Below are 69980 nucleotides of genomic sequence, written 5' to 3'. Positions count from 1 at the left end.
CCATCAGGAACTCATTATCATTGAAATCCCAAATACATTTACATAACGTGTCGCTAAGCTAGGGCGATCTCATTCTAAGATGGATTGCATAATCCTACCCATTATACTGTCCACCCTAATCTAATGATCTTGTACCTGGGCCATCTGGATTAGCTCAAATCAAATCAAAATGCAACATGATGTCCAGAGAGGTATCCTTAAATGTCCCCAGAGGGTCAGACTGTTTACCAGCTCAGGCCACATACTGGAATACCCTGTACAAGAAAAAGGTGACTGTCTTTGCAATCATGGCCATTTAATCATTCTTATCTCGAAATTGACTAAATCACTTCTCACCTGACCTCTGTCTTCACTGTTCAAACCAATGTGTAGTGAGCAATTTGTTCAAAATTGAAGTCTAACTTTCTTATGGAGTTCAATCCATTCATTTCAAAATGAGCCCACCAAGTCAAACAAATACCACTATTTATTCAAGATAGTTGAATGTTTTATTTAATGTTGACAGCCTTGGTAATGACATCAGGCTTGGTAATAGGCAGATGGTTCAGTGGCATCATATTACAAATCGTTCTCATTTATGGTGATTTACCTAAAAATAAGGAAATATGGGCAGCCATATGTCCACGGTATATTTGGCTGCTGGTGCCATTGGCTGGCAGCATGGGTCCGATATCAACTTGCTAATGTAAGGATCACAATGGAAATAAGTTGCAAACTTGTTTGTGGTGATCTTAAACATTGTGTATCCACTTACACAGCTCAGTTGTGTTTTCAAATTGTCAAATAAATAAAACCAAATCAAAATGTGCTGCCTTATAGCCACCAGATAAGTTTTAGTTAGCTGAGAACTAGAACTAAAGTAATGACACTGCCCTGTACTGAGAAAATCCAAAGTTGCTTATCCGTCTACGACTAGTTGACCTCTGCTACACCTTTGGCACAGAGAGAGAGATGAAATACCAACTATGGGTATCTTTGGCGGAAGGCTTAAATCAAATCCCACATTTCATATAAAATCCTTACCTAAGCTTTAGGGTGTCTGTGGGTGTGTTGCAATGCTATCTACTTTCTGATCTTTCAGTCCGCCCTCTCTTCAAAGTTGTTATCTTGGCACCTCTAAACGATTATCCTTATTGACAGGTCCTGCTTATCAGGCCAAAATATGTCGGCTGGAAGATTAGACCTGTCTTCAACAGCTGATGGTAAGGACATGTGAAATGATCTACTGGGTACGTCTTAACATGCCAAGGTAGGCATGGCAAGGAAGTGTAGGCAAGCAATCTCCGGCGATAGGATAGATATGTATGGTAGACTGAGGATAACATCAAAGGGGCCAGCTACCCCAACAAAAAGCCTGGGGGGGCCTCTGAAATGAGATGTGTGTGTGAAGTTGTTTCAGCATTTCTGCTGCTGGCAACAATTTGCCCTTTGTTTATCCTTCTAGCACTGACCACACACACAACTACAGTTCCAAAACATTTCCTCCCCCATTTCGCCAGTGTTTTGCCACTGCCACTCCACTATGGTAGAGGGAAAAGCAAGGCCACTGTTCCTCCTGCAGCTAGCCAGTGGTGCAAGCTCATATGACCCCAGTTCATTTCACACATATGGTCTCTGACACGGACTGAGCTCCAATAGGGGGGTTGAAAAGTCCCTTAATAACCTCTTAGGGTCTTCTATCACCTCTTTTGAAACTTAAATGTGATTACTATCGATCAGATACTTTTACACAGCATTCCCCCCCCGAGAACAATATTACAGTCATATTAGTATGATTGATCGTGCATCAAAGCGGGTCAGAGAAGGTCACACTTTCTTACAGTGTGCCCTTGGGCCATTACCTTCTGGTTACAGCCTAGACTGGATGGTTTGACTCAATTGTACAGTAAGAACAGAGAAAGGTATGTCACCTCTTCTCATGTCTATGTTAACAAATAAAACTCAGAATTCATCACCACTGTATCGGTTTCTCGAGTCCAAAAACACATCAGACATATTTATTGACCCTTGTTAGCTTTAAGGGTACAGAAATGTGCTCTACATGCACACACTGAATGAGAGGCTGCCAGTGGTAGGAGAGGAAGTGCTTATGTAACCCCTTCCTGTGTACCCTTCCTGTGAATCAGCTACCCCCGGCCAAATCAGTAGGCTGGGTCAGAGAGGTTAACCAATGGGGCACCAAGCTGCTGAGACAGGCACTTTAAAAATAAGAAAAACTTTGACAGGTTCGGTGAAAGGGGACAGAGGGGAGGTTATGGTTTTCAGTTACTGCACAGCGGAGATTGGGAGCGATTGATTATGAAAATCAGTTGGAGCGAGGGAGGAGAAAAGAGAAAAAGGGAGAGAGGAGAGGAGGAGGAAGAGGATGTGGACGACAATGAAAGGACAAAGAGGTGGTGACAGAGACATATTACAGGCATTTGTTTCTTCATTAGAGGCCTGTCTTTAGACTGCTGCAGTGGACAGGAATTAGAACTACATTTGTCCACAGCACTACATGAAGGAGGGAGGGAGTTGTAGTGTATAGGAGAAAGCCTCCGCACACTGCTGAATACTGGAAGGAACAGTACAGTGCCTCATGAGACTGACCTTGAGAATGATGTTAAAGTCACAGTGAATATCAATACATGATAACATATTACCAATGTTAACCATTCTAAGGCCCTAGTCTCTGATACAGTAGAAAAGCAAATTGACCATGTTTTTGCTTTGTTGTTTGACCCCCTATTTTAATATTCAGCAGGAAGATTGCATGACAATTAATATGTGAATCATATTCCACACTATGTTTAATTGGAAGTAGATAGAAAGTGGACATAGATATTTTTATGGATAAGCATGATAATTGCATGAATAATGACACTGTCAAAATTGATAATTGGATGTTCTACTACAGGCCTGTATGTCTCTTTGGTCAGGTTACAACCTTGAAAATAAAACAAATAGACCTGATCATTTCAACCAGCTTTAGTCTTCATTCCAAGAGACAGTATCATCACATCACGTGGCTAACAACACACAGAGGATTTGCACCTTTTCCAGGTCATCCTCTGTACCCCCCCAAAGCAAAACAAATAAACCTATTCTTGGCTACTGTCCCAGAATGCACTGGGCTGATTGACTGACAGGCTCTTTACTTAGGATATTAATGGAGAAGGCGCTAGTGCATTTATATACATGTAAGCTAACCCGCTCGCTGAAGCCACGCCAGTAATAAATAATTCCTCACGTTGACAGGTTGCCATCTCTCATAATTTCCGGCAGACTGTGCCGACATATTTGCATTCGGCTCGGATTAAACAGCTGAGAAAATGAGCTCCCAATCAATTTTCCAAAGGAAAACACTGGGGTCCTGTTCACCCATTTCTCCCCCTACAGAAGATACTGCCATCCATCTAAAACAGACAAGAGGGTGCACTGGTCCTAGGGGAGATAACTCAGGATACAACCTGTGCAGGAACAGAAAGCCACAGCAAACCGAAACGTGCACAAGCCCGCACACACAAACACACACACACACACACACACACACACACACACACACACACACACACACACACACACACACACCACACACACACACACACACACACACACACACACACACACACACCAATGACTGTATATAAAGGCACGCATTCATACACACACAATCGTGAGTGCGCGCACACACACATGCGCGCATACGCACACAATCATACACATAATAGCACACAAAGATGCCTACACACACTTACTCAAAAGCACAGACTCACACATTTTGTGAAGAAAATCACCCTAACGCACACGCTAACACAAGAAAAATATGATCAGCGATATAAAGAAATTATCTATGGTTGTCAAAACAAATCATTAGCCTTGCGACCAACCCCTCCCTAAAAATACATGAGTCAGCTGCTACGTTTGCATACCCATTGATGCACATTATTGATAGCAAAATGTTCAAGGCATTTCAATGAGGGAGCATTCATTCTTGAGGTTATCAGTAATAGAGAACGCCAAGAGAGGAGAAAAGCATTAAAGAAACAGTCAAGACAGAACATCTATTAGATACCGTCAGTCTCAACCAGACCAGCGGCTCAGGAAACAGCATACATGTGGTCATGTAGTCACAAAAACAACTTGAAGTCTGTTTTGTCTGTATTTTCTCCTGTATGATTTGGCAGCTTAATGCCAGGATGGATACCATTGACAAAGCACCGGTTTCATGAATGAATGCACCACGCTTTCTCTCTCACAGTGAGGGTGGCTCTGTTGGGGTGGTGCTATCAGGGCTAGACAGGTGTTGTTCATAGGGCTGGCTTTATCCCTAATGCGATAAAGGAGTTTATTTTTGGAGGTCATTTCCTCCACTCAGTGTCTGGCGCAGTGAGTGGATCTGGGATATGGCCAGAGCTACCTCTAGTGGAGAGAAATCACAACTAACTTCATTCATTTGGATGTTTGGTATGGGGTTCTTCTGTGCTATTTTTACTGAATGGTTGGGTAAGGCTGTTAATACACAACCCGTTCACTTTGTGAGTGCAAAATGGTAGAGATCTGTTACAGTAACAACAAGTTAATAAACTGTTCTCTAAAACAATACAGCCTTGCAAATGAAATGACATAGAAAGCCATATCAAAGTGTAATAATTACAAATACAAATAATTGTCTGGAAGAAAATGAGTTTATTGTGAAATGGGCTTGATGCTGCTGTGATGTTTAAAACACTGATAGAAAATAATCAGATACTGTAACCTGGAGGGTAGCCAATAAAGTTTCTGCTTCCAAGTCCAGAGACAGTATGAATGTGGCCTTGAATAGGGTACATAACCTGTTGGCACAGACAAATATGTGGCTGGATAAATTAAAACTGTGCCTTGGAACAGCAGCAGTTGCCAAACATAGAAATTGAAGCCATTAATCACTATTGCTGTGCCCATAATCCTGTCTTTCCTAGGACGAAATCTCGAAATCTCCCAATGTACATAAAGAAGATGGGCAAAGACTTCCATGCTGTTCCAGGTTGACATGATATGGACAGCTAACTGTTCCCTTTGTATCATTCAGGTGTTGCTTGACTGAGAGGTTTTATGACGAAGGTGCAGAGGAGACCCCAGTGGTCGCTGGTAAAGCGTTGACAGTCATTCAACCTCTCCAGGCCCACCAGGGTGATGCCATCTGGGCTGACCTTTGACCCCTTGCCGGCCTGCCTCAGGAAGATGCGGTCGAAGCGCAGGCGTGCGGGGAAAGGGAGGTCATTGTTGTCATTGGTGACACAGTCCCAGGTGTACCGGCTGGCCCAGGGACTCCCATACGTCACAGATGCTCTCGGGTAGACCGCCCTGGTTCTTCACCTGGAAACACCCACAGACACGTTGCAGACATACACACATGATGTACATGTCAAACACATCACTCCCTCTCTCCCTGTCTCACCTCCCAGTCCCTGAGGTTGGTGTCTCCCCCAAAGATGACACTGTTGTCCTGGGGCTGCTCCCTCATTGTCTTCCACACCGTCCTCAGCTGGTTCTGGCGTTCCAGGGATTTGGGCTTCATGCTCTCCATGTGGGATGTCATCACACACAGTGGATGACCAAGGAAAGAAACCTGGTCCACAACAGAGAGAGCAGAGAGACACTGAGTAAGGGCAGAATCGTAACTTGAGATCTGCATGTGTAACTTGAATATCTGTGCACATTTTCTATTACTTAATGAAATTTGATGGAATGAGAGACGACAGGAAAAAATAAAGCAAGGTACAGAGAGAGTTCTTACATGGGCCATAAGCAGGTTTCTCCTTATCTCTGTGGTAGGGTAATTCACTATGCTACTCTCCAGAAGTTGAACTCTGGACTTCCTCAGCAGTATGGCAGTGAAATAGCTTCTGTCACTACCTGGGATGGACCGTATCAACATAACACAGGAAGGATAACCATAAACACAGTACATAATTACAGTCATATAATCCACAATAGCATTGATGTAATACTGAGAGATTGATTATTAAAAAAAATATTATTAAAGAAAAACAGATTTTTATGTTATTGCTTATCCGGCAACACATGATATGGCTTCAGAACAAGCTGTAAAACCTGGTAAATTGGTGAAATAACCTCTTGCAGTAGCACAATGTCAGGATGGTACCTTTGATAAGGGAATTATATAATAAAGGTAAATTAATAAAGAATCCAACCCTGTCACGTAACCAATTAGTAATTAGTAGTTATGTAGCCGGTATAATGAATAATTAAACTACTAATCGAAAGGCCCATAAGGTCTAGTAGAGGCCCGGGACAAAATGAAATGTGTGTGGGTGTGTTTTAGTGGGCCTAAGATAACAACAAGTAGACTGTGATTGACCCGACAGCTGAGGAACTTGGAGTAACTTGGTGAAGAAAGGGAGTGACCCTCAAGGTCTCTCTAATCAAGGCTTATTGATTGTTAATTATTATCATTGGGATAGAAAATTCCACTGACAACCTTCAAGGGAGAAAGAACATGAGAAATCAACACAACACTATTTCACTGCTTAAGATGTTGTTTAATGAATCGTAAACATATCATTTTGTTCTGTGACTTGACCAGGCATTTAATGAAGAAAAATAACATTGTTTTTGATGGATAATAAAGGTTCATATGTGCAGTTTTAAAAGGGAGGGTAAAAATAATTTATATCCGTTACAAAAGTGAATGACAAAATTGTGCCGAAGATGAATCTAGGACAGACCTCAAAAGCATTGGGCCAAAATCTCATTAACTGTGACGACTGTCTCCCTCCTATTGGTCACAGCTTCTCTCCACGCAGTGTGGGGGGGGGGGGGGGGTTACGGGAATGACACACAAACTTCTCATCCTAAAATCTATATGACGAAATGTGTTGTGTGTTGATGTGACTCACTTGATCAGGTAGTCCAGTAGCCTTGAGAGACGTTCCTTGATATCGTTCAGCTCCAGGCCATCTATGTTCCAGGTCAGAAGGGAACGTTTGTTTGGATCTCCCTTTTTCTTAGGTTTGTCCTCGTCTGGAGATGACTGTGATGACTGATCTGGCTGTTTAGGTAATAACTGTTGTGGAGATGACTGATCTGACTGTTCTGGTGATGACTGTTGTGGAGATGACTGATCTGGTGATGACTGGTGTGGAGATGACGGATCTGGCTGATCTGGTGAAGACTGTTGTGGAGATGACTGATCTGTGGATAACCGGGTTGGAGGACCCTGATCTGGGTGTGATTGGGCTTGAGGTGGCTGGTCCTTTGACTGGGTTAGGGAGAGATGGTCTATAGGTGGTTGTGCTAGGTTAGGGTGCACTGGATTGGGTTTCTCTGGTTGGGCTTGATTGGGTAGCGCTGAAGGGAGTGTGGCTGGGTTTTGATGCCCTTTAGGTGGTTGGGCAGGGTTACGTTGTGCTGGTTTGGGTGTCTCTGGTTTGGGTTGCTCCGGGATAGTTTGCTCTGGTGTAGGTTTCTCTCGATTAGATTGCCCTAAGGGTGGGTCAGCTTGCACTGATGGGGATTGCGCTGGGTTAGATTCCTCTGATTGTGGTTGAACCAGGACAGACTGCAATGGGGCAGATTTGTCCATCTCTCCCTCCTTGTCCTCCATCTTCTCAGCACTCCTCTTTTTCTTTCCTCTCTTCTTCTTTCTCCCCTTGGAATTTCCAGGGGCTGTAACCTGTTGGAGGGAGTCACTCGTCTGGTTCTTATTGCCATCTGCTGGCCTGTTTATGTAGGTATCATAAGAGGATCTGTACCAACTCTGTTGATAGTCCTGATTTAAAATCGAATAAATATATGGATTAAAACAAGTATCATATTATATAATAATAATAATAATAATAGGTATTATGTTGATAATGGCGTATATGTCTAATATCCCTATACCCATAAGGTTCATTATTATCGTTCAACATGAAATTATTCAGTATACAGTACCAGTCAAAAGTTTGAACACACCTATTCATTCCAGAGTTTTTCTTAATTTTTTACTATTTCATACATTGTACAACAATAGTGAAGACATCAAAACTATGAAATAACACATATGGAATCATGTGGTAACCAAAAAAGAGTTAAACAAATCAAAATATATTTTATATTTGAGATTCTTCAAAGTAGCCTCCCTTTACCTTGATGACAGCTTTGCACACTCTTGGCATTCTCTCAACCAGCTTCATGAGGTAGTCACCTGGAATGCATTTCAATTAACAGGTGTGCCTTGTTCAAAGTTTATTTGTGGAATTTCTTACCTTCTTAATGTGTTTGAGCCAATCAGTTGTGTTGTGACAAGGTAAGGGTGGTATACAGAAGATAGCCCTATTTGGTCAAATACCAAGTCCATTTTATGGCAAGAACAGCTCAAATAAGCAAAGCGCAACGACAGTCCGTCATTACTTTCAGACATTAAGTCAATCTGGAAAATTTCAAGAACTTTGAAAGTTTCTTCAAGTGCAGTCGCAAAAACCATGAAGCGCTATGATGAAACTGGCTCTCATGAGGACCACCACAGGAAAGGAAGACCCAGAGTTACCTCTGCTGCAGAGGATAATTTTATTGGAGTTACCAGCCTCAGAAATTGCAGCCCAAATAAATGCTTCACAGAGTTCAAGTAACAGACACATCTCAACATCAACTGTTCAGAGGAGACTGTGTGAATCAGGCATTCATGATCGAATTGCTGCAAAGAAACCACTACTAAAGGACAACAATAAGAAGAAGAGACTTGCTTTGGCTAAGAAACACGAACAATGGACATTAGACAGGTGGAAATCTGTCCTTTGGTCTGATGAGTCCAAATTTGAGACTTTTGGTTCCAACCACTGTGTCTTTGTGAGACGCAGAGTAGGTGAACAGATGAGCTCCGCGTGTGTGGTTCCCACCGTGAAGCATGGAGGAGCAGGTGTGATGGTGTGGGGGTGCTTTGCTGGAGACACTGTCTGTGATTTATTTAGAATTCAAGGCACACTTAATTAGCATGGCTACCACAGCATTCTGCGGCGATATGCCATCCCATCTGGTTTGTGGGACTATCATTTGTTTTTCAACAGGACAATGACCCAAAACACACCTCCAGGCTGTGTAAGGGCTATTTGAACAAGGAGAGTGATGGAGTGCTGCATCAGATGACCTGGCATCCACAATCACCCGACCTCAACCCAATTGAGATGGTTTGGGATGAGTTGGACCGCAGAGTGAAGGAAAAGCAGCCAACAAGTGATCAGCATATGTGGGAACTCCTTCAAGACTGTTGGAAAAGCATTCCTCATGAAGCTGGTTGAGAAAATGCCAAGAGTGTGCAAAGCTGTCATCAAGGCAAAGGGTGGCTACTTTGAAGAATCTCAAATGTAAAATATATTTTGATTTGTTTAACACTTTTTTGGTTACTACACAATTCCATGTGTTATTTCATAGTTTTGAAGTCTTCACTATAATTCTACAATGTTGAAAATAGTAAAAAAAAAAATAGAAAAACCCTTGAAAGAGTAGGTGTGTCCAGACTTTTGACTGGTACTGTATATTGAAGATATATCGTCCCCCTCCCCTGATATATCCCGCTGGCGACACTCCCTCCACTTGCATGGAAGGCAAGCCACCGAGGCCAGGCAGTGATGGTGAGCAGCATGACATGAGCATCCTTTCCCCGATCAGTGCGCACTAAGTTTGCTCAGCTGCGGATCAAATTGCCTCTCGAGACACACCACCACCCAGCCGGCTGCGCCCAAAAGAGCTACACATTATGTCACATGGGAACAGCGGAGAAGGATGGTACAGTAGCTGGCGTGAACAAGACAGTGGCAACCCAGCCGAGCAAAGCGTATTTCGACTGCAGTGTCTGAGCGCCGGGAAATTACACCCCCTAATTTGTCTTATCGACTGGAACAACGACGCTCACCTCTAACGCTATTTGGATACATTTTTGCGGCCTTTATCCTTGGTGAGTGTCTCACGTGTAGCTACATCTTTCGCAAGTGCTGTATGAGGTGTGATGAATAGTTGAACTGCTCTGGCTTGCTCGGTAGTATCTATTTCAATTCGATATCCTGTTGTAGTAGGCTACACATTCAAACCATGTTATCCCCTCAACAACCGTGAGGTTAGTAGGCTAATGACGTTAGCTTCTAGAATACTGTAGCAGACCCCAGTCTAGAAAAAAAAGTTGGTTGCATTCAATATCAAAGGCCTCATCAAACCCTTTCTCTCCACTACCTCTCTCGCCGAGGGTAGTCGCTGTCCTTGGTGGTGAAACAGCGTTTTATAATTAGGGGATTGGGAGAAAGTAAAGGAAATCAGCTTGTTGACTTTATTGGATGTAGTGTTTTAGTGCGACCACACATTACCAATATGTTAGGTTTACTCATGATTAATTGATTGATTAGTTATTTAGAAACTCCTATGGTGTCAGCTTATTCAGTGACTTTCTCAGCATGGTATACAAAAGCCCAGATAAAGGGATCAATCCTGAGTTCAAATACAGTGACTAACAGTGACCCTTGATCTGTAGCCCTATATTAGAATAACACTATCCTAACCACTACCCTTAACAATTAGCTGAAACATAAATATGATAATTGTTTACCTACACAGTAAGCAGACGCAACAGACCAGTAAGCACACAGCAGGGTGACAGTAGTAACAGGTTCCCACCAGTAGAGTCCACCATGGGAGGTATGGGCAGAGAGCAGTGCTGTGTCATCCTTGCCAAGGTGGCATGTGGCATTACACTGAGTCACACACCATCCACTCAACATGAGGCAGGAGGATACTAATGGTCATTCTCTGTGGGTAGGAGAATCCATGTAGCTTTTGTGAGTATCAAAGTGGTCATTGGTAGATACAGTAGGTGATGTGATTATTATTATTATTATCTGGGACAATGTGTAATGTTTCTGATTTCTTCTGTGTTCCAGGTTTAGATCAGTCTGTCTGGTGCATCATGCAGACAGGAGCTCACCTGCTTCTCTGTCTCCTCCTGCACTATGTGGAAGGTTAGGGGACATCTTTAAAATGACATTCTTGTGACTGTACCTCATGTTAAATGAATATTTTTGCTGTGTGTTCTATGTTGTATTGTAGTATTCATAAAGTTAACAAACAGCAGTCATGTTTGGATGGCAGGCAGGCTCAGGGTAGGCAGAAGTCAATAATCCAGAGGTGGGGCAAAGGTACAGGTCGGCAGGCAGGCTCAGGGTCAGGTAGAGGTCGGTAATCCAGAGGTGGTGCAAAGGTACAGGTCGGCAGTCGGGCTCAGGGTCAGGTAGAGGTCGGTAATCCAGAGGGGGGCAGAGGTACAGGTCGGCAGGCAGGGTCAGGCAGGGTGGTCAGGCAGGCGGGCTCAGTCAGGACAGGCAAGGGTCAAAACCAGGAGGGTGAGAAAAAGAGAGACTGGGAAAAGCAGGCACTGAGGCAAACCGCTGGTTGACTTGACAAACCAGACGAACAGAGAACACAGATATAAATACACAGGGGATAATGGGGAAGATGGGCGACACTTGGAGGGGGGTGGAGACAATCACAAAGACAGGTGAAACAGATCAGGGTGTGACACCCATGTTGTTGAAAAGACAATGGTTTCACTGAGAGATGCTTTTCCCGGGTTAAAATGAACAACAAGCTCCAAAAGCTTATTGATTCATTCTAAAAGTGGCAGTATATTTGGGTGATGTTTACCAGGAACTGCTTGTGTACTCAATATCCCCTTGTGAGAGCAGCAGAAGAATTACGCTTGCTGTTATAGAGTCCATTTGTTCATTATCGTACACTCGCCACTGTGTTGTGTTCAGTGACACAAAGAAAGCAGCTGATGTCTTTTCCCTCAGTTATCAGATGATATTGTTGAGAGCTAAGATGTGAGTATACCTAGGCTCACAGTATCAGTGAAGTGATCGCTGAATAATTAATGCTAGTTTTCCTCTGTTTAATGGTTCCATCTGGTTAATGCCTTAGTGGAGCATGTTGGAAGGTGACTCTTCCCACTGTGAAACAAGCAGATTTTTATTGCTGACTTTTACTAAATGTAAGCAAAGTATAAGCAAAAGCTGTTTGACCATATATCTCTGTGCTCTGTACCATAGCTGCAGAGGTGTCACAGTGCTGGCAGGGTGCGACCTACTCAGAGGCTGTGGTCTCCCCGGCCCTGAGGAGCAGCAATATCTTGCGGGTGCCGGACGTGTCATCTCTGGCGCAGTGTGCCGGGGTGTGTTGTGATCTGCCCGGTTGTAACCTGGCCTGGCTGTTTGAGCGTCGCTGCTACATCCTCAGCTGCCAGCAGAGAGAGAACTGCCAGCCCAGACAGAGACCTGGAGCTGATTCCTATATGGCCTTCCTGCAGAGAGGATCCGCCCAGACCCTGCTGCTCCAGTCTCTGGTCAGGGGGGAACCCTACCCCAGTCGCTGGAGGCCCCGCCCCTCTGGGGACGTGGAGGCCCTGAAGGACCTAGCCCTGTTAGATGGGCCCCAGATGGATTTTGGTGACCCAGGTGGGATGGGTTTGGAATACCCTGAGAGTGAACTTGGCCCTGAGGATAACGGTGGGGATCTTCTAGATTGGCCTGCAGCATTGGAAGAGAGGGATGGTTTCAACCTATCGGAAAGTGAAGGCAGGCTAGTGGGGCTGGGATTTGCAACAGAAGGAGCTGAAAGCAGCCTGCCCAGTCCTGGGGCGACTGTCAACCAGGGGGCACCTCCCAGTGACCCCACGTCGGGCGCTACACCTGAAAACAAGAAAGTAAGTTTCAGATGGAACAATGGGCAGGAATCATGATGCAACAAGAAATGATGGCATGGAAAGGGTTTCAGGCAGTATGAGGACCACATGTTTGCCAGGACATGGTGGAAATGATACTGGGTTACATAGATGTTTTATGTTCCATTGATCCAATACAGTGATAGATTTAGCTCACAATTAGTGGACAAACTGGCCATGAAAAAGCAGTCTGTCTAAATTAAGGCAGATAGTTGGAAATATCTCCTGTAAAGACAGCTGGGACATTTTAAATAGGGTTACTTCCCTGAGGTATGATAAACGGTCACCCATGTGTGTGTGTGTTATTACAGTGGCATTTTGCTGACTCAGTTGCTCTGTAGTCACATTCACTCAGCGCGCCTGACCTTCACGTATCCTTTGAGGATAGGACATACTGTAATCCATATAGCTTCTCTTGTAATGTAGGCTTGTCAGCCATTCCCAGGAGGGGGATTCGGAGGGTGATTTGGAGAGAGGGTTAATTTGGGAATTTGCAATACAGATTCTTTATTAACAAGTCTTGTTTTATTAATATAAATAGTCATGTATTTGCTATTGTTTTCATTGAAGGATAGTGAACTACAGAACACATCCTTGGCCAGCTCAGGGCCAACATTCACGCCCAAACCACAGAATGACAGTGTTCACTCCTCCCAACCGAGCCAAATAAGGACTTCCCATCCTACTAAAGCCCCATCGCATCTGTCCAGTACTGTACCCCTGACCACATCCACACAGACAGGTATTGCAATATGTTTTTGTTCATTGGATTTTTTTTTTAACCTTTATTGGTGATTGTAGGTAGTCTTTCATATTCTTTGTTCCCCCTGTTACATAACCTGTTTCTATCTCATATTTTCTTGTTTTATTCTCAATCTCTTGTTTCTGTATAATCTGACAATCCTGTAGAGCGAACGTTGCCCAGTAACACAGTGGCACTGGTAGCCTCCGTCGGCCCAGAGCCCCAAACTGGTACAGTCACAAAAGTCACAAACACAATGGTTTTTACAAGCATGATCTGAAGTTTATCTCCTGGATTAATTAGAAAGGGCACACAGCAGTCACACATTGCTGACAGTCCTAATGGATGGACTATCTCTTACCTTACAGCGGCGAGAAGGAACCAGACCCCCAAAGCCGTCACCCTCCCAGTAACCCAGGTCGTGTCACTTCCAACCAGCTCAACCATCATCAACGGCAGCCGTATGTATGAAATAGTTGGCTTTGGATGGTGACTAACCTTACCATAATTGTACTATTTACTTTTAGAGTAGGCCTACTAAAGATAAATATATATCAGATGAGTGATCAGTCACAGCTCCGATGTACGATAAAACAGACTGATATGAATACAAATACTACACACTGACTGTGTGTGGTTAATGTAAAAGTGTATTTTCAAACGAATAGATGCTGCAAACCTAAACTTAACATCAAATGTTGTTAGTGCTTGTGTGTGTGTGTGTGATTGGCTACGTGGCTGGGTGCAAATGCATATGAGTAAATATCAATGACTCTCAACTTCTTCTGGCTGGGAGGGATATTGAAGAAGCGTTTGGATTTGGAGTTCTACTCGTTCCATCTGGCTGGCTGCTCTCTTCTGTCCTTTGTTGATAGCCGCCTTATCTGATGTACGGGCAGAGCCCCCTTCCATCTGGCTGGCTGTTGTCTTCAGTCTGCTGCTGCCGAGGGCGGGTTTCGCCCCGTCGTAGCTTGAAGATCACTTTAGGCCTCTGCAGCTTGCTCCATTTCTTTTCCAGGTCCTTTCTTTTTATCTATGTATTTTTTTACTTCGTCTTTTCATTTCTTTCTTTGTTATGTTGTTCAGCTGCTTCTCTGTCAGTGGGCAGGAAATGTGGCCAGGCACCTGACTGGCACTGGCTTCCACATGCTGCACAGCACTCTGGGACAGGACTGGACACTGTGAGGCCCGCTGGGATAGCTTAGGACATGACACAGCCGTCTGAGATGAGCCTAGACAACCAACCTTCCTCAGGATCATCCTGATTTCATTGTGGTTGATGGGGTCAACAAGCAGGATGGACTCATATAGGACTTTAGCCTTTTGGGGCTTTGGGAGGTGGTGCAGTTCACCAGTAGCACTGTGAGCGGCTTCGCCTTTTGAGCCAAGAGATGGAGCTGTGACTAGGCTTTTGCCCTTGGAGACCAGCGATTTGACATGTAGGCCACTGTCACGTTGGACCCAGTGATTCACCTCTGACTCAGATATATGAAATGTGGGGAAAATGCTGATTTCAGTTTACAAGCAGAATTTAAACTATTTCTTATAGCTACAATACATACTGTTTGCTTGACATAGAAAGACTGTGAGGACTTGTGGGTTATACCTAATGAACATTAGAACATGTTTTAACAGAATGGCTTTCAGGCCAAGTTAGCCTACTTTAACATAACCTTGGGGTAGCACTTTAAAATAAACAATGTCAAATACTGAAAAAAAGAGATGCTAGAACAAAACTTCCCAATGAAAGAGGGCAACAGGGAAGCGTGTATATTCTACTTCTAAATGCCTTATAAATGAACAATTACTGTATTATTGTAAACAAAATAAGCTATCTGTTTCAGATATCGTGTAATTGAATAATTTGCATATAATACTATATAGCTGGGGTGGCAGGTAGCCTAGTGGTTAAGAGCGTTGGGCCAGTAACCGAATCCCAGAGCCGACTAGGTGAAACATTTGTCGATGTGCCCTTGTGCAAGGCACTTAACCCTAATTGCTCCTGTATTTCGCTCTGGATAAGAGTGTCTGCTAAATTACTAAAATGTAAATGTAAGACCATTAAATTGAGAAATGGTTTTTGCATCAGTGTGTTCTTTCATTTCCAAATTTGTAACAACCTCAATAAATCATTTGTTTTAGCTGTTGGGTTCATGTATTATCTAAATATTCATCATCATGACAGTCCCCCAAAAATGAGAAATGGAAAGGAGAAATGTTCCCCTGTGGACGTCGAGATGCTGCTGGACATGGTGTTGATGAATCAGTAGAGGGCAGTCTTCCTCTTGTCACCAGAGCAGTAGTATCAGACAGATGAATGAACATGACAGATCAAGGAGTTTAGTCTAATATCAAAATACTGGACTAAGAGCATTTAGGGCATGTACACTCAAATGCTCCAACATTTATTGATGTGAAACAAAAACAATGTTTCAATCGAGGACGAAGATCTGTTTTGGGTTGAAACATTGTCTTACTGCTGTATTTAAATAACGTTAGCCGGTATTTAAATCTGATGACTTTGAGTCTGCAGGTCCTATCCCATTATTTGACTGTGAATTCTATTAATCACCCACCTAATGAGATATCATGTGCGTCCATTTACAGAATAGAGTTGGCCTATATTATGACTATCTTGTGTTTGATGGTCCCTCACAGAGAGTACTGATGATGGAGTGATCATCAGCCATCACTGGGAGCAGGTTGGAGGTCCATCCATAGAGCTTGGAGCTTTCTCGGACACACAGATTCTCAACCTATCCAACCTTGCCCCTGGGGAGTACACGTTCAGGTATGGATAGGACCTCTGTGGCCTAAACTTAGGGTCCAAATCGATTTCATCCCAGTCAATTCAAGCCTGAAATTCAAATAGTGAATGAAATAAATAGAATCAAATAGTTTGGGTATGCTGCTCTACCATGGAACAAATGTCAGACTGCACTGATAGTTACAGTGCACGGTCTCTATTAATCATCGTTGGTGTTTAACTAACAGGAATACAGGACCAAAGGTTTTCTGCCTTTAGATAGTTATATCTTCCCTATAAAAAACCTTAGCTGACATTCTTTTTAAATGAAGCCTCATGGAAACGTGACATAGATACTGTGTAAGCCATTACCATCAATGTTTCCCCCACCACTACAATACAAGCGTACAAGAGTAGCTGGATTCATCTTGATTTTTTCCAGGTTGACCATTACAGATTCTGCCGGGTTGTCAGACTCCACCACGGCTACAGTGAAGGTCATTCAGTCAGTGGAGAATGACCAAATGCCCTACCCCAGCCATGTCACTCCCACCTCCAGCCCTGGCCTTGCTGCTACCCTGGCCCACAGGCAGGATGACCCTACTGCAGCTACCTCCTCTGTCAGTGCCTCTGTCACTCAGAAGACAGGTAAATGACATAAAGACAGTATTAAGATTATAACAGAGTATCAGATATGTTCTACAACATTGGATTGTCCTCAGGCAGTTTACTTCAGGCATTCCTTTACCTTAGTCCACCTAGTAGTAAACCCAAGGGTACCAAAACATGAATAGGACATGTTTCAAGAAATTACCTGTTTTGCTCTGTCCCATAGAGAACAAAAGCACCCCCATAGCTGAGGTCAAGAAGTCAAACGGAGCCCCTGTGGCTGTAGTGGGTCCTAACAGGCAGCTGACCCTCCCAGTGACCAGCGTCACCTTGGACGGAAGCAGCAGCACCGATGACCACGCCGTCACCAGCTACCACTGGGACACCATCAGGTACCAACGCTGTTCATATAGGTCAAAGGTTGAGTCCAGAAAAGTCTATAAAGATATGAAGAACAAGCTGAAGAGCCTTCTCACAATGTCATGTTCTGTGTTGTTTTGTAGAGGTCCTCCAGGGTCAAGGACAGAGGGTGTGGACAAGCCCATAGCCATAGTAACGGGCCTCAGAGCGGGCCGCTATACATTTAGTCTGACTGTGAGTGACCAGGAAGGGCTGAAAGACAGTGCCTTGCTCACAGTCAGGGTTCAAGAGGGTAAGAAAACACAGGTTGGCATTTATTGAGATGACTCATGTACTGGAGGCAGCTCTGCAGAGTGGTCCCTAGCTGGCACAGCCACAGAGCAATACAATTTTAAACCTAACCTTAACCACACTGCTAACCCTAATGCCTAACCCTAACAATAATTCATGACAAACGTCAACCTGCTAAGAAAACACACATTGCTTCAAAAACAGCAAAACTGTTCAAAACAAGATGAGACATCATCACCCAGGCTGGTTGAGCATGATGGTATTAATCTACAGCCTGTCCATCCTCCCTCAGCCAGAAGCCTTCCACCTGTAGCACATGCCAGTGGCAGCCACACCCTCACCCTGCCCAACAACTCCCTGGTGCTCAGAGGCTCAGTGACGGATGGTGACCCAGCCAAGGTGCACTTCCTCTGGGTCCGGGACAGTCAAAGCCCTGCTGCTGGGGTGAGTGAGAGGAGTCTTGATACTTAGGTATATGGTAAATATAGTTTGAACTTGTAATATGCTGTTAGCTAAACTGGTAGGAAGGAGGAACTACTTTAAGGTAGGAACTAGTCTGTCCTGTCGTTCCCCCAGGACGTGCTGTATGGTTCAGAGCAGCAGGCCTCCCTGTACCTGGCCAACTTGGTGGAGGGGACCTATCTGTTCCAGCTGCGTGTCACAGACACCCAGGGACGCAGCAGCACCGCCACAGCCACCGTGGAAGTGCAGCCAGGTAGATGTGTGTATGTGTGTGTGTTCTCAGACTGTGTTTCCCCACGGACCATGACGAGCATTAGGAGGAAGAGCTGAACAGCACGTACAGCATATGTGTGTTCTGTCAGAGTGTGTATGTTCTCAGACAGTGTGTGTGTCCACAGACCCTGGTGGTCGTGAGGAGGTGGAGGTGGAGATGTTGGTGGCGCTGGCCCAGGTGAGTGTGTCACAGAAGGACACAGTGCTCAGACAGTTGGCCGCACTGCTCCACGTCCTGGACAATGACATCCACCTCAGGGGCCTATGGGGACACTCAGATATCAGGTACTGCCCAATGCAGCAAACACATACAAAGCACACATTTTTTTTTACACATTGTTCATGTGTATTCTGTGTGTGTTTGTGTGTGTGTGTGTAGCACAGTGCTGAGGTTCTCAGTGCAGGGCCCTGAGGGGCCAGTCCTTAGTCCTGAACTGGCCAGTGTGCTGCGTGGTCAGCTGCTAAGGGAGAAGATTGACTATCTGCTCTTCAGAGTCCGTCGAGTGGATACAGTCAGTGAGTACCACAACACAGAACACCACGTCTTACCATATTATATCAAAGTCTGTTACAATGTTATAACAACATTATACACCATATTTGATTATATTACATGAGAGGTTAAATTAGACTAGATGACATCTCATCACTTGGTGACTAAGAAAGCTGTCTGTCTTTGTCCTCTGCTGTGGTGTATGCTGATCCTGTTTGTGTATTGGTGTTCATCCCACCCCCCACACAGTGTGCTTGCTCCGCTGCTCGGGCCGTGGGACGTGTGACCCAATCACCAAGGAGTGTGTCTGTGACCCCTTTTGGACAGAGAACCTCATTCGCCGGTTCTTTGGCGATGGAGAGAGCAACTGTGGTGAGCTATGTTCATTCATCGGCCCTGAGAGGACGACATACTTGTTTGCCCCGTCTGCTGTGAGATGCTACATTCACAGTGCCAGTCCTTTCTCTATTCTGTTTGGCAGAGTGGCGGGTTCTCTACTTCATCCTGTCCTTCTTCATGGTCATTGTCTTCATCGTGACAGTCACCTGGACGTGTGTCTACTGTTGCAAAAGGTGATCTTTCCTTTCTTGTTCAGACACACAGCAATGTCCTATATAGATTTTATGATTAGCTGTTTGTTAAAGGCCCAGTGCAGTGAAACGTGATTTCCTGTGTTTTATTTATATATACATATATATATATATATATATATATATATATATATATATAGTACCAGTCAAAAGTTTGGACACACCTACTCATTCAAGGGTTTTCTTTATTTTTACTATTTTCTACATTGTAGAATAATAGTGAAGACATCAAAACTATGAAATAACACATATGGAATCATGTAGTAACCAAAAAAGTGTTTAACAAATCAAAATATATTTTCAATTTGAGATTCTTCAAAGTAGCCACTCCTTGATTACAGCCTTGCACACTCTCGGCATTCTCTCAACCAGCTTCACCTGGATTGCTTTTCCAACAGTCTTGAAGGAGTTCCCACATATGCTGAGCACTTGTTGACTGCTTTTACTTCACTCTGCGGTCCAACTCATCCCAAACCATCTCAATTTGGTTGCGGTCGGGTGATTGTGGAGGCCAGGTCATCTGATGCAGCACTCCATCACTCTCCGTCTTGGTCAAATAGCCCTTACACAGCCTGGAGGTGTGTTGGGTCATTGTCCTGTTGAAAAACAAATGATAGTCCCACTAAGTGCAAACCAGATGGAATGGCGAATCGCTGCAGAATGCTGTGGTAGCCATGCTGGTTAAGTGTGCCTTGAATTAGAAATAAATCACAGACAGTGTCCCCAGCAAAGCACCCCCACACCATCACACCTCCTCCTCCATGCTTCACGGTGGGAACCACACATGCGGAGATCATCTGTTCACCTACTCTGCGCCTCACAAAGACACAGCATTTGGAAACAAAAATCTCAAATTTGGACTCATCAGACACAAGGACAGATTTCCACTGGTCTAATGTCCATTGCTTGTTTTTTATTTATTTTTCTTGTTTTTTATTATTTTTTTAAAATATTTTTATTTTTTATTTCACCTTTATTTAACCAGGTAGGCCAGTTGAGAAGTTCTCATTAACAACTGTGACCTGGCCAAGATAAAGCAAAGCAGTGAGACAAAAACAACAGTTACATAAATAAACGTACAGTCAATAACACAATAGAACAATCTATGTACAGTGTGTGCAAATGTAGAAGATTAGGGAGGTAAGGCAATAAATAGGCCATAGAGGCGAAATAATTACTTAGCATTAGCATTACTTAGCATTATTTAGCATTAACACTGGAGTGATAGATGTGCAGATGATGATGATGTGCAAGTAGAGATACTGGGGTGCAAAAGAGCAAGAAGATAAATAGCAATATGGGGATGAGGTAGTTGGGTGTGCTATGTACAGATTGGCTGTGTACAGGTACAGTCAATAATCGGTAAGCTGCTCTGACAGCTGATGCTTAAAGTTAGAGAGGGAGATATAAGTCTCCAGCTTCAGTGATTTTTGCAATTCGTTACAGTCATTGGCAGCAGAGAACTGTAAGGAAAGGCGGCCAAAGGAAGTGTTGGCTTTGGGGATGTGTGTGCTACGGGTGAATGTTGCTATGGTGACCAGTGAGCTGAGATAAGGCGGGGCTTTACCTAGCAAAGACTTATAAATGACCTGGAGCCAGTGGGGTTGGCAACAAATATGTAGCGAGGGCCAGCCAACGAGAGCATACAGGTCGCAGGGGTGGGTAGTATATGGGGCTTTGGTGACAAAACGGATGGCACTGTGATAGACTACATCCAGTTTGCTGAGTAGAGTGTTGGAAACTATTTTGTAAATGACATCGCCAAAGTCAAGGATTGATAGGATAGTCAGTTTTACGAGGCTATTTTTGGCAGCATGAGTGAAGGAGGCTTTGTTGTGAAATAGGAAGCGGATTCTAGATTTAATTTTGGATTGGAGATGCTTAATGTGAGTCTGGAAGGAGAGTTTACAGTCTAACCAGACACCTAATATTTGTAGTTGTCCACATATTCTAAGTTAGAACCATCCCGAGTAGTGATGCTAGTTGGGCGGGCGGGTAGCAATCGGTTGAAGAGCATGCATTTAGTTTTACTAGCATTTAAAAGCAGTTGGAGGCCACGGAAGGAGTGTTGTATTGCATTGAAGCTCATTTAGAGGTTTGTAAACACAGTGTCCAAAGAAGGGCGAGATGTATACAGAATGGTGTCGTCTGCGTAGAGGTGAATCAGAGAATCACCAGCAGCAAGAGCGACATCATTCATATATACAGAGAAAAGAGTCGGCCCGAGAATTGAACCCTGTGGTACCCCCATAGAGACTGCCAGAGGTTCGAACAACAGGCCCTCCGATTTGACACACTGAACTCTATCTGAGAAGTAGTTGGTGAACCAGGCGAGGCAGTCATATGAGAAACCAAGGCTATTGAGTCTGCCGATAAGAATGTGGTGATTGACAGAGTCGAAAGCCATGGCCAGGTCGATGAAGATGGCTGCACAGTACTGTCTTTTATCGATGCCGATTATGATATCGTTTAGGACCTTGAGCGTGGCTGAGGTGCACCCATGACCAGCTAGGAAACCAGATTGCATAGTAGAGAAGGTACGGTGGGATTCGAAATGGTCGGTGATCTGTTTGTTAACTTGGATTCTGGAGGCTTCCGATGTTAACCTCTCTGGGCTAGGTGGGACGATTCGTCCCACCTACGCAACAGCCAGTGTAATCCTGTGGCGCGATATTCAAATACCTTAGAAATGCTATTACTTCAATTTCTCAAACATATGACTATTTTACACCATTTTAAAGACAAGACTCTCGTTAACCTGTTATGGCTAGGGAGCAGTATTTTCACGGCCGGATAAAAAACGTATCCGATTTAATCTGATTATTACTCCTGCCCAGAAACTAGAATATGCATATAATTATTGGCTTTGGATAGAAAACACCCTAAAGTTTCTAAAACTGTTTGAATGGTGTCTGTGAGTATAACAGAACTCATATGGCAGGCAAAAACCTGAGAAGATTCCATACAGGAAGTGACCTGTCTGACAAGTTGTTGTTCATCTTGGCTCTTTTTATTGAAGACTGAGGATCTTTGCTGTAACGTGACACTTCCTACGGCTCCCATAGGCTCTCAGAACCCGGGAAAAAGCTGAATGATATTGAGGCAGCCTCTGGCTGAAACACATTATCGCCTTTGGTAAGTGGCCGATCAGAGGACAATGGGCTTAGGCGCGTGCACGAGTCGACCCCATGCTTTATTTTCTTTCATCTTTTTACCTAAACGCAGATTCCCGGTCGGAATATTATCGCTTTTTTACGAGAAAAATTGCATAAAAATTGATTTTAAACAGCGGTTGACATGCTTCGAAGTACGGTAATGGAATATTTAGACATTTTTTGTCACGAAATGCGTCGTGCTCGTCACCCTTCTTTACCATTCGGATAGTGTCTTGAATGCACGAACAAAACGCCGCTATTTGGATATAACAATGGATTATTTGGGACCAAACCAACATTTGTTATTGAAGTAGAAGTCCTGGGAATGCATTCTGACGAAGAACAGCAAAGGTAATAACATTTTTCTTATAGTAAATCTGACTTTGGTGAGTGCTAAACTTGCTGGGTGTCTAAATAGCTAGCCCTGTGATGCCGGGCTATCTACTGAGAATATTGCAAAATGTTCTTTCACCGAACATAGCGAGTGCATAGAGGAGTTCTGTATCTATAATTCTTAAAATAATTGTTATGTTTTTTGTGAACGTTTATCGTGAGTAATTTAGTAAATTCACCGGAAGTTTGCGGGGGGTATGCTAGTTCTGAACGTCACATGCTAATGTAAAAAGCTGGTTTTTGATATAAATATGAACTTGATTGAACAAAACATGCATGTATTGGATAACATCATGTCCTAGGGGTGTCATCTGATGAAGATCATCAAAGGTTAGTGCTGCATTTAGCTGTGGTTTGGATTTATGTGACATTATATGCTAGCTTGAAAAATGGGTGTCTGATTATTTCTGGCTGGGTACTCTGCTGACATAATCTAATGTTTTGCTTTCGTTGTAAAGCCTTTTTGAAATCGGACAGTGTGGTTAGATAAAGGAGAGTCTTGTCTTTAAAATGGTGTAAAATAGTCATATGTTTGAAAAATTGAAGTTTTTGTATTTTTGAGGAATTTGTAATTCGCGCCACGCCCATCATTGGCTATTGGAGCAGGTGTTCCGCTAGCGGAACGTCTAGATGTAAGAGGTTAATCTAACCACACTGTCCGATTTCAAAAAGGCTTTACAACGAAAGCAAAACATTAGATTATGTCAGCAGAGTACCCAGCCAGAAATAATCAGACACCCATTTTTCAAGCTAGCATATAATGTCACATAAATCCAAACCACAGCTAAATGCAGCACTAACCTTTGATGATCTTCATCAGATGACACCCCTAGGACATGATGTTATCCAATACATGCATGTTTTGTTCAATCAAGTTCATATTTATATCAAAAACCAACTTTTTACATTAGCATGTGACGTTCAGAACTAGCATACCCCCCGCAAACTTCCGGTGAATTTACTAAATTACTCACGATAAACGTTCACAAAAAACATAACAATGATTTTAAGAATTATAGATACAGAACTCCTCTATGCACTCGCTATGTCCGATTTTAAAATAGCTTTTCGGTGAAAGCACATTTTGCAATATTCTGAGTAGATAGCCCGGCATCACAGGGCTAGCTATTTAGACACCCACCAAGTTTAGCCCTCACCAAAGTCAGATTTACTATAAGAAAAATGTTATTACCTTTGCTGTTCTTCGTCAGAATGCACTCCCAGGACTTCTACTTCAATAACAAATGTTGGTTTGGTTCAAAATAATCCATAGTTATATCCAAATAGCGGCGTTTTGTTCGTGCGTTCAAGACACTATCCGAAAGGGTAAAGAAGGGTGACGCGCCCGACACGTTTCGTGACAAAAAATATCTAAATATTCCATTACCGTACTTCGAAGCATGTCAACCGCTGTTTAAAATCAATTTTTATGCCATTTTTCTCGTAAAAAAGCGATAATATTCCGACCGGGAAACCGTGTTTTAGTACAAAGAGAGAGAAAATAAAAACATGGGGTCGACTCGTGCATGCGCCTCAGTCTCATTGTCCTCTGATAGACCACTTACGAAAGGCGCTAATGTTTTTCAGCCAGGGGCTGCAAAGACGTCATTCAGCTTTTTCCCGGGTTCTGAGAGCCTATGGGAGCCGTAGGAAGTGTCACGTTACAGCAAAGATCCTAAGTTTTCAATAAAAAGAGTCAAGAAGCCCAAGGAATGGTCAGAGAGGGCACTTCCTGTACAGAATCTTCTCAGGTTTTTGCCTGCCATATGAGTTCTGTTATACTCACAGACACCATTCAAACAGTTTTAGAAACTTTAGGGTATTTTCTATCCAAAGCCAATAATTATATGCATATTCTAGTTTCTGGGCAGTAGTAATAACCAGATTAAATCGGGTACATTTTTTATCCGGCCGTGCAAATACTGCCCCCTACCCTCAACAGGTTAACATGCTTGAAACCAAGGCTTTTACGGTTACAGAAATCAACAAATGAGAGCGCAAATGAGAGCGCCTGGGGAATGGAAGTGGTGCTGGGGGCTGCAGGGCCTGGGTTAACCTTTACATCACCAGAGGAACAGAGGAGGAGTAGGATGAAGGTACGGCTAAAGGCTATAAGAACTGGTCATCCAGTGCATTCAGAACAGAGAGTGAAAGGAGCAGATTTCTGGGCGTGGAAGAATAGATTCAAGACATAATGTTTTGACAAGGGTATGGTAGGATGTGAGTACAGTGGATGTAAACCTAGGCATTGAGTGACAATGAGAGAGGTTTTGTCTCTAGAGGCACCAGTTAAGCCAGGTGAGGTCACCGCATGTGTGGGGGGTGGGACAAAAGGGCTATCTAAGGCATATTGGGCAGGGCTGGGGGCTCTACAGTGAAATAGGACAATCACTAACCAAAACAGCAATAGACAGGGTATATTGACATTAGGGAGAGGCATGTGTAGCCGAGTGATCATAGGGCCCAACGCGTAGCAATAGCTGAGTCAGGGAGCCGATTCAGTAGTCGCTACTACTCTAGGCGAGCTGGAGACACGGCGATTCAGACAGCTAGCGGGCCGGGGCTAGCAGATGGGCCTTCAGCGATGTCACAATGGAAGAGCCTGTTGAAACCACCTCGGACGATTACATCGGCAGACCAGTCGTGATGGATTGGCGGGGCTCCGTGTCAGCAGTAAAGGGTCCAGGCCAATTGGCAAAAGCGGTATTGTAGCTCAAGAATTAGCTGGTGGATCTCTTCGGCAAGCCGGGAGATGGGCCTAGCTCAAGGCTAGCTCAAGGCTAACTGGTGCTTGCTTTGGGACAGAGACGTTAGCCAGGAGTAGCCACTCGGATTGCAACTAGCTATCTGCGATGATACGGTGTAAAGGTTCAGAGCTTGCAGTAGGAATCCGGAGATGTGGTACAGAAAAAGCAGTCCAATATGCTCTGGGTTGATATTGCACTGTACAGACTGGCAGGTATTGACCGAGCTGAGGCTGGCTGATGTTCGAGTTAACGGTGAAGACCGCTAGCAGTGGCTAACTGACTACTAGCTAGTAGCTAGTTAGCTGGCTAACTTCTGATGGGGGTTCCGGTTCTAAAGTATAAAAATAGCAGATCCGTACCACATTGGGTGAGGCGGGTTGCAGGAGAGTATATTCAGTCCGCAGATGGAAAGTGAGATTAAAATATATACTAAATATATACAAGAGAAAACAATATATAAAACTATGTTTACACGGGACGGGACAAGAGAAACACAAGCCCAACTGCTACGCCATCTTGGAAAATCAAGGTGTGTCCAATACCATTTTTCTTGGCCCAAGCAAGTCTCTTTTTCTTATTGGTGTCCTTTAGTAGTGGTTTCTTTGCAGCAATTTGACCATGAAAGCCTGATTCACACAGTCTCCTCTGAACAGTTGATGTTAAAATGTGTCTGTTACTTGAACTCTGTGAAGCATTTATTTGGGCTGCAATTTCTGAGGCTGGTAACTCTAATGAACTTATCCTCTGCAGCAGAGGTAACTCTGGGTCTTCTTTTCCTGTGGTGATCCTCATGAAAGCCAGTTTCATCAAACCGTTTGATGGTTTTTATGACTGCACTTGATGAAACTTTCAAAGTTCTTGAAATTTTCCAGATTGACTTAATGTCTTAAAGTAATGATGGACTGTCGTTTCTCTTTGCTTATTTGAGCTGTTCTTGCCATAATATGGACTTGGTCTTTTACCATATGGCTATCTTCTGTATACCACCCTTACCTTGTCACAACACAACTGATTGGCTCAAACGCATTAAGAAGTTAAGAAATTCCACAAAGTAACTTTGAACAAGGCACACCTGTTAATTGAAATGCATTCCAGGTGACTACCTCATGAAGCTGATTCAAGAGTGTGCAAAGCTGTCATCAAGCAAAGGGTGGCTACTTTGAAGAATCTGAAATATATTTTGATTTATATTGATATTGAGATTTTTGTTTCCAACTGCTGTGTCTTTGTGAGGCGCAGAGTAGGTGAACGGATGATCTCCGCATGTGTGGTTCCCACCGTGAAGCATGGAGGAGGAGGTGTGATGGTGTGGGGGTGCTTTGCTGGGGACACTGTCTGTGATTTATTTCTAATTCAAGGCACACTTAACCAGCATGGCTACCACAGCATTCTGCAGCGATATGCCATTCCATCTGGTTTGCACTCAGTCCCACTATCATTTGTTTTTCAACAGGACAATGACCCGACACACCTCCAGGCCTTGTAAGGGCTATTTGACCAAGACGGAGAGTGATGGAGTGCTGCATCAGATGACCTGGTCTCCACAATCACCCGACCTCAACCAAATTGAGATGGTTTGGGATGAGTTGGACCGCAGAATGAAGTAAAAGCAGCCAACAAGTGCTCAGCATATGTGGGAACTCCTTCAAGACTGTTGGAAAAGCAATCCAGGTGAAGCTGGTTGAGAGAATGCCGAGAGTGTGCAAAGGCAAAGAGTGGCTACTTTGAAGAATCTCAAATTGAAAATATATTTTGATTTGTTTAACCTCTCTGGGCTAGGTGGGACGAAATCGTATATCCACACTGAGGTTGGAATAATACTGTGAAATTGTGAAAATTATGATAATGCCATTTTAGTGTAAGAGCTGTTTGAAAAGACTGCCTGAAATTTCTGCCTGTTTTGGTTGGATGGGGTTTCGGCCTGCCTGGTGACATCACCTGGTGGTAAATTAGTTAATAGACCAATAAGAAAGAGAGCTCCAAACCTCTCTGCCAATAACAGTGAGTTTTCAGTTTTCTCCTCCCCAGTTAGAAAATCTTGCTTGAGAAATGTCTATTAGCTAAGAAGCTATTTTTGTATCTTTTAGACTATTTGAATTGAAAACGATCACAGTAAGGTACTTGTTACCTGGAAATTATTTGATATTGAGATTTCGTTTAAAGGCTGCATTGGAATTTTAGTAGAAATGTGTTTTGTTTAGGAGGAGGCGCACTAAGGTCGGGAAGAAAACCAAGTACACTATACTGGACAACATGGACGAACAGGAGAAAATGGAGCTGAGGCCCAAATACAGTAAGTGTCTTATTTTTCATTCAACACATTTCAAACATTTCCTGTGTTTGGTGACCCTGCCATGATCTACCCGGTCTGTCCCCATCTCAGACATCAAACACAGGAGCACAGAGCACAACTCCAGCCTCATGATGTCCGAGTCAGAGCTGGACAGTGATCAGGACACCATCTTCAGCCGAGACCGACCGGTCCGGAGCAGAAACCGAACCAATGCTCAGGCTGCCCGCAACGGGAACACCTACGGATGAGCAGGAATGCACAGAACTGGGGTGGTTATTGTACAATATGAGTGAAACCCACTCTTGGGATTATGGCCGGGGTGCATAGTGTCTGCTTGTTTTCGGTCTCGTCTTCTATTCAAATACTGGTTTCGACCAGATGTGTACTTTCTATGACATTCATTGGACAACTCAGCACCAGGGAGATGTGAAAATCCAAAGGCCGTAGGCAACTAGAGTTGGGCATCCCTGGATTCTGGGAACTAACAGTTGCATTGAGTTTACATGCATACAGACTGTTTGAATAATTCGACACTAAGGATGAAGGTGCTCTTTGTGAGAAAGAAGCACAGTGAGGTTCTGTGGCCTCACATACTTCTACAGATAACCAGATTGGTGAATGTACATACAACTATCCATTATGCATACTAGTCTACCGACTACTACTGACCTTTAACTTTGCCTTGTTATCCAATAATGTTTTTTTACTGTCATTATTTTATAGGAAATGGAGACAAGCCCAACCCTGGTTGAGCATCTGACACCTCTCCTGTAAATGATTTGACAAATTGGATTTGTCAAAATGGCTTGATGGAAAAGTCTCATAATTCTTATGTTTAGTACCCAAAGTCCATCTTGTGATGCTACTCGTGAATCATTTAATCAGAATTGAACTCAATTTATGTGATCTCTCTCTAAGTGTCTTGGACTTTGACACAATACAACACAGCATTTTATTGTATTTGAACTACTGTTTTGAGTTAGCACACTTGTCCTCCAAACTAGTTGTATAGTTTTGGTATCTTTCTCATTTTAAAGCTTCTTTATGCTAAATAAGCATAATGGGTCTTATAAATGGGCCCGAAGAAACATAACCAGGCATTTCATGGGACAAGCCATAAAGGTGCCAAAATGCACTATAAGCCTGTGGCTAACAGAGACCCTATTATATCCAAGTACTTGGTAATGCATCCTTTCTTCCTGCCCTTTGTAAGATCTATTATCTAACTTGAACATGATGGGTAACATACTTTCAATCATTCATTCCTTTGCGTAATGATGGATTCCCCCTCCCCCCCTCCAGTGTCAGAGAATGTCTGATTACATGAGTATAGTGCAAAATAATTAGGACACAGTTTAAGGGTTAAGAAGAGGACAGATGGAATTGATCATTAACATTACTATACAGGACAGGTAGCCATTGATGGAATGGATCAAATACTTGACATTGAAGCAACATAAGCATGTCCAATGGTTGCTTTACATTTTCTTTTTCCTCGTATTTCCCCAATATGGACAGAAACACTAACAGCCATGTTATATTCATGGATTTTTCCCATTACACCACCCAATTTTGGGTATTTGCTTTGTTTACTAATTACAGCTACCAATGTTTTTACAGATAATATTGCCAAAATTAAACAAATGCATCAAATCAATGAACAGTGTTCTGAATTCTGTCATTTTCTTTCCTGTCCAAAATTAGTAGTAAGATATAAGGCAGTTTTTCCCAACCCTGGTCCTCCGGTTCCCTCCACAGCACAGTGTTTCCCAACCCTGGTCCTCCGGTACCCTCAACAGCACAGTGTTTCCCAACCCTGGTCCTCCAGTATCCTCCACAGCACAGTGTTTCCCAACCCTGGTCCTCCAGTACCCTCCACAGCACAGTGTTTCCCAACCCTGGTCCTCCAGTACCCTCCACAGCACAGTGTTTCCCAACCCTGGTCCTCCAGTACCCTCCACAGCACAGTGTTTCCCAACCCTGGTCCTCCAGTACCCTCCACAGCACAGTGTTTCCCAACCCTGGTCCTCCAGTACCCTCGACAGCAGTGTTTCCCAACCCTGGTCCTCCAGTACCCTCCACAGCACACATTTCTATTCCAACGCTGGACAAGCATACCTGATTCAACTTGTCAACTCATCATCAAGCCCTCAATGTGTTGAATGAGGTTTGTCCAAGGCTACAACAAAAGTGTGTACTGTTGGGTGTACTCGAGGACCAGGGTTGGTAAACACTGATCTAACATAAACCAATTGATATTGTTTGACAAACAACAAAGTAACACAGTCATTTATTTTACATTTTCTGAAGTACTCCATTAATATTTACAATAGTTAGAAATATTTTTTTACAATGAGTGTCACAACCAGAAAACAGAATTGGTAACATTATTCAAACAGCACTTAGGGGACAATGTTTGGCAAGAGACATTACTTCAGTTTCAGAGAACACTACAACATCTAGATTGCAGGTTCAGATACAGCACATAGGTGGTACAGACTGTCTGAATATCAACAGCAGCTCTACTGTATAATATATTGTATGTGGGAAGACTAGTTACCAACGACAACATAACCTGTACTAATGTGGTGGCATGGTCTACAATAGTTTAGTAGTTAGGACAGTTAAAAAAATATATTTACAGAGGATGTTACACAGTACATTTGATTCTAACTGCTTAGCCCAACAAGGCTATTCCTCAATGGTTACCAAAATAGTGTCATTCATAATGTCACCACACTATTATCAAGTGACATATCTAATACAGCTGGCATTTGGATACAGCCAAGCTCCCTTTTCTAGAAAATAGCCGAATTATAAATTATCTTCCTATTAAAAACAGATTAAGTCTCTTGTGCGTATTAATAATCTCACTATTTGCAATTGATGTGCTTATTAAATCTACCCAACTCTATGCTAGGCTTCAAGTTATATAGTGCTTCTCATTAAAGGGCCCAATCCTACATTGAGAACACACGTTTGTTCATTTGTATCTCAACATATGACTCAGCCCTAAAGGTCCAGATCGTTATGGGATCCCACAGGTTGGAGACGTCTATGGGGTTATGTCCAAATACTATTGTGGCTTCCTATCCTCTTTTTTAAGGGGCTACCCTTAAAAAGTTCCAATGCAGCCGTTTTTATCTCAACATCAAAATAATATCTTGGTAACAAGTAAGTACCTTACTGTGATTTTGAACATTTTAATTGAAAACAAAAAGGAACAAAAATAGCTTCTTAGCAAAGAGCAATTTCTCAAACAAGAATTTTGCTAAGATTGGCTGGGAGTGGCCTGAGTGAGGGGAAAACTGAAAATGAGTGGTTATTGGCAGAGAGGTTTAGAACTCTTTCTTATTGGTCTATTAACCAATTTACCATCTGGTGATGTCACCAGGCAGGCAAAAACTTCAGGCGGTCTTTCCAAACAGCTCTTAAACTAAAAAGGGAATGATCACCTTTTTCACAATATTCTTTCAACCTCAGTGTGGAAATATATTAAAAAAACAGGAAATTCATGTTTTAGACTGCACTAGGTCTTTAACTCTCCTTTTAACTAACCTGGATAACTGGTTTGTCACCATATTGCTTTCCCTTCACCAGTTCTTATAGACCAGTGGTCAGAGAGGACAAGAAGAAACCATGTAGAGCACGGAACATGAATTTCTCAGCAGAGTGATGAAGGCTCTCAATGAGGATCAGAATCACAATAATTTGTGAAGGAATCATATTTGACGATTGTTATCCATTGTTTTTATGTTAAATATGAGTAAGTAACTGTTACTAGAGCCTAAGAATCCTCCTTTTTCCCAAAATCACCGCTTCCTACTTGGGGAAGTCCAGGAGTTGGGGGGGGGGGGGGGTGTAGTGTTCCCTCAGGGGGTTAGCCCTCCAAAGCACATGTACTTGACGTCCAGGTACTCCTCGATGCCATACTTGGAGCCCTCACGGCCCAGGCCCGATTGTTTGACCCCGCCGAAGGAGGCCTCTGGGGTGGAGAGGAGACCCTCGTTCACCCCCACCATGCCTACCTCCAGATTCTCCGCCACCCGCCAGATCTGACTGACGTCCTGGGAGAAGAAGTACCCTGGGGAGAGCAGAGCGTAGTTGAATGAAACTCATCAACTCAGATTTTGAGATAGAATCAGTAAATCAGACTGGCTCTGTCAAATAATTATTATTGTAGGTTTGAGGGGTTTTCAGACATGACAGCAAGGTGCATACAAAGTGTTTAGCTTACCTGCTAAACCCACATGAGATGCATTAGCAATGGCAAGTGCTTCCGCCTCTGTGCTAAACCTGTCATAAGGATGAGACAACTTGAGTTAGCTTCCATTTTAGCATCCATCCACTCTTCAGTTGTGATTGAGTTGTTTGATCTCTCCTAGCGCCACTGACCTGATGACTGGCAGGAGAGGACCGAAGGTTTCCTCTCTGGTACACAGCATGTCTGTGGTGACATCAGCCAGCAGAGTGGGCTGATGGAACGAGCCGTCAAGACGCTTTCCCCCCCTTAGCACCTTGGCCCCCCGCGACACTGCATCCATTACCTGGTGCTCCACCTGGGAGAGATATAGGATATATTAAGGTTATGTAACATATCAGAATATAAACAATATCATGCAGATAATTACAGTATAGTTATAATACAAACACCCACTTGACAGAAGGAACCAGGTTACCTTCTCAGAGGCACGGACATTGATGAGGGGTCCCTGGGTGGTGTTTGGGTCAGAGCCATGGCCCAGACGGAGCTCTGCGTCCATGGCCTTCCCCAACTTCTCTATGAAGCAATCGTGGATCCTACTCTGGACCAGGAAGCGGTTGGAGCAGACACATGTCTACGGGGGTCAAAGGGCACATTGAGGGACATGGAGGTTAGGCCACGGCTTAAGACACCCCGTTTTAGAATGACAAGCAACATTTCGATATGGTGCATTTCACAGTTTCCCCCAGTACAGTAGACACAAAATTATTTGTTTTGAGATAACTTCTATTTCAGTACCTGTCCTGAGTTCCTGAACTTCGAGTTCATGGCTCCCGCCACAGCCTTGTCCACATCCGCACTGTCAAACACAATGAAGGGGGCATGGCCACCCAGCTCCATTGAAACCCTCTTGACGGTGTCAGCGGCATGCTTCAAAAGAATCTGAGGATGAGCGAGGAGTTATCAGGAAGATCGCAGGCCTTTTCATGGAAAAATGATCCATCTACAAGATTTAAGACTAACATGAAATGTATATTGCATTTTCAGGATTGATTAAGCTAACTCTGAAGCCATTCTAGATCCGTTTCCATACCTTGCCAGTGGCAGTGGATCCAGTGAAGGAGACCTTCCCCACCAGGGGGTCTGTGCAGAGGACCGTCCCAACAGAGGGGGTCTTCTCTCTGGAGCAGGGAACCACGTTAAACACCCCCGCAGGGATCCCGGCCTGACTCGCCAGCTTTACACACACAAAAAGTAAACATATGAATTAGACAAATGAAGTGTCTCACTGTCGGGGACCCAGCCACAGTGAGTCTTGTTGTGGAAACGGAAGCACTGACCTCAGCAAGCGCCAGGGCAGAGAGGGGTGTGTCCTCGGCAGGTTTCACCACGACGGTGCAGCCCGCGGCCAGGGCAGCACCCACTTTCCTGGTGATCATAGCACTGGGGAAGTTCCACTGTGGAGGGGGGGGGGGGGGAAATAGGCTAGATTAGGTGTTCAGCAGGAAGTGAAAAGCATGACATAATTTTAGCTCTCCAGGACCTAAGTTGGACATCCCTGACATGGATGAAGCATTACAGCTCACCGGAGTGATGATGGAGGCCACGCCCACAGGCTGTTTGAGCAGAAGGATCTTACGGTCCTTGGCAGCCGAAGGCACAACATCCCCGTAGACACGGCGCGCCTCCTCAGAGAACCATTCCAAGAAGCCAGCAGCGTAAGCAATCTCCCCCAGGGACTCCTTCATGGGCTTGCCCTAAGACTCAGAACGAAATACAAATCATTACACGGACAGGGCAGCACCCCTGTTACATCCAGCAAAACAATACTCACACACTCAAAGGTGATCAGCTTAGCAAGGTCCTCCTTGTTCAACGTCAACAGATCGTACCATTTCCGTAGAAGGACGCTTCTTTCCTAAGGAAGAAAACATTCAATCAGATCATGGAATCAGTAAGTTGCATGATCCACAAGAATCTGGAGGACCCTGCCTGGTTTTACTAGCGCTCGCTGGAACTAGCAGCTCCTGATAACAGAGATGGAACTTGATGCAACAATGTGTGCTGTGTATTGAGAGTGTATGAGGTGTTGATGGTGAGTGGTGCCTCTGGCTGTTGCCTTTCCACTCACTCAGTCCCTCTCACACCAAAGCATCGCTTCACATGCATGGCAGCAGATCATTTATTTGCAAGACGAAAATGGGACAGAGAGTCGGAAAGGGGGGGGTAAAAAGAAGGGGAGGGGGTGTTTGTTGGCTGCATGGACAGAAAACCAGTACAATGAGGCCATCTTTACCAGATCAATGACAAAACTGGTGTGAACAGGAATGTCCCCAAACTACAGTATAAGATGTTGGAGTCAGACTTTGATATTCTGTCAAGGCTCCCCGCTTAGTGATGTACGCTTAGTGATGTACGCTTAGTGATGTATTAATATGGCAGTGAGTGAGTTGGCTTAATAATTGCATAATCACTCACAGACAGTAAAAAAAAAACAGTCCTGCAACCTGGAGTGGCTACTTTACGGGCCAAGTAGCTCTTTGGCCAGGCTATTATAGAGCGTACACTACAGTACAGGCCCCAAAACAATGAGCCCTGGGGTATAGGCTATGATGTTTGTAATAGATATGCAATTGTGCACTTTGACTGTCTCTATTAGGTTATTCTATTCTGCCTAACATGCATGCCAGTCACAATAGTTAGGGGAAGCAGCTGTCACACTGTTGATTTCATGCAGCTAGGAAATGTGGGGAAAGCGGTGGTACTGATGAAGATGGAAAAAAATATCAAGATATTATTCACAGAATTGCGGATCGTCAACGGTATTTCAGCATAATTAAAGTAGAGGCATACCTTCGCTGTGTGTTGCTTCCAGGAGTAGAATGCCTTGTAGGCTGCGTCGACAGCTAGTTTAGCTTCTGCTGGACCGCAGTCTGCGACTTTCGCAATCTCTTCCCCCGTCGCTGGGTCCAGCACTGGGAAGGTAGACGGAGCGTTGATCCATTGCCCGTTCACATAGCCCTGCGTTCGGAGAAGCTGAGCGGAAATATCGAGGCTGTATTGCCGATGCATGACCAATGGTAGGCCGACCTGGCGGGGGAGACACCGACTTCTTAGGAGACAGAAACTACCCATAGCACGAGAATAGCTTTGTCCACAAGAGGTTTCAAGTGGAATGCTGTCTCGCTCTGTCAGTCAAAGCAAAACTGCTGCAGTGACTGGTGAATTTCAATAAGGTTGTAGTCCGTGGATAGATACGAGTTTGAACCAGTCTTGAAGGCGGTCGCATTAAACACGTGATCATGCATGCGCGCACACACACACAACACATTGCTGACTAACCCCTAACTCTTGTGCTCCATCGCTCAGAATATATACAATGTAACACCAGTGTCATTATCGAAATCAACTAAATGTGCAGCTACATGTATTCTTCGTGTTGACTATAAGTGCTACAATACGTTACAATGCAAAGATAATAGGCTAGTTATAGTTATGAAATAAGCGACTGTATCGATAGTTTGTTTAAAACGTCCATCTTTCCCATCGCCATTGATGTGTTTAGTTGGCCAATCCACACGCTTGGATATCTTCTCTTGCGTACAATAAGAGCCCGCAAACTATAACCAGCTTCCCTGAAATGTAGGCATGTGTATGTTGCATTATTAGTAATACATTAGTCTTAAGTCTATCAACGTTCAGTCACAAGCCGACTTTAAAGGCGAAGCTGACTAATCTATAAATGCATTGTATTAACTACTCAATGGGCTTGTTCGACATTTCAGCAGACTGACGACTAATGATCTACAAATCACCTTGCATCATAAATAATGACTCATTATTAAGTCAGTCACAATTTACCAATGATACATTTAAGCAATACGGCCAGAGGGGGTGTGCTATATGGCCAATATACCGCAGCTAACAGCTGTTCTTAGGCGCAACAAGGAGTGCCTGGACACAGTCCTTAGCCGTGGTATATTGGCAATATACCACAAACCACCGAGGTGCCTTATTGCTATTATAAACTGATTACCAACACAATTAGAGCAGTGAAAACAAATATTTTGTCATATACGGTCTGATATACCACAGCTGTCAGCCAATCAGCATTCAGGGATCGAACCACCCAGTTTATAATACTGTTTTCATCCTCTTGAACACAGCCAATATTATTTAGTCCCTGCTATCCTGGATCCTTGGGACATCCCTCGTCCCATTGAAGTTTAAATGTAAAATGGTTACCTAGGAACATCCCAAGGATTCCAGATAGTACTGACCAATATTGTTTGTAGCTCAGTCAGGCAGTCACAGTTTACATGACATTATGGTTTTGATGCGCAGTAACAGGGCCAATATCTTAACTGTTTACCACCTTAGTAATGAGTGTCTTTGCTTTAGAAAAACACTAGATAGACAACGGTTCGTTCAAAAATCTGATGTAAATTTATATGCAGAACATTGGAAGACATTTTCATTCAATGACTGTTACTTTGTCAAAGGTACATTGACTAAAAGATCCAACTCTTCATTGAGCAAGGTAACAACTACATAAATCAGAATCCTGTACCGCATAGAGACAAAATAAGGACTAAAACAGGATCTCATCAAAAGGGAATGATTAACAAAATGTACACATTTACATATAAAAACATGAAGTCTTATAAATGCAATCAAGGAATATATGTTTGAAGACTTGACCATGACAATAAATACTTTTCAAAACTCAATTGAACAGCTTGCCATGCAAAACAATTTCACACAAAATGCCTAGGGAGAATGGAAAAGGGGTGGATGTATTAGTCCAAAATGTTTTGCAACAGAAACCACATGCTTACTAAAAACAGAGTTTCTATTGGTCAAATTCCAGTAGGGCCCTCCCCTTTTGGTTCCTAGTGAATACACCCCAGCCTTGTTGCTATAAGGCTGTTTTATGTGCATCAAAACCACAGAGGGAAAGATTTGAAGGCAGTGGATAGCTATAGTGAGGACCCTTATTGCATTGACTGGTCAATTCAGGAAATACATTTAAAAATCAACAGTGTGAATTAATGCATTGCCAAAGGACATGTTTCCATTTATAGTGACCAACCTTGAATCTCTAAAACACTGTTCGTTTAGCCTAACACCCTTTGCTTGGGATCAGTAGAAAAACTGTAAAGTTAAAGTGTATTAACAAAGCACAGATTATTAACAAGCAATGACTCAAATGCATAAGCCTTAAGTAGCATGTTACATATGACCTAAGAGAAGTGTAAAGTCAAGTTGGAAATGACATAATACAGAAACATAAAAACATTAGGATTTAAATAAAAACAAACACAACAAAGTAAAATTGAGGGTTTGAGCAGTTCTAAGAAGGTAGGCACATTCTTTTGATTATCCTTTTCCAGCATTGGAACATTCACAGTTATTTGCCACAAGGACCGTTTATGTCCTTTTCCATGTTCTTTAGGAAATCAGCTGCAAAGAACAATAAAACAGATGGTTATACAAAGAAATCAGTCTGCCAACAGATAAAACATAATTGAAAAGCATTCACACACATTTTTGGGGGGTAATGACATTGCTTGCCTTATAGACTACTCATGTCTGTCACAGTGCTGCTATTCCAGAACACCAAGGGAGGACAGGTAACTCACCGTTTTTACTGTCTGCTTGACATAGTCCTTTCTGCTGGTCAGGTCATACTCTGGGTATGTGTCGTACACCTGGGACAAAGAAGTTGTTGCGTTAGACACTTTTACAGGTAAACCAACCAACATTGTGATATCAAATCAGATATTTGAGAAGCAAACATACTTTCTGGCAGATCTTCTTCATGGTCATCTCCTCCAGGTTGGCGTCTTTCAGCAGCCTCTTCACCGTCTCCTTTAGCTGCTCATCTGTAGGAGGCTTCTTGATCATCTTGATCAACGGCTCATCGTCGTCCGAACTGTCGAGTGCTGCTATTTAGGAAAACAAGCAGGGAAAAATATAACAATAAGCTACAGGTTGCCAATGATGTATGAAACGTGCTATGAAAGTAAATCTAGAGATTCTTACCATTGCCCTTGTTGGCAGTCTTTTTCTGTTTGTTACTGCTGCTGTCTGCTTTCTTGGTCTTAGCCGGTGCTGCCCTCTTAACTGACGGTTTCTTTTTTGGCTGAGGACAAGTCAATCCATGAGTTCATTCCATTAGTTCAAGATAAAAAGACAAATGGGTAAAAACCCTATCCAGATATTATAATAATTATAATAATTATAATAATAATTACATACAAATATGAACACAAACCCAAACTGTTGACTTTTGTATTCACAAGACTTGCTGTGAGTTTAGCAAATCCAGAATCAGAGACAGATTGACAGAAGAATCTCACCTTCTCAACTTCACTCTCGCTGTCTTTCTCATCCTCATCTTCATCATCCTTGTCTGAATCAGACTCAGACTGGTCGGAGTCTTTCGTTTTCTTTTTGGCAGGAGCTGCCTTCTTTGCTGGTTGCGCGCGCTTCTTGGCAGGTGTTCTCTTGCCCTTGGCTGCTGGATTTGACTTGGGATCCTGATTGGTAGGAGAGAAGGGACTTTGTGGTTAATCGTTGAGTGACAGAACAGGCTGACCGTTCCCTTTTACAGTTTTAGAATATTTATATAGTGGCACTAGTATCGTCCAAGACCAAATAGGGGAAAATACAAATTTCCAGTGGACAATACCTATCAGTTTACATTACATTTCAGTTCTCCTCACCTCATCGCCGTAGTCTTCAGAATCATCGGTATCTTCATCGGTCGTCACCTTTTCCCGCTTTCCCGATTTCTCGCTCTTCTTTTCAGCGTCTGACTCGTCTTGTTCTACTGTGACTCCTTGCTCGTCGTCGTCGTCGTCATCATCATCCTCATCACTGCTAGAATCAGTGACGATGGCTTTGGACTTGCTCTCTGCTTTGACCTTCCGGGGGCTGCTGGATGTACTCTTGGCCTTAGCCTTGGTCTTACTCTTAGAGTCTTTGGTTGAGATATTCTTCTTAGACTTCTTCTTCCTCTTGGAGATCACAGGCTGCAGATGGGAAGGATTTTGTATTCTGTTTGACAAGACAACAAACTCAAGAAATGTGTATCTAGCTAAAGAGCAGTCACTACATGAAAACTGTTAAGGACAGTTTTTTTGAAAAATAAAGACCTTTAACTCACCTTTCCTGATATTCTGGGACTCATGAGGAAAGTCATGATCCTGTCGATGAGGACCGACTGGTTTCCACCCTTCTCCAGGTCCAACACTTTACAGATGGTCCTCAACCTTACGCATGTTATCCTGAATCAGAGCACACAAATACTCGTCATTCGTTTGCTTGTTTATTGTGCAACAATAGAGTACGTTTGATCCACAACAATAGTTCAGATAGTTTAAACATGTTACTTCATTAAAGCTGTTCGATGCAGTTTATCATAGCACACGGCGCTTTATTACGGGCGACAATTTTAGTACTCATCACTGCATTCTCTACCAGAAAGTTGGTTGGCCCTCTGATGTCAAGTTACGTAGGTTGAAACATGGCTGTTTTCATTTATAAACAAAAAGTCCACTGTACCAAACATAATTACTCAACTTTAGACAAGTTACCTCACCCTGTCTCAGGGATGGTTAACTCTGGAAATTCCTTTGGTCTCTACTGAGTTGGGTAAATCAGCTTTTAGTTCTTGCACCTTGTGGAACAATCTTCAAAATGTCCTAAAATTGGATGTGTTGGTGCCCCTAGGGCAATTCAGAAAGCTGATTGAGGACCTTTTTACTGATGAATGTTCATTTCTAATGACAGTGTTTCTTTCTGCTTGCATTTTGCATTTATATTTTGACATTTGTATTTTCTGTCATTTATTTAATTCAGGACTCATCTGTAAAAGTGACCTTGGTCTCAGTATGACTCCCCGATAAAGGTAAAAAATATATACAGTACCAGTCAAAAGTTTGGACACCTACTCATTCAGGGTTTTTCTTTATTTTGACTATTTTCTACATTGTAGAATAATAGTGAAGACATCAAAACTATGAAATAACACATATGGAATCATGTAGTAACCAAAAAAAGTGTTAACAAATCAAAATATATTTGAGATTCTTCAAAGTAGCCACCCTTTGCCAAGAAAGTGCAAAGCTGTCAAGGCATTCTCTCAACCAGCTTCACCTGGAATGCATTTCCAACAGTCTTGAAGGAGTTCCTACATATGCTGACCACTTGTTGGCTGCGGTCCAACTCATCCTAAACCATCTTAAATTGGGTTGAGGTCAAGTGATTGTGGAGGCCAGGTCATCTGATCCAGCACTCCACCACTCTCCTCCTTAGTCAAATAACCCTTACACAGCCTGGAGGTCATTGTCCTGTTGAAAAACAAATGATAGTGCCACTAAGCCCAAACCAGATGGGATGGCATATCGCTGCAGAATGCTGTGGTAGCTATGCTGGATAAGTGTGCCTTGAATCACAGTGTCACCAGCAGAGCACCCTCACACCTCCATGCCTCAAGGTGGGACCCACACATGCGGAGATTATCCGTTCACCTACTCTGCGTCACAAAGACACAGCGGTTGGGGACAAAAATCTCAAATTTGGACTCATCAGACCAAAGGACAGATTTCCACTGGTCTAATGTCCATTGCTTGTGTTTCCGGTCCCAAGCAAGTCTCTTCTTATTGGTGTCCTTTAGTAGTGGTTTCTTTGCAGCAATTGGACCATGAAAGCCTGATTTACGCAGTCTCCTCTGAACAGTTGATGTTGAGGTGTGTCTGTTACTTGAAGTCTGTGAAGCATTTATTTGGGCAAAATTTATCAGGTGTAGTTAACTCGAACTTATCCTCTGCAGCAGAAGTAACTCTGGGACTTCCTTTCCTGTGGCGGTCCTCATGAGAGCCAGTTTCATGATAGCACTTGATGGTTTTTGCAAGTGCACTAGAAGAAACTTTCAAAGTTCTTGATGGACTGTTGATTCTCTTTGCTTATTTGAGCTGTTCTTGCCATAATATGGACCTGGTCTTTTACCAAATGTGGGTAAAACAAATAGGGCTATCTTCTGTATACCACCCCTACCTTGTCACAACACAAATTATTGGCTCAAACGCATTAAGGAAAGAAATTCCACAAATTACCTTTTAACAAGGCACACCTGTTAATTGAAATGCATTCCAGGTGACTATCTCATGAAGCTGGTTGAGAGAAAGCCAAGAGTGTGCAAAGCTGTCATCAAGGCAAAGGGTGGTTACTTTGAAGAATCTCAAATATAGTTTGATTTGTTTAACCTGTTAGGGCTAGGGGGCAGTATTGACACGGCCGGATAAAAAAACGTACCCGATTTAATCTGGTTACTACTCCTGCCCAGTAACTAGAATATGCATATAAATATTGGCTTTGGATAGAAAACACCCTAAAGTTTCTAAAACTGTTTGAATGGTGTCTGAGTATAACAGAACTCATATGGCAGGCAAAAACCTGAGAAGATTCCAAACAGGAAGCGCCCTCTCTGACAAGTTGTTGTTCATCTTGGCTCTTTTTATTGAAGACTGAGGATCTTTGCCGTAACGTGACATTTCCTATGGCTCCCATAGGCTCTCAGAACCCGGGAAAAAGCTGAATGATATCGAGGCAGCCTCTGGCTGAAACACATTATCGCGTTTGGATAGTGGCTGGTCAGAGTACTCTGAGACTCACGCTCGTGCACGAGATGTATTTATTTTCTCTCTTTGTACGTATACAGGCTTTCCCGGTCGGAATAGTATCGCTTTTTTACGAAAAAAATGGCATAAAAATTGATTTTAAACAGCGGTTGACATGCTTCGAAGTACGGTAATGGAATATTTACAATTTTTTTGTCACGAAATGCGCCATGCTCGTCACCCTTATTTACCCTTTCGGATAGTGTCTTGAACGCACGAACAAAACGCCGCTGTTTGGATATAACAATGGATTATTTGGGACCAAACCAACATTTGTTATTGAAGTAGCAGTCCTGGGAGTGCATTCTGACGAAGAACACCAAAGGTAATCAAACTTTTCTAATAGTAAATCTGAGTTTGGTGAAGGCTAAACTTACTGGGTGTCTAAATAGCTAGCCCTGTGATGCCGGGCTATCTACTGAGAACATTGCAAAATGTGCTTTCCCCCGAAAAGCTATTTTAAAAATCGGACATATCGAGTGCATAGAGGAGTTCTGTATCTATAATTCTTAAAATAATTGTTATGCTTTTTGTGAACGTTTATCGTGAGTAATTTAGTAAATTCACCGGCAGTGTTCGGTGGGAATGCTAGTCACATGCTAATGTAAAAAGCTGTTTTTTGATATAAATATGAACTTGATTGAACAAAACATGCATGTATTGTATAACATAATGTCCTAGGGTTGTCATCTGATGAAGATCATCAAAGGTTAGTGCTGCATTTAGCTGTGGTTTGGGTTTATGTGACATTATATGCTAGCTTGAAAAATGGGTGTCTGATTATTTCTGGCTGGGTACTCTGCTGACATAATCTAATGTTTTGCTTTCGTTGTAAAGCCTTTTTGAAATCGGACAGTGTGGTTAGATTAACGAGAGTTAAGTCTTTAAAATGGTGTAAAATAGTCATATGTTTGAAAAATTGAAGCCTTTGCATTTTTGAGGTATTTGAATAACGCGCCACGGGATTACACTGGCTGTTGAGTAGAGGCGTCCCACCTAGCCCATAGAGGTTTTTTGGTTACACTTTTTTGGTTACTACATGATTCCATGTGTTATTTCATAGTTAATGTATTTGCTATTAGAAAATAGTAAAAAAAAAACGAAAAACTAAAACTTGAATGGACTAGGTGTGTCCAAACTTTTGACTGGTACGTTATATACACTACTACTGTTGTTTCACAAGTCCTAACTGCGCAACCCCCTCTCCTTCTTACTTCATCATCCTCTCCTTCTTCTTTATATAGGGATCACTGTCAACCTCGAACGGGAAGCCATTGAACAGCCGCATGTTTTTCCTCATTGTGGCAATCTGAGAAAAGAACCATCAATGACACAACCGACTAACAACAACTCTAGAGTTGTTTTACCCACACAAGGGTGTCCATTGTGACATTACTCAGCCTTTAAAAAAAGTGTAAGATACACTTACCTTACCTGGCATATCAAAGAGAATTGTATGAAGCGGTTTCAGATCTGGAACCTTCAGCTTTCCGAGGTGGTGGTTCACTCTCGCAATGTCTCCTAATTTATCTCCGCCACCTGAGAGGGAGTGAAAATTAGGGTTGTACTGTTAAATAATGAGCTGACTACTGAAGCCAAAATGGTGGTGGGAGCATTATATGGGATCCCAGCGGGGCTGGTACATGATACAGTTGCATCCCAGTAGACAACGAGACTGATGAGAACTTATTTACAGGCTTCATTCTGTCTCATGTCAACAAAACTTTGGAAAAGTTCTCTGTGCACATCTATAGCCTTTGGTGATAGACATGTCTGAGGATGCTCCATCTTACCATTTTCAACTTTCAGCACCTTCGCAGGTTTTGCAACCTGGAAATCAAGTCTTTGCACCATCTTTTTCTCCCTCTTCCCTTCAACTATTTGAGATAGAGCTGCAAGAAGAACATAACAGGTCAAATATAATTCAGTGCTGCTGGCTTCATCAACTGTAGCAAACCAGGCCTCTGTGCATGCAATAACTAACAAGTTGGACCCATGCAAAGCTGAGGAAGGTAAAGGAGGGATGATAACTAGCTAGATACCTGTACTGAACTATAAATTAACAGTGTAGGCCTATATTGAGCAAAACAGGTTAATTAACATCATTGAGGTATCATACTTATGTCTCTGCTCATTTCATTCCGTGGTTTTCGGGCCTTTTCTTGTGAGTCCGCCAGGTCTTCAACCTTTGGTTCTTTCTCTACCTCATCCGACAGTGGACAAACCATCTTTTCATCCATTGTTTCAGTCATGTCAGTGCACTTTGTAACATTTGCTGCCCTGTTTTGGGAAGAAAGTAGTTCCACCATCAGTTTAGCCAGATATCCCTGGAGAAGCACCTGACTATAGTCCCTCCTTTTCATGCGAATAATATAACTAAAAACATTAAGCTAACGTTAATGCTAGTCAACAACTTTCCATCGGACTTGACAATGTCATGTCTGAGAACATTGTTAGATTGCTAAATTAAGATGTTAAGGGGTTAGCAAGCACAAACAATACAACAAAAAATAACGTTAGCTAGTTAAAATTACAATCAATCACAATTTACCCACCACCAGATAGTTGTCATTATAAGTACACATAGCTAGCCAGCTACAACAGTAAGTTACATTCAATCTTGTGGTGTTTAACTTTTTGCCGTGTGGCGCCCGGAGACATGATTTGGCGCGCAGGTTTGTTTTGAACACAGAGAGCTAACGTTAGCTAGCTAGCCAACTATACGCCATGTATCAAAGTTCACCACCACACAGACTGAAAACTATCTATCTATCTAGATACTTAATAACCCGTTATATTGACAATGATGGTGTTAGGTAGAAACCTATCAACAAGATAGCTAGCTAGTAAAGTCAATACGTTCCCGCTGATGCTGCCTGACTTGGCTAGCTACCGCGGTTAGCTCAGTCTTCTTGTCAACGTAGCAGCCATCCAGTTCTTTTTAGTTACTGAATGCGTCTAACTGCTGAATATTTGTTTTATCGCTACAATGATACTTAATATGACCATTCTGGCTCATTGGAAATCTATAGCCAACTATTACAGTGTGCCAATATATGCAATACTTTACCTTGTTATCAAACAGGATTGGATTAGGTTCCAAATGGCGGGGTTGTTGCAGTGTGGGCGTCAATAGGCAATCATTTAGATGACGTACCACACAACATTAGAAATGAATCGACCATGACTAAACTAAACCACACAATATTAGAAATGAGCCAATTAGGACTAGTCTAACGTCCGTATTTCCCTGGTTTTATTGGTCGATTGGGTAATACAATCAATAAGGGGATTCGATTATCTGGCCCAAGTTACCCCGGTGGGAGGAGTTTATAGCGGGTGAAAGGTGATTGCATTCGTTTTGGAACTGAGCTGCCAACTCGGAATTCCAACTCGGGAACTCGGACATATTTCAAGAGCTCAGACTTTCCGACCTGAATATCACTGACGTCATGATTCGACCTTGTATTTTCCGAGTTCAGTTGTTTTGAACCGGGCATAAGCACATGGAGTAATGAGTACATTGTGTTGTTTTTTACATGCAAAAGTGATTGCTTTTGATAAAAACGCTTTATCTGCCTTCCCACCGGAAACTAGTTTGAAAATTCGAATATATATTTTATGGAAGATATGGATATGTTTATGTTTCTGGACGATGCATCATGCTACCTTGTTGACAACATTATCTATTGGCGCAGATTACTGTTCGAGTTGAAACTGGCGCTTCTCCCTCACGGCTTTTGCCCGTTCGCGTCACGTGCCATTGACCGATGCAACGCGGCTCAGGATAATAGAACTCCCTCAAGAGTTAACACTTTGGCATGTCAATTCATCAGTTAACTAACTACACTGTACAGTACGTTGTGCTGCTACCATCTTTACCCTGTTGCGCAGGCAAAATAGCGGGCGCCAGGCAAGGGACTCACCTGGTAAAGGTAGGCCTAAAACTTGATGACACGACTTGGATTTGGGCTATTTCACAATATTAGTGCTTTTTCAGAATGGGATTTTTTTCATTCTATCCCACACTAGACGGACTATTTTAGGTCGACTTGATGGTCAGTAATAATAAGCTGAGTGTATTAATCAAAGGCCAGGTTGCTTTCTGGGGTTAAAATATAGGTTTATTTATGTGACTGGAAATAACATATTGTACCTTTTTTAAGAAAATTCTGCATCTTTGATGCACTGTACACTCTTTATGACTTGTATGCTACACTCGTTATGGTTAGCAAAAAAGCAGGTACCATCAAAATAAATCTCTGACCAGGAATAAAAAGACAATCTCCATCAAAGTTGACAGGCTCGACCCAGACAACCATTCTGCCATTGCCAATGCTATAAATGCCAAGTTTTCATCTGTCACCACACCATTACCTATGCTAAACCTGTCAGACCTACCTGCATTTTTGTCAGCTATGCCACTCCCTACTGTTGAACCATGGGAAATGCACAGGAAACTACGCTCCGTTCTAACCAGAAAAGCCCCAGGTCCTGATCTCATCAGTGGCAGACTCATCAGGGAAGTTGCTGTTTCAATATCCACCCACCTGACTGACTTCTTCAACTCCTCCCTGTGTGAAGGAGTGGGTCCACATCAATGGAAGGAGACAATAGTGGTCCTCCTGCTGAAGAGTAATCCACAGAGGATTGACCAGCTACGGCCCATCTTGCTCACGCCCCTTCTGTGTGAAGGTTTTGTTGCTGAATGGGCAACACAGGATATTCAAAATCTCCAAACAACAGTTTGGCCGCCTCAAGGGACGCTCAACCACCCACTGTCTGTACAGAACAGCAGACACCAGAGGCACCTCCAGCACATTGGTCCTGACGGACTACAGCACAGCCTTTGATCTTGTGGATCACACCATTGCAATGAAACACCTTTTGCAATTATCTGTCCGACCAGAGATCATGCCATGAATTTGAAACTTCCATTCCGGCCGTAGCCAGGTTACAAGATCCCATGAGACTCTATCCCAGGCCCAAGAACTCTCCTGTGGCCTCCCCCAGTGGCCTCCCCCAGTGGCCTCCCCAGGGCACACGGCTTGGTCCAGTTGTATTCGTGGCTCACGTCAATGGCGCAGGTAAGGGTGCTCTCGAGCGGCTAGATGTTCTTTACCATTCGGCCATCAGATTTACCACCAATGCTCCTTATAGGACACATCACTGCACTCTATACTCCTCTGTAAACTGGTCATCTCTGTATACCCGTCACAAGACCCACTGGTTAATGCTTATTTATAAAACCCTCTTAGGCCTCACTCCCCCCTATCTGAGATATCATCTATTGCCAGTCACATTCTGTTAAAGGTCCCCAAAGCACACACATCCCTGGGTCGCTCCTCTTTTCAGTTCGCTGCAGCTAGCGACTGGAACGAGCTGCAACGAACACTCAAACTAGACAGTTTTATCTCGATCTCTTCATTCAAAGACTCAATCATGGACACTCTTACTGACAGTTGTGGCGGCTTTGCGTGATGTATTGTTGTCTCTACCTTCTTGCCCTTTGTGCTGTTGTCTGTGCCTAGTAATGTTTGTACCATGTTCTGTGTTGCTGTCATGTTGTGTTGCTACCACGCTGTGTTGTCATGTGTTGCTGCCTTGTTATGTTGTCATAGGTCTCTCTTTATGTAGTGTTGTTTCTTGTTGTTATGTTGTCATAGGTCTCTCTTTATGTAGTGTTGTTTCTTGTTGTGAGTGTGTGTGTGTGTGTGTGTGTGTGTGGGGGGGGGGGGCGGGGGGATTTTTTTTAAATCCCAGCCCCCTTCCCCGCAGAAGGCCTTTTTGGTAGGCCGTCATTGTAAATAAGAATTTGTGGGACATACACATCCACAAATGGGACATACACAAATGGGACATACACATCTCCGACATTACCACCAAAGGGAACCGAAGGCTCTTCATGAAGAACCATCATCGCCACTTCAACCTTCCTCCCAGAGGACCTTCTGACATTCTACATCTGCTTTGTCCAGCTAGTGCTAGAGTACGCCGCTCCAGTATGGCACCCAGGTCTCACAGCCCACGAACACAACCAACTTGAGAAGATCCAACGACATTCAACCAAAATCATCATGGGCACCACCTACACCTCCTGCATGCAATGACCTGGGCTTGCAGTCCTTGGAGTCCGGTCGCACCCATCTCTGCAGATCCTTTGCCCAGAAGCTTGCAAAATCCCAGGATTACAACAAATGGCTACCTCAGAAGAAAGACCATGTCAGTGGCAGATCTACCCGATCCAATCACAAACTGAACCTTCCCCCTACTCAGATTGACAGATACAACATCCCTATGCCTTTGTGAGACTGCTTAGTGCTGCTGAACTGTAATATTCTATACTGCATATCATATTTCTTTCTTTACCTACTTACATAGGCCTATGCATGCTGCAATTCAGCTTTTAGCTGACTATGTGTACAATTCAAAAATAAACCTTAAATATAATATATAACCATAAATTATTATTTGGATGTCCCTGTAGGAGAACCTTTTTTGGTTCCTAGACCTTTCTACCTGGAACCAACATTTCTACCTGGAACCAAAAAGGGTTCTCCTAAAGGGATACCACTAGTCAAAGAATCCTTAATAGTTTTAGGTAGGTAGCCCCTATTTTACAAAAGTGGTAGGCTTTCTTGGATTCATTTTCCAATGTCTTCCATGCAGGACCCCAGGCGAGAAGAGAATGGTTGCGTTCGGAAAGATACTCCCAGTAGTTGGTGAGTTTGGAGCATTTCAAAATCGCCTGTTGTTGGCAATATCGATACCCAACATATTCATGGCCTTTCACATGTTCAGCCAAGTTTTCACAGGTATGAATTTTCCTCACCACTGCAACACCGACTGGATACTCGCCCGTGGACCCGAATTGACCTATGACCAACAGAAAAATCTCACACTTCCAATGAATGATGTCGGGGAATATGAGAGCTGTCGTATGTTCACACCGGTGGACTTGGACTTGGAAACAATTCAAGAGCAAGGAATCAACAGCACCATATATTGTACAGATGGGTGGGTTTACGACACACCCCAAGGAAACCCTACTCTGGTGACAGAGGTAGGGATGAGAGCAATCATTGCATTACCCCAGCCCAACTCCTATTTAACTCTATGCACTACCTGGTGAGAAGTTCAGTTTTGTGCAGATAGCCCAAGTTAGTTTGGTTCTGTTTACACTATTTGATTTGGCTGCTTGACAATAGTTTTCATAATGTCACTAATTTTCTCCTAAAAGCTTAGACATCAATCACTACGTTCTGTGTTTTAAATCCTGTGTCCCTTGAAGGCACTTGTTGTATATACTGTATATCAGAGTTATACCTTAGTTATGCAAGAATGGCCTTGACTTCTTCATGAAGTCAATGCTTATGTCTTGTTTTCAACCTTTATTCACTTTTATATCCACAGATACAGTGCATTCGGAAAGTTTTCAGACCCCTTGACTTTTTCCACATTGTTACATTACAGCCTTATTCTAAAATTCATAAAATCAGATAATTCCTCATCTATCTACACACAATACCTGATAATGACAAAGCGAAAACAGGTTTTTAGAATTTTTGGGGGCAAAGTTATAAAAAACAGATACCTTATTTACATAAGTATTCAGACCCTTTGCTATGAGACTCAAAATTGAACTCAGGTGCATCCTGTTTCCATTGATCATCCTTGAGATGTTTCTCCAACTTGATTGGAGTCCACCTGTGGTAAATTCCATTGATTGGACATGATTTGGAAAGGCACACACCGGTCTATATAAGGTCCCGCAGTTGACAGTGCATGTCAGAGAAAAAAACAAGTCATGAGGTCAAAGGAATTGTCCTTAGAGCGCAGAGACAGGATTGTATTGAGGCACTGATCTGGGGAAGGTTACCAAAAAATGTCTGCAGCATTGAAGGTCCCCAAGAACACAGTGGCCTCCATCATTCCTAAATGGAAGAAGTTTGGAACCACCAAGACTCTTCCTAGAGCTGGCTGCCCGGCCAAACTGAGCAATCGAGGTAGAAGGGCCTTGGTCTGGGAGGTGACCAAGAACTGATGGTCACTCTGACAGAGCTCTAGAGTTCCTCTGTGGAGATGGTTGTCCTTCTGGAAGGTTCTCCCATCTCTCCAGAAGGACAACCTTCTCTCCAGAAGGACAACCATCTCTGCAGCACTCCAACAATCAGGCCTTTATGGTAGAGTGGCCAGACGGAAGCCACTCCTCAGTAAAAGGCATGACAGCCCGCTTGGAGTTTGCCAAAAGGCACCTAAAGACTCTCAGACCATGAGAAACAAGATTCTCTAGTCTGCTGAAACCAAGATTGAACTCTTTGGCCTGAATGCCAAGCGTCACATCTGGAGGAAACCTGGCACCATCCCGACGGTGAAGCATGGTGGTGGCAGCATCCTGTTTAGGGGATGTATTTCAGCTGCAGGGACTGCGAGACTGGTCAGGATCAAGGGAAGATGAACAGAGCAAAGTACAGAGAGATCCTTGATGAATCCTGCTCCAGAGCGCTCAGGACCTCATACTGGGGTGAAGGTTCACCTTCCAACAGGACAATGACCCTAAGCACACAGCCAAGAAAATGCAGGAGTGGCTTCGGGACAAGTCTCTAAATGGCCTTGAGTGGTCCCAGTCAGGGAGTGGACTTGAACCTGATCTAACATCTCTGGAGAGACCTGAAAATAGCTGTGCAGCGACGCTCCCCATCCCAACCAGACAGAGCTTGAGAGGATCTGCAGAGAAGAATGGGAGAAAATACAGGTGTGCCAAGCTTGCAGCTTGGCACTCAGGCTGTAATCGTTGCCTAAGGTGCTTCAACAAAGTACTGAGTAATGGGTCTGAATATTTAGATGTCATATTTCAGTTTTTTATTTTTATAAAAACCTGTTTTGCTTCGTCATTATGGGGTATTGTGTGTAGATTGATGAGGGGAAAAAACTATTTAATCCATTTTAGAATAAGGCTGTAACGTAACAAAATGTGGAAATAGTAAACGGGTCGGAATACTTTCCGAATGCACTGTATGTGATATATTGTGAGATTAGGCATGTATGGCGCTTTTATTATGAAAAGAAGCAATCCATTTCCTTATCATCAAAGGCAACTAAATTCTCTCTTTCCTTCTCATCAGTTTAACTTGGTGTGTGACAACAAAGGTGTGAGTGAGGCATCACAGTCCATCTACATGACCGGCCTCCTAATAGGGTCCCTGGTGTTTGGACCTATGGCAGATAGGTAAAAAACACAACCCACTTTTTAAATTGTCACAAGTTTAGTGAAGAGGTCACCCCAAAAATGTGAAATACCCCCGCAGATTTGGTCGTCGCATCGCCATCCTCGTTTCCCTGCTCTTCCAATTGCTGTTTGGAGTGGCTGCTGCCTTCTCCCCCAACATCTATGTCTACATTGGCCTTCGGTTCGTGGTCGGCATGACAATATCAGGCATTGCCATGAACACATTTGTGCTAGGTGGGGCAATACTCCCAGGTTGTCTCTTACCACATAAACTCCACACACAAACTTGTACTGTCTACAATCATCAAACAGTGTTTGACTATTGAGTGAGCTGACAGCCCCAAACCATTGTATGTGTGTGATAGTTATTTTCCTATTTGGAAGGGGCTGAGTGGACCAGTACATCTAAGCGGGCCCTCTTCACCATCCTCTCACAATGTTTCTATGCCGTGGGGCTGATGTTGCTGCCATGGATCGCCTACGGGGTCCGCAACTGGAGGGCCCTGCAGCTGGTGCTCTCCAGCCCCGTCCTCCTACTGGCTGTCTACTTCTGGTGAGCCTGAATTTCATACCTTCTGGTGAGCCTGAATTTCATACCTTCTGGTGAGCCTGAATTTCATACCTTATGGTGAGCCTGACCTTCATACCTTCTGGTGAGCCTGACCTTCATACCTTCTGGTGAGCCTGACCTTCATACCTTCTGGTGAGCCTGACCTTCATACCTTATGGTAAGCCTGACCATCATACCTTCTGGTGAGCCTGACCTTCATACCTTATGGTGGCTTGTGCGTGAGCAGCGGGTGGAGGGAAGGAACGATTCAATTGCCACCAGATACTGATGTAAGGTCAGATTTTTATGTGGATGAGTTTGTCCTCTCATCAAAGCAAAGGCTTATTTATGTATTGTGTAGTTACCGCTTTGGAAGGGATATTTGAATGACCACACATTTTTGGGGATTTGTAGACCAATATTGTGTGGGTGTGTACGCGCTAGGATTCTCCCAGAGTCGGCCCGTTGGCTACTAACTCAAGGCAGACATAATGAGGCCACGCAGGAGCTCCAGAGGGCAGCTGCGGTCAACAGGAGAGAGGTCCCCCAGTCATTACTCGACATGGTGATTTAACCATCCTTACTGGAATAAATGTACTTTGGGGATACAGAATGTATGTAAAAAAAAAAATATATATATATATATATATATATATATATATGAAGTTGCATTTGTGGTATAGATTATTTAGTTGCATCTTCTTCTAGCTGGAGGCTGAGAACACATCTACAACGGGCAGTATGATGGACCTCTTCAAGACACCCAACCTGAGGAAACGTGCTCTCACCATGAGCTACATCTGGTTTGTTTGACCAATGACTTAGCTAAATACAAACTTAACATCTGTTATGATCAATATTCATAATACTGTTTAAATGCATTAATTCACAACAATTGTAGTGCATTCCTTCATGGAGTGCATTTCTTCATGCCCCGTCTTGTTTTTACAAGCTGTTTTTTCCCACTCTCCCTTGGGGCAGGTTTGTGACCAGCCTGGTCTACTTCTGCGTGAGTCTTAACGTGGGCCATTTTGGCCTAGACATCTACCTGACCCAGTTCATCTTTGGCCTGGCAGAGATTCTTTCTCGCCTGGGCTGCTACACCCTCCTGGAGCGCCTGGGCAGGAGGCCCTGTCAGGCAGGCACTCTCTTCTTTGGTGGAGCAGCGTGTCTCCTAATTCTTGCTATTCCTGAAGGTGACTACCGAAGGCTGTTTCCAGTTATGCAAATGCTCAACCATCTACCCTATCTGGGTTTATAGTGGGTAGCATTCAAATGTTTTATCTTTGTCGAATTTCCCTGAACTTGGTGTAGTTGGCGTTTTTATATTCTGAAACACAACTGTTGGTGGTACTTACTTCTGTCTTATTTTGACCCTTAGACCTACCAGTATTGGTGACAGTCATTGCAGTGACTGGAAAGTTTGCTATAGCAGCCTCCTTCACTATTGTCTATGTATATACTGCTGAGCTCTATCCCACCGTTGTAAGGTTAGTTACATTCCCAATGTATACTGTTTATTACGGCAGAATAATATCCTCATTCTTCATACTGTGTATACATGTCAAATTTTCTCCTCATCCACTTTTGGATACATTTATTGCAATGTCCTTCTTCATGTCGTCCTTGCAGACAGAATGGTGTGGGTCTGAACTCCATGTGTGCCCGTGGGGCGGGCATCCTGGCCCCTCTGATGCATCTGCTAGAGGTGTACCACCAGGCCCTGCCCATGCTCATCTGTGGCCTCCTGCCCATCATCGGTGGGGGGCTGTGCTTTCTACTGCCAGAGACCCTCAACACTGAGCTCCAAGACTACATAGACCCACTGGTGGAGAAGACAATGTGGGTAACCCCTCTGTTTTAGACATTTTAGCTGTCTATATTTGAATTGTGAAGTATGTGAATTGAAACAAGCACCATACTTATTGATTTTTACTTGTTGATCTTAGAACATCAGAGAGCGGGACTATTGAAAATGGACTCGATGAGGAGGAGAAACCAACTGAATTGAGAAGCTCAAAATTCTGATCACTGTCTGGTCCATACTCTCTGGAGGTGTGAGTTAGTTATTACTCTAAAATATCTCTTATTTTTTGTAAATGATACCACCCTTTTGGGACTAATTATTTGTTTAAATGAATGGATAATACAAAATGATTGATGTTGTGTATAAAATAAAATGGACCCATCACAATATTAATCTTGGTGATCGGGGTGCCATATGGGGGGAGGGGGGGGGGGTGATTTTAAGGGCCTGTGACTGAGGGGCCCTAAGAAATTATTAGAACATTAGGTATAGTTTTTTCAATATTAAATTATTAACCTATTATCATGAATATAATATTTCCTTTACAATGTACTAATAAAACGTACGTTTTTTTTTTTTTTCTTGTTTTTGGCGAAAAGTAAACATCCAGAATGTTTTAGCCAACATATAATCAATGCAGGCAAACTTTTAGCAAGCTATTCATACTAAATCACTTGCCCCTTCCTGGTGCCAGGCCCAACAGAAGCAGCTTCAGGCTCAGCAGCCCTGTCTCCCCATCCCCATTCCCCTGAATCAGCCCTGTCTCCCCATCCCCATATCCCTGAATCAGCCCTGTCTCCCCATCCCCATTCCCCTGAATCAGCCCTGTCTCCCCATCCCCATATCCCTGAATCAGCCCTGTCTCCCCATATCCCTGAATCAGCCCTGTCTCCCCATACCCCTGAATCAGCCCTGTCTCCCCATACCCCTGAATCAGCCCTGTCTCCCCATACCCCTGAATCAGCCCTGTCTCCCCATCCCCATTCCCCTGAATCAGCCCTACTCCCAACTGGAGGAGGTGGGCAGCATTGTGTTGAATGACATGTCAGTTGGCATAATTGCAGGTACTGCAATGCATTGAGGACAGGAAAAATCTCAGTTGACACAGAGGCAGCCAATATCAGAGCCTTAAAGGAAGAGATGCAGGCTCTTAGAGATGGATGGGAGTCTCTCCTGTCTGAGGCAACACTGATAGCTACGCAAATGGATGTTGCACCTCAATTTAGCAAGGAACACCGCCGCCAGAGGAAAAGGAAGAGATTCCATGATGAGACCTCTCAAGAGGAGACAGCTCAGGACAGTGCAGCAACGGTGTTTTGGAACACAGTGTTTTTGACTGCTATGGACAACATCATAAGTGACTTGGACACTAGGTTCCACACCACTGCAAAACTTGTAGAAGAATTTTCTGCTGTTCTGAAAGTTGGGCAAATTAGTGAGGATAAAGTCCCTTCTGTGTGCCAACCACTGATCATGAAGTACTCCAGAGATCTTACACCTGAGTTTCAAAATGAAATAAGACACCTGAACACTGCATATGCTGCCACTTTCCCCCCCTAACTTGTCCCCTCTTGGTCTCCTGAATGCAATTTGTAAGATGCAGCTGCAAAGCATTTTTGGAGAAGTGTGCATTGCTTTACGTATATTTTGCACACTGCCTGTGACTGTTGCTGGTGGCGAGAGAGCTTTCAGTAAGATAAAACTGATCAACTATTTGAGGTCCACTATGTCCCAGGACAGGCTTTGCAGTCTTGCCATGCTGTCCATTGAAAGTCAGTTAGCTAGAAAGCTGGACTTCAAGACTTGATCAGTGACTTTGCTAGCAAGAAGGCCCGGTGCTGGGCTCTTGGTGAGTAAGGCTGAGCAAGGGCCAGTGATAACTGTTAAATGGCATGGCTATGGATATTGGATCACTACACACGATGCCCACAGGCTGAGAACAAGACTGAGAACAGGATGTATCTCAAAGTAATGGCTGGATTGCCATAATTTGTTGTGCACAATCAAGACCCCAAGTGAAAGAAACCTATTGTTTTGGTGACCACTTGACCTTTCCTCTAGCGCCACCATCAGGCCTTTTCATTTCCATTTTATTTTCCATTTTCTGTTTCCACTTAGCTGCTTATTTTCTAGTTGGTATGTATACTTAGTTCAAAAATCTGCTGCTGATTTGATTCTTTTGTTTGTTATATCATTCTATAGATGATAATGTTAATTTATTTTAATTGAAGAGGTTAATGTATATTTAAGTTATTTATTTTAAGTTGTTCATTCATGTTAAGAGAATTTTCCATTCAAGAATTGTACCATTAAAATGTCATTTAGACTGTAAAAGATGACTTTTTAGCACATTTCATATAGAGGGTATCAGTCCTGGATCAAATAGTGAATTCCACTGTATGCAGAATGTTGCATGCATGTCTGCACAGTGTTATATTTTCACAGCTCACTGTCAGTATATATCGTACAGTAAATATTGGACTACAAGAGAGTTGCAAGCCTGCAAAGGTAGAGTTATTTAAAGCTTTGAATGGCTCGATTGGGTTCTGGTGTGTGGTTACAGCAATTGCGCAGGGTTGGTGTGGTGGTGGGGCCCAATGTGATATCTTTTCATGGGGCCCAAAATCCCTGGCGGTGCCCCTGTTGGTGATACCTCTCATGAACAGCAGATGGTGCCAAGTAACTTTTCAATGGGAGAAATGGTACAGACATTACAGTGCCTCTGGAAACTGCCCCCAAATTTCTTAGATAAATGTTAGTGGGACTGCAGATAAATTAAAAAGTCTCAAAAGCACAATAGTATACTATTGATATAAACTCAGCAAAAAAAGAAACGTCCTCTCACTGTCAATTGCGTTTATTTTCAGCAAACTTAACATGTGTAAATATTTGTATGAACATAACAAGATTCAACAACTGAGACATAAACTGAACAAGTTCCACAGACGTGACTAACAGAAATTGAATAATGTGTCCCTGAACAAAGGGGGGGGGGGTCAAAATCAAAAGTAGTCTGTATCTGGTGTGGCCACCAGCTGCATTAAGTACTATAGTGCATCTCCTCCTCATGGACTGCACCATATTTGCCAGTTCTTGCTGTGAGATATTATCCCACTCTTCCACCAAGGCACCTGCAAGTTCCCGGACATTTCTGGGGGGAATGGCCCTAGCCCTCACCCTTCGATCCAACAGGTCCCAGACATGCTCAATGGGAGTGAGATCCGGACTCTTCGCTGGCCATGGCAGAACACTGACATTCCTGTCTTGAAGGAAATCACGCACAGAATGAGCAGTATGGCTGGTGGCATTGTCATGCTGGAGGGTCATGTCAGGATGAGCCTGCAGGAAGGGTACCACGTGAGGGAGGAGGATGTCTTCCCTGTAACGCACAGCGTTGAGATTGCCTGCAGTGACAACAAGCTCAGTCCGATGATGCTGTGACACACCGCCCCAGACCATGACGGACCCTCCACCTCCAAATCGATACCGCTCCAGAGTACAGGCCTCGGTGTAACGCTCATTCCTTCGATGATAAACGCGAATCCGACCATCACCCCTGGTGAGACAAAACCCGCGACTCGTCAGTGAAGAGCACTTTTTGCCAGTCCTGTCTGGTCCAGCGACGGTGGGTTTATGCCCATAGGTGACGTTGTTGCCGGTGATGTCTGCTGAGGACCTGCCTTACAACAGGCCTACAAGCCCTCAGTCCAACCTCTCCCAGCCTATTGCGGACAGTCTGAGCACTGATGGAGGGATTGTGCGTTCCTGGTGTAACTTGGGCAGTTGTTGTTGCCATCCTGTACCTGTCCCGCAGGTGTGATGTTTGGATGTACCGAACCTGTGCAGGTGTTGTTACACGTGGTCTGCCACTGCGAGGACGATCAGCTGTCTGTCCTGTCTCCCTGTAGCGCTGTTTTAGGCGTCTCACAGTATGGACATTGCAATTTATTTCCCTGGCCACATCTGCAGTCCTCATGCCTCCTTGCAGCATGCCTAAGGCACATTCACGCAGATGAGCAGGGACCCTGGGCATCTTTCTTTTGGTGTTTTTCAGAGTCAGTAGAAAGGCCTCTAGTGTCCTAAGTTTTCATAACTGTGAACTTAATTGCCTACAGTCTGTAAGCTGTTAGTGTCTTAACGACCGTTCCACAGGTGCATGTTCATTAATTGTTTATGGTTCATTGAACAAGCATGGGAACAGTGTTTAAACCCTTTACAATGAAGTTATTTTGATTTTTACGAATTATCTTTGAAAGACATGGTCCTGAAAAAGGGACGTTTCTTTGCTGAGTTTATTAACTCTGTAGCCAAATAAACGTGAAACTATATTACGTCCTGACCAGTAAAAGGGGTTGTTTGTTATTGTAGTTTGGTCAGGGGGTGTTTGTTTAGTGTGTTTTGGGGTTTTTGGTTTATGTTCTATGTGGTTTTTCTAGTTTTTCTATGTTAGTTTTGTCAATGACCTCCAATCAGAGGCAGCTGTTTGTTGTTATCTCTGATTGGAGGCCATATTTAGTTGTGTGTGTTTTCACTTGTGTTTGTGGGTGGTTGTTTCCGGGTTAGTCTGTGCACCTTACTGGACTGTTATCGTCGTTATTTTGTTTAAGTGTGTTTACCTTCAATAAATACGAAGATGAACAATATACCCGCTGCATTTTGGTCCGACGATTTCTCCTCTTCAGACGATGAAGATTATGACAAACTATCATTTTTGGTAGACACTGAACAGATAAACCTGGATCCTGATGTCCTGCATGTCAAATAGGACCCATTATATCCTATTTTATACATATTCTTTCCATGCACATGGGTGAACAATGTGAGAAACGCCACCTATATATGGACAGTAATTGCATGTCTGGAGAGCTGTGGAGGTGCAGTCACAGCAGACAAAGCCTGTCGCAATGCTTCCATAATTGCCATGGGAAGTGAAGAAAAGATTCGAGGGCTCTCTGGGGTCAACGGAAGGTGAACTGTGACAAGTAGAGACGAAATGGGAATTCATGAACCTATCTTTGAAAATAGTGTCCTGGATCTGTACAAATAGATGTGGATATTTTAAGCACCAAAATCCTACAAAAATGACTGACGTTTCTCCCCTTCCTTGGCTTCCTCTCATAGAGCAAGGAAGGAAAATAAATATCTTTAAAGAACTGAAATGGCGGGGGGAAATTTAATTGAGGACCCCTGGCTCTGTCTGATTCAAAGCAAATGTTTGGGGGACTTTTGCAAATGCAATGGTGCATGTAGATGAGCCCCTTTTCAGAGACATGAATGGACAAAAAAATGTGTTGCAGTTAGAAAACATTTGAGATGGGTCACATTTTTTGATGAAACCATTTTGTGAAATTGTCTAAAATGCCATTTCTCTAGAAATATCAATCTGCATAACGTAATATCATTAATGATAAGCCAGCGTTCAAAACTCATATGAAATATTTATTTTCACGGTTTCTAATATGAATAGGCTAAATTGGATATTTAAAGATCCATCATAAGACATTTGCATGCTATATTCAGAAAAACAGTTCGCTCCTAACGCCACTCCTTGCGTGTGCTCGTTGCTACTCAACATTTTGAAAAAGCACCGCGAGCCAAAAGGGTTAGAATCCGGAATCATTGGGACCTCCATACCATACCATTAACCCCTACCATTAACCATAACCCTTACCTAACCCTAACCTTAAACCATTTTTTATTTCAACTTTAAAGGGGTAGGGAGGTCCAAAGGATTCAGGATAGCAAGGATAGAGCCAATATGGTCTAGTGCGCATCTGAGGTCATAGAGCTGTCTGAAACGCACGGAGTTTTGTCATGTTTTCTTCGAGTAACTGGCGCTCTTTTTCACTTCTGCTCGCAAGAAGATAAGAATCATGACCAACACTAGTGTCAAAACACATAACTGGCTGTTTTTCGCAGAGTATAAAAAGGAACTTGGCTAATGGAGAGGATGAAAAACTCAACCATCCCTTTTATCAAGATGAAAACTCTCGATATATAGCCAGGTAAGACCAATCTTTTTCCCCTTGTTAGGTTGTTAAATTGGCTAAATTATATTAGTCGGGCTAGTTTCGTGCCTACTACTGTAGTTTGGTGGTCCACTTGATACAGTACAGCCTAATCTTTCAGAGATGGTTCATTCCAGTAACCTAATTTCTCTGACAACAAGTAACTATTTAATGCAAAACGTATTAATACTTTATTTCAATGTAATAAATAATTGACAGCAACTTGTATATTGCGTATTTATTCATGATTTATATAATAACCAGAATATCTACAGCTATTTTTCATTCGAAACACATGTGGTGCTCTGTTATTACATAATCCAAACTGCTCACCCACTAGGCTTACAAAATGTAGGTAGTTATTTTATTTGCAATTGAAATTAAAAACAAGAGTACATTTCGTTTTCATTATGATGTTGTGCCAGTAATATGTTGTTGTAGTTATTGTGTAATAGGATGCCATTTTACAATGTTATTGTCTAGACAACCATTTATCCTGCCTTTTCTGTCATGTATTATTTATTTTTTAACTAGGCAAGTCAGTTAAGAACAAATTCTTATTTACAATGACGGCCTACACCGGCCAAACCCAGACGACGCTGGGCCAATTGTGCGCCGCCCTATGGCACTCCCAATCACGGCCAGTTGTGATACAGTCTGCTCATGTATGCTCTTCATATCTTCTGCAATGACCACATTCGTTAATGTGATTGCCTGCATGAAAATCCAATTTACTCATGATTCTGGCGTCTTATTTAATTTTCTCATTATATGTGTATTTGCTCACACAGCCATTTAGAGACATTAGAAACATGTAGAGTTAGCATAATCAGAATATCTCCATACTCAGTAACGTGTGTGGTAGGATCATATACGTTTTTGATTTAAATTGCAATTTACATTTTGCCCTGTAACGTCTGCTTCCAACTCACACCCTCAAACACGTAGATCCCCTGAACGCAGCTCACTTTCCAGCCCACTTTCCAGCTCACGCTCTCAAACACCTAGATCCCCTGAACGCAGCTCACTTTCCAGGCCACTTTCCAGTTTACTCTCGCAAACACCTAGATCCCCTGAACACAGCTCACTCTCCAGATCCCAATCACCTGAATTCTGATCACCTGTTCACACACCTGTATGTCATTATCACACTCTATTTAGTTCAGTTCTTTGCACCCCATCACTGTGAGGTATTGTTTGTTTTGTGACACACGTCTTTCGTAGCGCTGTGTTTCCCCGTGATTTACTCCCGTGTATGATCGTTTTGGCCTGCCTCACTAACGACGCCTATTCCCTGTCTGTACTTTAGCCTATTGAATTTCCTGTCATCTACCTATTGCCTGATCTCCCGGACTACGTTACTAGCCTTTTCCCTGCCTGTACTGTTGCCTTGTTGGACCCCCTGTGTATGACCTTCTGCCTGCCCCTGGACCCAGCTACCTGACTCCTCCTGTGGTCCTTTACAATAAACACCTGCTGCGCCCTGCGCTTGAAACCAGCTCGCTGACTCCCATCATGTTCATTACATGCCCCTTTTGGATTTGTTCCAATATCAATTGGTATAGCATAGGTATTATCTTCCTCCTCTCACTTAAAATGGGGGAAAATCATCATCATCCTTCACTTTTACACACAGCATGTTTTCACTATATGGTAGTTCCTTTCAGTCATGACAGGTGAGCACATTCTACAGTGTCTGTGTTCTTGCCAACAGATCAACTGCTCTGATATCCATTTTTCAGGATTTATCTTTTAAATATGTGCGACTTAATTACCACCATGACGTTGTTAGATAGCAGATAGACTTAACAAAGGGAATTAATGATTACGGGAATAGGAATATTAGTTGTATTAATTAGGTAGGCCAGCTAAAATATTTAAATCTCTACAAAGAGCTTTGAATAAGTAGGACACGGCCAGAGGCTCTTTCCCTGTCTCTCACTCCCCTCTCTTTCTCTCTCGCGCTCTCTCTCCCCCTCTCACTCATCTGATGTCAGACATGATGCTCTTGGTAGGAGCAGCCAATGAAATGTGGATTCCTTCATTCAGGGAGCAGAAGGAGTTTAACTGAGGATTAGGGATAACTAATGGCTGCTTCTAGCCAAGCTGTACAATGTATTCCCTTGCCACATGGCTAATAGGCTACACAGGGGATGGAACAAGCAGGGACAGAGTAGAGAATTCCTCTTGGAATTATTATGAAGATTCTGACTTACATGTTAACTGTTCTCTAGGTGGTCTTAATTGGCTTTGGTGCCAGTCACTATTTTGAACCTGAACAACTGTTGACCTCAGTGTTTTACCTTTTCCTTGATCCCCAACTGCACTCCTGGTGCCCTTCAGGTTTTCCCCTCCACCCCAGGCAGGCCTGTGCCCACCATGATGAGCAGCTCATCCAGCCCAGCTGAGTTCTACGGGGTCAGCACCTCCCTCCAGTCCATAGACTCCAGCGTCTTCTACAGCGAGCCCCCTCCTGTCTGTGGTGACCCACTGGACTTCTTCACCATCAATGTGGGCGGCAGCCGCTACGTTCTCTCCCAGGAGCTGCTGGCATCCCACCCAGAAACCCGGCTGGGCAAGCTGGCCCTGTCCACACGGGACTCTGCCCTGGAGCTCTGCGACGACGCTGACTTCCTGGAGAATGAGTTCTTCTTCGACCGCAGCTCACAGACCTTCCAGTATGTGATAAACTTCTACCGCACAGGCCACCTGCATGTCAGGGAGGAGCTTTGCGTACTCTCCTTCCTCCAGGAGATTGAGTACTGGGGCATCGACGAGCTCTGCATCGATCCCTGCTGCCGGGAACGCTACTACCGCCGCAAGGAGCTCAAGGAGAGCCTGGACGTGCGGAACGAGGCTGAAGCTGACGAAAGCCAGGATGAAGACTTCAACCACGCCGCATGCCCAGATCTCCGCCGGCGCCTGTGGGAACTGCTGGAGAAGCCAGAGTCTTCACGAGCGGCACGCGCCTTCGGCACGCTGTCCATCATCTTCGTGGCGGTATCCATTGTCAACATTGTGCTCATCTCGCTGGACCTGGGGGATGTGGGTGGGAACGGGATCGGTGATGAGAGTGGGGGCAGTGACGGGGGTACACCTTTCTTCGTGGATGCACTGGAATATGTGTGCGTGGTGTGGTTCACTGGCGAGCTGGTGCTACGCTTCGTCTGCGTACGCGACAAGTGCCGCTTCACCTGTAGCATTCCCAATGTGATCGACCTGCTAGCCATACTGCCCTTCTATGTGACTCTGGCAGTTGAGAGTCTTCACGGTGGCTCTACAGAGCTGGAGAACATGGGCCGCGTGGTGCAGGTGCTCAGGCTCATGAGGTTCCTGCGCATGCTCAAACTGGGACGCCACTCCACAGGTAATGTAGTCATCTATCTATACATACTATCAAGGATCAAGGTAAGACCCAAGTACAGACTGTGTGAAGTAACAATGTTTATTGTGACAACAGGGGCAGGCAAACAACAGGTCAAGGCAGGCAGGGGTCGATAATCTAGAGTAGGAGCAAAGGTACAGGACGGCAGGCAGGCTCAGGCAGAGTGGTCGGGCGGGCAGGTACAGGGTCCAGACAGGCAAGGGTCAAAAACCATGAGGACGAGAAAAAGAGAGGTTGGGAAAAGACAGGAGCTGACTGGGAAAAGACAGGAGCTGACTGGACGAACGCTGGTAAGCTTGACAAACAAGACGAACTGGCAACAGACAAACAGAAAACACAGGTATAAATACACGGGATAATGGGGAATATGGGCGACACTTGGAGGGGGTGGAGACAAGGACAGGTGAAACCGATCAGGGCGTGACACATACAGTATAATCATTTGTAGTAGTCACCTGGAATGCATTTTAATTAACAGGTGTGCCTTGTTCAAAGTTAATTTGTAGAATTTCTTACCTTCTTAATGCATTTGAGCCAATCGGTTGTGTTGTGACAGGGTAGGGGTGGTATACAGAAGATGGCCCTATTTGGTAAAAGACCAAGGCCATATTATGGCAAGAACAGCTCAAATAAGCAACTAAAAATGACAGTCCATCATTACTTTAAGACATGAAGGTCAGTCAATCTGGAAAATGTCAAGAACTCAAGTGCAGTCGCAAAAAACCATCATGCACTATGATGGAGAACCGCCACAGGAAAGGAAGACCCAGAGTTCATTAGAGTTACCAGCCTCAGAAATTGCAGCCCAAATAAATGCTTCAGAGTTCACAGAGAACTAAATAGCAAGAGTGAGAAAGGGAACGATGACAGGCTAGGAGAAGGAGAAAAAAAATATTCATTCATATTTCACAAATTTCCTCAGGAGATTGAGAAAGGGGGGCCTGACAGATGAATGTTCCTGAGTCCATTTGTGTGTGTCTGTGTACATTTGTGTCCGTGCGTGTGAATGGCTTGGATGTTGCTGATTTTGGCGAGGGATGAAAACCCTGGTTTGGGATGTAGGCTGTGAGTCCATGCATAATGAAGGGAGAGGATGTTACCACACCAAAAGAGAAGATAAGAGGGGAGGCAGTAGATCAGAGACTGTGACAGATACAGAGCCAGCACATCACATCTTGTCCTTTCAATGATGAGGAAAGAAAAAAGAAAAGGCGACGAGAGGTCGACTGATCTAGGATGCACTGACACGAGGCCACAGGCAAAATGTTCACTTCTGTTCTCAGAACGTTTAAAAAACGTTCAGTTTTACCGCAAAGGAAACTTATGGCTTCATTTCCAAAACCAATGGAAACCAAAAACGTGCTTTCCCACAACTTCCAAAGAACCAAATGTGCTAGCTAGGTCTTATTTTGATCCCATATAGGTTTCACAATAGTGTTTCAGTTGATCAAATCAAATGTTATTGGTCACATACACATGGTTAGCAGATGTTAATGCAAGTGTAGCGAAATGCTTGTGCTTCTAGTTCCGACAGTGCAGTAATATCTAACAAGTAATCTAACAAATTCACAACTACCTTATACACACAAATGTAAAGGGATGAATAGAATATGAACATTTACATATGGATGAGCGATGGTGTGCGGCAGAGACAAGATGCAGTAGTTGGTATAGAATACAGTATATACATGAGATGAGTAATGTAGGATATGTAAACATTATTAAAGTGGCGGCATTTAAAGTGACTAGTGATACCTTTATTAAGTCCATTTATTTAAGTGGCCAGAGATTTGATAAAAAGAACATAAAGTATACTTGGTAAACTTCACCCAATATCTATTTTCTACTTGAGGAGTTTGGAGAGCTTTACAAGCAATTTCAGCGTGTGAATAGTCCTACCACCTGCTCAGTTGTGTATATTTAGAGTTTTGCACTTGTTTTAACTGCCAGCTTGCTGTTAAATTTTCCTCACTAAATTCTCAGTCATGAGTTTCGCACATCATCACTTGTCATTGTTTACATTAGCTGTTTGTGGAATACATTGTATAAGTTGTATAGATGCACTACAGTACCTTCATGTTAGGCAAGTGAAAAGGTATTAAGACTGACTTAAGAGTTAATTTTTCAGGTAAAATATTCTACACTTGAAAGTGTGCACCTGCCACACACTAAGATTTGCATACCATCAAAGAGTGCACACTTTCAGCATGGTCTTCCAACAGATGGCATCATTCTAACGCATCAGTGCAGACAGCCATCAGACTATCTAACGTTAGACAATGCACTTTCAGGTGTACGACCTGAATAAGTAATCTGTCATTTCATCTTCTTACAAGATGTATAATTAACCCCAGCCCTCTGTATCCCTGTGTCTCCCAGGCCTCAAGTCCCTGGGCCTGACCATTGCCCAGTGCTACGAGGAGGTGGGTCTCCTGCTCCTCTTCCTCTCCGTGGGCATCTCCATCTTCGCCATGGTGGAGTTTGCCCTGGAGCATGACATCCCCGGCACCACCTTCAGCAGCGTGCCCTGTGCCTGGTGGTGGGCCACCACCTCCATGACCACGGTGGGGTACGGAGACATCCGCCCCGACACCACCCTGGGCAAGGTGCTGGCCTTTCTCTGCATCTTGTCTGGAATCCTCATCTTGGCACTGCCCATCGCTATCATCAACGACCGCTTCTCTGCCTGCTACTTCACTCTCAAGATGAAGGAGGCGGCACTGCGGCACGGGGAGGCGCTCAAGAGGCTGGCGCGGGGTTCGCTGGGTGACTCTGAGGTGGGTGGGGCAGCAAGGGGAGGAGGGGTGAACCTGAGGGATGTTTATGCCAGGAGTGTGACGGAGATGCTGCAGGGAAGGGAGAGGGCCAGCACACGGAGTAGTGGAGGGGGTGACCTCTGGTGGTAGTGCGGAAGACGGACCACAAGGGCAGCTGTGGAGAAAAAGCTATGGAAAAGTTAAGTCAATTGGGTTAAAGATGGAATCTGTAGTTGGGGGAAACAACACTACTGGCTGCCCCACCATTTATGTTTTTGTTGCTGAGCTGAGGAGTGTCGCGAAGCATGGTAAAAAATGTAATTGGTTCATACTGTGCTCTTTTATCGCACGTGCAATGATGTCAGAGGGGGAAAAAACATTGCAAGCGGATGTGGTTGTTTCACCATGAAGGATTCCAGCTTTAGGAATACCATCACAATATGACAGTGTGTACAATGTATAGGACATATCTAAAGGATGATGGGGGGGGGGACAATTACTTATATGTCACCTGAAAGATTAGCCACAACTTTCATGGCTAACCTTTTTCAGTGTTGTGTTCTCTGACAACTGTTGCATGTTCTGTCTCCTCTGTATGTGTCACATAGACAAGATGTACAGTATAGACTGAATGATGTTATATTGTGTTTGATATTTCTAAACTTCTCTCCATTGAAAGATGTAGTATGTTATGATGTATAGAACAGTACAACATGACGTCATTGGAGAGCAATAAACAGATTTGACTTCTTCTTCACCCGGTCTCTTTTTCCTGCGGGGTCACAGTGAAATACCATAAGGGCGCTGGGAGGAGGAGTCCCCGAGTCAAGTCTGTATGCAGAGCACACACAAATATCCTGAACTGGTTAAAGTCTTTCCACAGGGTAGGTTTAACAGAGCAAATGAAATGTGACCATACTTTATTAATCATATAACATCAGTGATACTATTGAGGCCTGTATAGCATTTGGGAAGTCATCAAATGCTATAGTTTAAACTAAAATATAGACAAATATAGGCTGAGGGTTTCAAGCTGTGGTTGATTTCAAATGGAATTTTGATAATAATATAATAACAATATACTGTATGTTGGATTCAGGTCTGCGGAGATCTTCACAATTGCTGTAATAATCTGTTCAGAATCTCAAACAGCTCTGACTACATGCACCATGTACTTAAATAATCTCAATTGCAATCCAGGTCATTTGGTTGTGTTAGTATATGAAGTACAGTAATAACACGTTAAGTTGTTGTATAAATGAATAAACAAACTATCTACCCTTGTATTCTCAGTTGAACTTTGTTGTGCTTTTAAAATGGTTGAAAGCACAGTGATAACACGTTTTGGTGACAACTAAACCAAAAATCTGACATTTGATTTTCCATTGGAATTTGGTTGTGCTTTTAGAAGGAGTGAAAGCCAATTAAGGGAATTAAGGGAATCATTGTTATACCACATTAGGAATTCAACAAACTTTTGGTTGTATTTCTGAGTGGGTGAAAATAGGTTGTAATCTCATTGATTAAGTGGTGTGTCCAATGGGAAGAGACCGTGCCACCTCCATAACACAATCCAACCTGCCCTCAGAGTAGAATGTTTTCTCTATGTAGCACTGAAATAAAATGCTTTTCTCACATTTCTCCCCTGCAGTCACCTATAAATACTGTAAATGATATACTGTACATACATACGGATTATCCTGTATTTAATCATGTAGGGAAAATATTTCCAGACCATAGGATTTTTTGCCTCTTCCAAACCTCACCTTCAGCCTTCTCCGAAACTGAAGAGCTTTTTCCGAACATTCTCAAGAAAGTATTGTTTTTACTCCTGACAGTCAAAGATTCCCTTACATGGCTATTGGGCCACAGGGTCAGCCCCTTATCTCTTGGACATGTAGGAGTCCCTGATATTATGGCCAACCTGCACAGATGTCAATGCATTATGGGCCGGTTAACATATGAGGACAGTCTAAATATTAAATCAGCAGTCTGAGACATTGGGCATACAGCACTGAAGTAGTGATGAATGTTTCATTAAATGGAACAAAGTGGATTGCGTGCATATTGTAAATCTACATGGTATGGCAGCCATTTTGAGATAAGATATAGAAGAAAATTGATGTACAGTGAACCCTTTCCCAACAATTTCTGGCCAAACAAACAAAATAGCAGTAGTTCACAGTAGTAGTTCTCACTTGGCAGAACACATTTTTTTTATATTTTCATTGTGACCCCTTGTTTTAGCACGAGGGCCTACTTATTTGTCTAGACCAGTGGTTCCCAACCTTTTTTTTTTAACCTTAGCACACATTGATGGGATATAAATTCTTTGGCACACCTAAAATGTCCCTATTAATTTACTTAGTGGTAATGACCTCCATCTCATCTGAGCCATACTGAAAAACATCTATTTTCTGTGACAAATCTTTTTAAATATAGGTTAAATAGGGTTTATTTGAAATATTTGTTATAGTTTTGATAGTTCCTTTCTTATGATGTTTAATTTAGTTTAGAATGGTTTGGGCTACAGACGAGCGGTTTTCTGCATGGCAAATGTGCAACCACAGACACAAAGCCATGCTCCGTTTATTTTCATGGCAGAGGCTGTGGTATAGCTAAGCACAGAGCCATAATAAATATCAGACTTGCCTGTGCTAATGTTTTTCACAGATGAAACAAAATTATACAAATTACTTTGCTCGTGATGCACGCCCCTCAAACAGCCTGAGAAACAAGTTAGGCTACAGATCCCATTTCATGTATTATCTGACTGGCACTAGTGCTTCTAAGTCAGAAATCCCATGCGCATTCCACATGTCATGTTTAGCCTATAATTGACTGTTACATTTGTTTTCAATAATAGGAAAAGTTTCAAGGCACATCTGAGAGTTCCTGGAGGCACACCAGTGTGCTGTGGTACACCGGTTGGGAACCACCTGTCTAGACGAGAGAGTTAAGGACAATAATCTCAGTACACTCATTCAATATTATTGGAGGGATTGTATCATTTATACAATGTTCTATCCTCTGTATTTGTATTTGGGGAATAAATGACAAATAGAACTGGCATCAACCCCAGGAAAACGTTTTGTGTTGGCAGGAGAGTGATCAACATGAGAGAGATAATAGTCCTTTTGATGCTGCATCAGATGAGTCCCGTTTGAACAGGCCCTGTGAGTTTTTATAAAACACACATGAGCTCAAATAATAAGGGAGTCAATCAGACAGAGCGCACCAATCAGCATGCTCTCTGGTGAGGCTATTGGAATATAATTAATTTGCATGTGTTTGATCTACAGGGATGAGAGCACTATCCATGTCCCAGCTGGACAAGTACTCCCAACCCTCTGGAGAAAATGTACACACACACAGTCAGGCAAGCTAATTAGTTTGTGTGTGTGTGTGTGTGTGTGTGTGCGTGCGTGTGTGCGTGTGCGTGTGTGTGTGTTGAACTATCCTTGTGGGCCCAGAAAAATCCTATTCTAGGGTTAGGGTCAGAATTAGGGTTAGGTGTAGTTTTAGGATTAGGGGTTTAGGTTAGTCTTAGGTTTATGGTTAGTGTTATGGTTAGGTTATGGGTTAAGTTTAGGGAAAATAAGATTTGGGATTGGAATCAATTATTTGGTCCCCACAAGGATAGCAAAACAAAACTGTGTGTGTGTGCGTGCTTGTGTGTGTGTGTGTGTGTGTGTGAGAGAGAAAGACAGTTAAGAGAAGGGAGAGATCAGAGAGAGAGACTGAGGGAGAGAGAGTGTGTGTTGACAGTGGTTCAGACACCATCCGGACCATGCATGTCACAACAGTTTTTACTTCGGATGCTTTATGAGTTGAGCTGTTTATTTTACTGCATCCTTTTCCTGGATTCTTTTTAGAGGATAAATCTCTTGGGTTTTACAAGCAGCCCCAGCACAAGTTACTAACACTAAACAGACATACACCACTCAACCGATGTTACCTTTTTAAAAGAGTAACTATCGAACATAGGAAATAGCCACTGTATTGTTTCTCATACAGGATGGTAATAGAGAGGAGAATATAAACTGTTTTAGTTTGAATGCTAGTTGTGTCTAAGTACTTGGACCCCAAACTCAATTCCTATTTCATGGCTCTGGAAGTATATTCACTTTGCTAACAGTTCTATCCCTGGGGTAAATATTTCTGCCTGAGAGAAATGGTTAGACATCCCGCAGCCTTGCAGCTGTGTTTAACATACAACAGGTTTAGTCAGGAAAAACTGCTAGAAAATATAGTTTACATTACTGATCACAATATCATACTTTCTTGTTAACATGTATGTGAAATGTATGTCAAGATGTTTAAGTTTCTATAAAAAAAAAGATTCCATTTGATAAACAACCCTGCCTTCTCTGCTTTTACTTTCCCTGTATATCTCTGCCCTCTTCTCTCTCACTCGTTCTTACTATTTTAAGATGACCGTAGAGTGGTTCAAGGAGGGATATTGTCGCTTGGACAG

At 43.3% G+C, this 69980-nt stretch overlaps 5 protein-coding genes, 1 long non-coding RNA gene and 1 pseudogene across 12 annotated transcripts; 4 read left to right on the top strand and 3 right to left on the bottom strand.

Annotated features, from left to right (window-relative positions):
- Positions 1-4672: 4672 nt before the first annotated feature.
- Positions 4673-5899, bottom strand: LOC106605390 (tyrosyl-DNA phosphodiesterase 2-like; annotated as a pseudogene). Its single transcript, XR_014392258.1, has 3 exons — positions 5759-5899; positions 5420-5590; positions 4673-5337 (listed from the first exon to the last, which is right to left on the bottom strand). The product of XR_014392258.1 is annotated as a tyrosyl-DNA phosphodiesterase 2-like (transcript).
- Positions 5900-10976: 5077 nt separating this feature from the next.
- Positions 10977-19318, top strand: LOC106605472 (dyslexia-associated protein KIAA0319). Its single transcript, XM_014201179.3, has 14 exons — positions 10977-12706; positions 13295-13466; positions 13634-13696; positions 13835-13927; positions 16125-16257; positions 16655-16860; positions 17048-17213; positions 17325-17473; positions 17765-17916; positions 18049-18187; positions 18333-18492; positions 18587-18723; positions 18950-19072; positions 19182-19318. Exons 1-14 carry the CDS (start codon positions 12296-12298, stop codon positions 19274-19276), a joined length of 2199 nt encoding a protein of 732 aa, XP_014056654.2. The 5' UTR covers positions 10977-12295; the 3' UTR covers positions 19277-19318.
- Positions 19319-26614: 7296 nt separating this feature from the next.
- LOC145879535 (uncharacterized) lies at positions 26615-29535 on the top strand. The gene is made up of 2 exons (XR_014392363.1): positions 26615-27878; positions 27969-29535. It is a non-coding gene; the product is annotated as an uncharacterized LOC145879535 (long non-coding RNA).
- Positions 29233-35393, bottom strand: aldh5a1 (aldehyde dehydrogenase 5 family, member A1 (succinate-semialdehyde dehydrogenase)). Of its 2 annotated transcripts, XR_014392362.1 has the most exons (11): positions 34936-35393; positions 33917-34000; positions 33669-33839; positions 33423-33539; positions 33176-33319; positions 32881-33024; positions 32558-32716; positions 32274-32437; positions 32116-32174; positions 30178-31962; positions 29233-29899 (listed from the first exon to the last, which is right to left on the bottom strand). XR_014392362.1 is itself a non-coding variant. In XM_014201181.3 (10 exons), the coding sequence occupies exons 1-10, from the start codon at positions 35215-35217 to the stop codon at positions 31751-31753; spliced, it is 1536 nt and encodes a 511-aa protein (XP_014056656.1). In that variant the 5' UTR covers positions 35218-35393; the 3' UTR covers positions 30153-31750. The 2 variants fall into 2 exon arrangements, 1 of the variants encoding a protein (XP_014056656.1); XM_014201181.3 differs by lacking the exon at positions 29233-29899 and having other exon boundaries at positions 30153-31962.
- A 1112-nt stretch (positions 35394-36505) lies between these two features.
- Positions 36506-45091, bottom strand: LOC106605475 (protein DEK-like). Of its 4 annotated transcripts, none has more exons than XM_014201189.3 (12): positions 44839-45091; positions 43888-44048; positions 43562-43660; positions 43198-43307; positions 42983-43077; positions 39254-39374; positions 38811-39119; positions 38445-38624; positions 38128-38227; positions 37885-38030; positions 37725-37793; positions 36506-37545 (listed from the first exon to the last, which is right to left on the bottom strand). In XM_014201189.3, exons 2-12 carry the CDS (start codon positions 44018-44020, stop codon positions 37534-37536), a joined length of 1374 nt encoding a protein of 457 aa, XP_014056664.1. In that variant the 5' UTR covers positions 44021-44048; positions 44839-45091; the 3' UTR covers positions 36506-37533. The 4 variants fall into 4 exon arrangements, with proteins under 4 accessions (XP_014056664.1, XP_014056665.1, XP_014056663.1 ...); XM_014201190.2 differs by lacking the exon at positions 44839-45091 and adding an exon at positions 44628-44646; XM_014201188.3 differs by lacking the exon at positions 44839-45091 and adding an exon at positions 44324-44343 and having other exon boundaries at positions 37885-38027.
- Positions 45092-45136: 45 nt separating this feature from the next.
- On the top strand, positions 45137-57997 carry LOC106605474 (solute carrier family 22 member 13). 2 transcript variants are annotated; one of them, XM_045718480.2, is made up of 12 exons: positions 45137-45703; positions 48438-48490; positions 48570-48831; positions 50894-50997; positions 51077-51231; positions 51382-51550; positions 51992-52112; positions 52256-52350; positions 52529-52743; positions 52929-53037; positions 53180-53389; positions 53497-57997. In XM_045718480.2, exons 1-12 carry the CDS (start codon positions 45590-45592, stop codon positions 53573-53575), a joined length of 1686 nt encoding a protein of 561 aa, XP_045574436.1. In that variant the 5' UTR covers positions 45137-45589; the 3' UTR covers positions 53576-57997. The 2 variants fall into 2 exon arrangements, with proteins under 2 accessions (XP_045574436.1, XP_045574437.1); XM_045718481.2 differs by having other exon boundaries at positions 45571-45703; positions 48438-48831.
- A 626-nt stretch (positions 57998-58623) lies between these two features.
- LOC106605476 (potassium voltage-gated channel subfamily V member 1) lies at positions 58624-66260 on the top strand. The gene is made up of 3 exons (XM_014201192.3): positions 58624-59359; positions 61706-62729; positions 65127-66260. Exons 2-3 carry the CDS (start codon positions 61742-61744, stop codon positions 65651-65653), a joined length of 1515 nt encoding a protein of 504 aa, XP_014056667.1. The 5' UTR covers positions 58624-59359; positions 61706-61741; the 3' UTR covers positions 65654-66260.
- The last annotated feature ends 3720 nt before the right edge of the window (positions 66261-69980 follow it).

Source organism: Salmo salar, chromosome 05, assembly GCF_965601325.2.
Source record: "Salmo salar chromosome 05, fSalSal1, whole genome shotgun sequence".
Classification (NCBI taxonomy): Eukaryota; Metazoa; Chordata; class Actinopteri; order Salmoniformes; family Salmonidae; genus Salmo; species Salmo salar.
Note: the sequence above shows the minus strand (reverse complement) of the source record. Positions and strands in the feature narration are given on the sequence as shown.

Bases quoted from the DNA above. Each gene is read 5' to 3' on its own strand.
- LOC106605472 (XM_014201179.3), top strand. From the start codon at position 12,296: ATGGCCTTCCTGCAGAGAGGATCCGCCCAGACCCTGCTGCTCCAGTCT. The intron at 17,214-17,324 runs GTACCAACGCTG...GTTGTTTTGTAG, and splicing joins TACCACTGGGACACCATCAG to AGGTCCTCCAGGGTCAAGGA. The intron at 17,917-18,048 runs GTGAGTGAGAGG...TCGTTCCCCCAG, and splicing joins GTCAAAGCCCTGCTGCTGGG to GACGTGCTGTATGGTTCAGA.
- aldh5a1 (XM_014201181.3), bottom strand. From the start codon at position 35,217: ATGGGTAGTTTCTGTCTCCTAAGAAGTCGGTGTCTCCCCCGCCAGGTC. The intron at 33,320-33,422 runs GTCAGTGCTTCC...GTGTGTGTAAAG, and splicing joins CTGCCCTGGCGCTTGCTGAG to CTGGCGAGTCAGGCCGGGAT. The intron at 33,025-33,175 runs GTATGGAAACGG...GCTCATCCTCAG, and splicing joins GATCCACTGCCACTGGCAAG to ATTCTTTTGAAGCATGCCGC.
- LOC106605475 (XM_014201187.3), bottom strand. The intron at 43,078-43,197 runs GTAAGTGTATCT...TTCTTTTCTCAG, and splicing joins TCTTTGATATGCCAGGTAAG to ATTGCCACAATGAGGAAAAA. The intron at 38,031-38,127 runs GTAAGAATCTCT...TTTCCTAAATAG, and splicing joins GACTGCCAACAAGGGCAATG to CAGCACTCGACAGTTCGGAC.
- LOC106605476 (XM_014201192.3), top strand. From the start codon at position 61,742: ATGATGAGCAGCTCATCCAGCCCAGCTGAGTTCTACGGGGTCAGCACC. The intron at 62,730-65,126 runs GTAATGTAGTCA...TGTGTCTCCCAG, and splicing joins ACTGGGACGCCACTCCACAG to GCCTCAAGTCCCTGGGCCTG.
- LOC106605474 (XM_045718480.2), top strand. From the start codon at position 45,590: ATGTCAATTCATCAGTTAACTAACTACACTGTACAGTACGTTGTGCTG. The intron at 51,551-51,991 runs GTGAGCCTGAAT...TGTACGCGCTAG, and splicing joins CTACTGGCTGTCTACTTCTG to GATTCTCCCAGAGTCGGCCC. The intron at 52,351-52,528 runs GTTTGTTTGACC...CCCTTGGGGCAG, and splicing joins CTCACCATGAGCTACATCTG to GTTTGTGACCAGCCTGGTCT.